General features: G+C 41.0%; 1 protein-coding gene, 2 non-coding genes and 4 pseudogenes across 3 annotated transcripts; all 7 read right to left on the reverse strand.

The window, feature by feature from the left end:
- Positions 1 to 8943: 8943 nt before the first annotated feature.
- On the reverse strand, positions 8944 to 9862 carry LOC119924209 (annotated as a pseudogene).
- A 14935-nt stretch (positions 9863 to 24797) lies between these two features.
- Positions 24798 to 33948, reverse strand: LOC119924187 (annotated as a pseudogene).
- Positions 33949 to 35170: 1222 nt separating this feature from the next.
- On the reverse strand, positions 35171 to 36123 carry LOC119924188 (annotated as a pseudogene).
- Positions 36124 to 41772: 5649 nt separating this feature from the next.
- On the reverse strand, positions 41773 to 42735 carry LOC119924205 (annotated as a pseudogene).
- Positions 42736 to 48115: 5380 nt separating this feature from the next.
- Positions 48116 to 48724, reverse strand: LOC119924174 (olfactory receptor 13C9-like). The gene has a single exon (XM_038743174.1). It carries the CDS (start codon positions 48722 to 48724, stop codon positions 48116 to 48118), a length of 609 nt encoding a protein of 202 aa, XP_038599102.1.
- Positions 48725 to 55667: 6943 nt separating this feature from the next.
- Positions 55668 to 55741, reverse strand: TRNAI-AAU. Its single transcript has one exon. It is a non-coding gene; the product is annotated as a tRNA-Ile (tRNA).
- A 6213-nt stretch (positions 55742 to 61954) lies between these two features.
- Positions 61955 to 62092, reverse strand: LOC119924211. Its single transcript, XR_005449071.1, has one exon. It is a non-coding gene; the product is annotated as a small nucleolar RNA SNORA7 (small nucleolar RNA).
- Positions 62093 to 72089: the final 9997 nt, after the last annotated feature.

The following is a 72089-nucleotide window of genomic DNA, read 5'->3' on the forward strand; positions in this document are numbered from 1 at the left end:
ATCCTGGCTCCTCCACTTGTCTTACTGTGTGACCTTGGGCAAGTCATTTAACTTGTCTGTGCCTCGGTTACCTCATCTATAAAATGGGGATTAAGACTGCAACCTGATTACTTTGTATCCACCCCAGCATTTAGAACAGTGCTTGGCACAAAGCAAGTGCTTAACAAATACCACTGAGCAGCAGCATGGCGTAGTGGCAAGAGCACAGCCTTTGGAGTCAGAGGCCATGGGTTCTAATCCTGGCTCCATCACCTGTCTGCTATGTGACCTTGGGCAAGCCACTTAACCTCTCTGTGCCTCAGTTGCTTCATCTGTAAAGTGGGAATAAAGACTGTAAGCCCCACATGGGACAACTCAATTACCTTGTATCTTCCCCAACGCTTAGAACAGTGCATGGCACATAGTAAGTGCTTAACAAATACCATAATAACAATAATAATAATAATAATTATTATTATTATTATTAATATAATATAACGGTATAATTATTATTATTATTATGTGAAATACCAGAAACCTGCAAACACACTCTTTCCAGGGCTTTCTCTCAAATTCGAAGGGATGGCAAAAAGTTACTTGGATTTTCCCTCAGCCTTATTTCCCAATAATGACATTGAATACAATTGTCTAGTCAGTCATCACTTGATCATATTTACTGAGCACGTATTCTGTGAAGAACACTGGAATAAGCACTTGGGAGAATACAACAGAGACACAATCCCTGACCTGAAGAACTTTACAATCTCCTTAAACAGCTTTGCACAAACTATTCTTTCTTTCAGCATTCTACCTTGTCTCAATTCCTTCATTAGATTTTCTTTTAAAGTCTTTTAGAGATCTTTCATGATCCTTTCCTTCAATCCAGCGACTGTTAATTGCCTGAACCAGATCTGGCTGTGGCTGGGGATGGTGGAAAGATCCCCCTCTAGACTATAAGCTCCTTGTGGGCAGGGAAGGTATCTGTTACATTGTTGGGTTGCACTCTCCCAAATGCTTAGTACAGTGTCCTGCACATAGTAAGCGCTCAATAAATACAATTGATTGATGGATGGATTGAAAGATTCCTCAATAATCTTGGACCAAGAAGTTGGACCTTGGTCGATTGAATGACTGGAGTTGGAAGAGGGAGTAAAGGAAAAAAGAGCATTATAATCTGTTTGTAGGAGGCAGGGTTCAGAGCACCTCTTAAACTCTAAGCTCCTTGAAGGCAGGGATCATGTCTACCAACTGTACAGCTCTTTCCCAAGAGCTTAGTATGATTGTCTTTGTCCAGAAATGCTCTGGGCATGCTATTCCCCTCCTCAAAAATCTCCAGGGGCTACCAATCAATCTGTGCATCAGGCAGAAACTCCTCACCCTCGACTTCAAGGCTCTCCATCACCTCGTCCCCTCCTACCTCACCTCCCTTCTCTCCTTCTACAGCCCAGCCCGCACCCTCTGCCCCTCTGTTGCTAATCTCCTCACCGTGCCTCGTTCTCGCCTGTCCCGCCGTCGACCCCCGGCCCACGTCATCCCCCTTACCTGGAATGCCCTCCCTCCCAACATCCGCCAAGCTAGCTCTCTTCCTCCCTTCAAGGCCCTACTGAGAGCTCACCTCCTCCAGGAGGCCTTCCCAGATTGAGCCCCCTCCTTCCTCTCCCCCTCATCCCCCTCTCCATCCCCCGTCTTACCTCCTTCCCTTCCCACAGCACCTGTATATATGTATATATGTTTGTACGTATTTATTATTCTATTTATTTATTTATTTATTTTACTTGTACATATCTATTCTATTTATTTTATTTTGTTAATATGTTTGGTTTTGTTCTCTGTCTCCCCCTTCTAGACTGTGAGCCCACTGTTGGGTAGGGACTGTCTCTATATGTTGTCAACTTGTACTTCCCAAGCGCTTAGTACAGTGCTCTGCACACAGTAAATACTCGATAAATATGATTGAATGATTGATTGATTACACAAAATTGGCAATAAATATCACTGATCAATTGATTCATTGATTAAAGTAGAGAAGCAGCGTGGCATAGTGGAAAGAGCGCGGGCTTAGGAGTCATAGGACTTGGGTTCTAATCCCAGGTCTACTACTTGTCTGCTGGGTGTCTTGGGCAAGCCACTTAACTTCTCTGCATCTCAGTTACCTCATTTGTAAATGGGGATTTAGACTGTGAGCCTCACGTGGGACAACCTAATTATCTTGTATCTACCCCAGCTCTTCGAACAGTCCTTGGCACATAGTAAGTGCTTAACAAATACCATAATTATTACAGTGAAACTGTGAGCCCTATGTGGGACATGGACTATGGACTATGTGGGCAGTTCTACACAGAAAAAGAGCCCTGAGGCCCACTCACTTCTCTTAGCCTTTCCTAAGATCATTGTGCATCGGAATTCTTCCTTGATCTTGAAGTTATCTAATTTGATCAGTACCCTTTTCAAATTAAATTTCCAAGTTGGGGTAAATGTAGTTACAAAATAAATATGAAGCATGAATGTCATCTTTCATGTTTTTCTGAGGGAATATGAGATTGGTGAGAGAAGAAAGTTTCTAACTTTTGAAAATCAGGGGGTAACAACAATCCAAAGGGATAACTCTTAAAAATGATTGAAACTAAATTTACAAAAATATAAGTGTTATAAATACACACCGAACCCAGCCCTATCCCCCAAATTAATCAATCAATGGTATTTATCAAGTGCGTACTGTGGGCACAGCACTGTAATAAGCACTTGGTAAAGTAGAGTACAATGTAGTTGGCATAATCTTGCCACAAGAAGCTTAAATCTAGAGCTAGTTCCCCACCTCAAAGAGGGGAAACTGCAGAACTAAATCCAAGGAAGCAGGGAATCCCATTCCATAATGGATTATACTAAGGGAGGAAGTGGGCAGGAGAATACAGGGAGGCATTTCTCACCATATGCTGGGTGTTTGTATCAACCAAATGTCCATCTGCACAAGCACTAACCACAACACCGCCCCTGAGCACCCACTATCTCCAAAGTACAGTTCCACCATCTTTTATTCCATACACCTATTTCTCTAGGTGTCCCAGGGAGCTGGGATCAGTTGATCTCAGAAGCCACAAGTTTCTGGGAAATGATTCTCCATTTAAACCAGCTTCACCATTTAGGGAGTAGTTATAGAAGATGACTTTGCTTCCATTAAACCAATGTATTCAATGAAGGGTTTAGCAGCAGGAAAGTACTTATTCGCCCCAAAGAACTAAATGAGGTGATCAAATTTGAGGTTGGAAAAAGGATTTTATGAAGAAAATGAGGCTTCAATTTAGGATCACCCTGAGCTAAGCTGAGGATGAACAGAAACAATGTTCCAGATCTTTCCCATTTGTAAAATAACCTTGGGTGCAAATTCGACCGTGGCTGAAAACTGCATTTATAGTAACTGTGGCATTTGTTTAAGTTCTTATTATTCATTCATTCATTCAATCGTATTTATTGAGAGCTTACTGTGTGCAGAGCACTGTACTAAGTGCTTGGGAAGTACAAGTCGGCAACAAGCCTACTCTCATGTCTATTATGCATCAAGCACTGATCTAAATGCTGGGGTAGACACATGATCATCAGGTCATACATGGGACTCACAGTCTAATCAATCAGTGGTATATATTGTACACAGACTTTGTACAGAACACTGTACTAAGTGTCCAATACTACAGAGTAGGTATATATGGTCCCTATATATGGTATATATAGTGAGATAGCAGGAATTCTAAGTAGGAAGGAGAACAGGTAGTGAATCCATATTTTGCAGATGAGGGAACTGAGGCCCAGAGAAATTATAGTGGCTTGCCCAAGGTCAATGCAGACATGTGGCAGACCCGATATTAGAACCAATTCCCTCTCACTCCCAGACCTGTGTTTTTTCCAGTAGGCCACACTGCAGTTATGCAAAAGGATGGAATGGTCTTCAGAAGTACCAACTTTTAAGTGTGAATGGTGCGAAATTACTAGCACTATAATCATTTCATTTCTAAAGTATGAGGAATGAAGCCCTTTGTCATTCCTAATGGAAGACCCTATCATACTCCCCTTAAAGAACAAAATTAGTACAATGAAGTGTTCATCACTTATCTCAATATTTATGTGATTTCAAGGTCCAATGAGACTCATGTCCACCTTTACATTCATCTCCTATATCTCATTGAACAGCCTTCACCCACAAACTGCCTAATCCTTCACCCCAACTCCCTCCTTGCTTCAAATCTGACAGACCATCACTCTCCCCACCTTCAAAGCCTTATTAAGATCATATCTCCTGCAATAGGCCTCCCTAACTATGGCCTCATTTCCCTTACTCCCTCTCCCTTCTAATCACCCTTGCATTTTGATTTGAGCTCTTAGAGCACTTGATATTCACCCCACCTCCAGCCCCACAACACATATCCATATCCATGATTTATTTTCATGTCTGTCTCCCTTTGTGTACCGTAAGCTCCTTGTGGGCAGAGACTATGACTTACCAACTCTGTGATATTGTTCTCTACCAAGAGCTTAGTACAGTGCTCTGCAAACAGTAAGCACTCAATGAATACCATTGATCATGGCCTAGTGAATAGAGCATGGGCCTGAGAGTTAGAAGGACATGGGTTCTAATACCCACTCTACTATTTGTTTGCTGTGTGACCTTGGACGAGTCATTTAAATTCTCTGTGCCTTGGTCACCTCATCTGAAAAATGGGGATTGAGACTGTGAGCCTCACATGGGACAGCGACTGTGTCCAAACAGGGCCAGGAACATAGTAAGAACTTAAAAAGATACCATTATTATTATTATTGTTATTGTTTATAAAATAGGTTTTTTGCATTGTAGCAGATCAAGTTTAGAAATCATAAAGCTGCAAATACCATACACTGAGCATCAGTGAAACTTGTTGTATCAGGGCTACAGGTGACGCAACTAGAGTAAAAATCTGTATTTTCATCACTCAGCCCTCACAATACAGATATTTGGTTTAATCCTCAAGGGAAGATAAAAGGGGGAAAGTTAAACTAGATCAGTATGCTTACACTGCACGAGATATATAAGATTCACTATTTATGCAGCATATCATTAATGCAAAAAGAAACTCAGCTATCCAGGCAGTGTGTGTACTTACAGGTCAGCACATGAAGTAGATCACCTGGCGAAGATGCCAGAGTATGACCCAGAAGGCAGGAATTGAGAGCAAGAGTTCCCTTTCATAAATTCTATAACTGCCTGACTTGCTGATTGGGTCTCATTCCAAGAGGATTCTGGGAAATGGAGACCTCTGATGTGGAAAATGCAGTTTCCAGGCAGCAGATCTTGCAAAAATGTTACCTACATTCCCTTGCCCTTAGTTCCACCTCCAGTAGGGAGCAGAGCATTTTCAGACCTCTGTAGATCCTCATCGAAATATATCAGAATATCTCAATTTTAAATGGTAATAAATGTAGAAATACTTGCTATTCGGTGAACTAAAATATCTCAACATTTTTTCCCATTTAAGGTAAAGGCTAAAATGAGCACATATTCTGCATAGAGTTGAAAAAGAAATCTCAATCTTAATTTACCTTAAATTAATCTATTCTGCTTTTGAATAGCAGAGCTGCGTTTCTATTTTCTACAGTTTCACTTGGGGACAGTGTCCCAGGAGTGTCTTCAAAACACAATAATTTAAATAAGGAGGATCATTAAATCTCCAAATTCTCTAGGTCTCTTGAGGATAGATTGTTATTAGGTCATGTTAGTTTGGTTCACAAAGGTACACTATAATATTTTCCCAGTATACATTCCTTCTGAAAGTTTTACAGATCTTTCCTCATTCAAATCACCCTACTTTCCTCCTATCTCAATATTTAACTTCTATATTTCTTAACACATAGTCTTTATCTCATATCATAGTTTTTTCACTATTTCATCATGAAGAGGAGTCCCAGTTTCTGGAAAGGTGAACTGTACCCTCCAGACAAGTAGCGGAGACTCTGTCTCGACTCTCTTCCCCATTAAATTTAGGCAGCTTGCAGTCTACCCCTTCTGGGCCTCCCTTTCTCCTAATATTTTTTTCTGATCTTACCCGCAATTTTTATCTAGTTCACTCTCTGCCTTCCTTCCAACCTCAGACTGGCTCCCCTAAAATCTCCCTTCCAATTCAACCCCATTCCCTCATAAAATTATTCTTACATACAATAACCTTTCTAGACTTCTATTCTTTCAAAACCATCATTATTACTATTTTTGTAATTATTATCATTATTGTTTGCTGTCGAATTATTTCCAATTCATAGTGACTCCATGGGTATATTTTCTCCAGAACGTCCTGTCCTCTGCCATAATCTGCATGGTCTCTATCCATCTAGCTGCTGGTCTGCCTCTTCCATGCTTTCCCTGGACTCTTTGTAGCATTAGTGTCTTTTCCAGAGAATTAGTCCTCCTGACTATGTGTCGAAAATATGCTAATCTAAGTCAAGTCATTTGGCCTTCAAAACCTAGATAGGTAAATAATGAGGTTTTTTTTCCTACTTGACATCAGTAAGCACAGGCTAACTTCCTCTCCCTTTCCCTCTTTGGGCTTCTAATACTCCACTGTCACTATATCACTTTCTTACCACCATTACAACCACCACTACCACCAACACGACCCTGGTTCTATGCCATGATACCTGGACCACTGTGGCCCCAGGAACTACTGAAACAGCCATCCTACTTGTCTTACTTCATCCAGCAGTTCTTTCTTTCTACTATGGCACTTTGTATCATCATTTCAAAATGATAATTGGAAAACAATTTCCCTCCTCAAAAATCTCCCACAACCACCTGTTTGTTCTTGCAAAAAACAAAATCTTCTATTCAATGTTTGAAGTCTCTCCCATATCTGATTCCTTCTTAGCTTTCTGCTACTTTCTCTTGATACACTCTAGCTTAGTTGCTTTATACCTACACAGTCCAAGGAACTCTTCTAATTGCATGTCGGCCACTACTTTCCCAGCTCCAACCCATTGCTTGTGCCACTTCCTCCTGTTTGAAACAGTGCTCCTAAAGAACTGCACCGAACCATGGCCTTCCCCTTCACCATCACTTTCCTAAAAATCCAGTCCCTCCAAAAGACATACTTCATGCTTTCTCAGTCATTTCACGTTCTTCCAGTTACCACCCCTCAGTACTTTTTCACTATTTCACAGCAGAACCACCCATAGCATGTCTGTTCCTATTAATTCAGGTAGTCTATTTAACCAAATACTTTTCAAAATATATGTCTTTCCAGTTTCTTCTTCCTCATGTTTTTAAATCTTTTTGTGTCTTTCTACCCTCATTAGAGTACAAGCTGGTAAAATATAGTACCAAGTACAGTGTTCTGCACACAGTAAGCACTCGATAAATATGATTGAATGAATGAGTACAGGGAATGTATGCTTACTTCTGCTGGACTCTAGTAACATGAATTACACACAGTAAGCACTCAAGTAATTCTGTTGGTGGATTGGAGTCATTCCACTGACCACTTCAGCACCTAATATTGTTTATTGATTTGTTCATTTCTAAGTAAGGAAAATGTAAAATAAAAGATGCAATCCCATTCCTTGAGTTGCTTACGAACCTAGAGGGACGGAGTAAACATAAATTGACGACTATACCATAGATGGTAGTTAGATAATAGAAATCAGGAATGATACAAGTGAATTAGTGAAATTTGTTAAGGATGTTTTGGGATAATAGGAGGCAGGTTGTTCTATGAAGATGAATATGACTTCTTTAACCCAAATTTAAAGACTTTGGTGAATAACTTTGGCAATTAACAAGTACAAAGCTACAAGGTACTTAGTGTGGTAATATTTAATAGCATTAGAATCTTTGTGTCCATTTTTTGAGTTTTCTTTCTACTTCTTAATAATGTATTCAATTTATAGTCCCTGCACACATTGATATCTCATAACAAGTGGATGATATGATGATGATGACACAGTAGCTGTGATTCTAATCCTATTAAGACTATTCACCAGCTACTTCAATATTATGCTGTCTTCTAATCTCCTCACATGGGGAAAGCTATTTTTTGAAAAGGCAATTGTTTCTTCCTTAGCTCTCAGTAAATAATCTTGTCATCTAATACATATGTTAATAATACAATGAGATAAAATAAATCTTTAATCCCCCAAATCTTTATTCATTCATTTATTGTCAAGCAATAAAAAATATTTGGAACATTATTATTATTACTACAAATCATATTTATTGAGCACTTACTGTGTGCAAAGCACTGTATAAGCACTTGGGAGAGTACAATATAGCATGAGACACATTCTCTGCCCCCAACGAGCTCACAGTCTAGACTGGATGTGGCTTAGTGGAAAGAGCATGCACTTGGGAGTCAGAGAATGTGTATTCCAATACCAGCTCTGCCACATGTCTGCTGTATGACCTTTGGCAAGTCACTTAACTTTTCTGTGCCTCAGTTACCTCATATGTAAAATGGAGATTAAAAGTGTGAGCCCCACATGGGACAACCTGATAGCACTGTATCAATCCCAGCACTTAGAACAGTGATTGACACATAGTAAGCGCTTAATAAATACAAGAATTATCAAGTATTATTTGTTATTACTATTTTATATAGTGTCCCATGATAAAGGACTCATGTCTTATTTTTATATTAGTCATTAGTCACCAATTAGTCATTGGTGCAGCAATATATTGAATATCTCATAGCTGTAAAATGTATATATATACCAACAGATATATATATATAATATAATATATATATTATATATATATATATAATTATATATATATAATTTTTGCTGCCCATTTTCACCCCATTTAAAAGCTGGGCATGAGCAGTACTACTCACAAACCTAAAAGAATTTCAAAGAAAGCACTTTACCAAGCATTACACCACTGTGCCATGTTTCATTTTTAGTCCTATCATAAGAAGTTATTTTCTCCCTCTTGTCAAAATCACCTACGGAAATATTTTAAGTCATGGCTGTCTTCAAGGCCTCCTTCACATATTTGTTCCTCCGGCTGTATATAAGTGGATTCAATATGGGAATTATCAAGGTGTAAAAGACGGACACTACTTTCTCCTGATCAGGAGAATGCAGAGATGCTGGCTGGATGTAGCTAAAGCTAACTGAGTTATAAAACAAGGTCACGGCTGTCAGATGGGAGGCGCAAGTGGAAAAAACGTTTTGTCTCCCCTCAGTAGAGGGGACCCTCAATATGGTAGCCCTGATGAAGATGTAGGAGATGAAGATGAATGGGAAGGTGATGATAGCTAGAATCCCAGAGAGGGTGAAAAGGACGATCTCCTTAATATGGGTATCAGCACATGGGAGCTTCAGCAGCAGAGGAATATCACAAACGTAATGGTTCACAATATTGGGGCCGCAGAAAGGCAAGCTCAGCTAGCTCCCTGTGTGTAACAGTGAGTTTATAATTCCTCCTAAATAGGACCCAACCACAGGATTGACACAAAGCTTCTTGGTCACAATGATGTTGTAAAGCAGTGGGTTGCAGATTGCCATGTATTGATCAAACACCATGACAGCCAGAAGGATGCCTTCAGAGGATACATACATGATGAAGAGGAAACATTGAGCAAAGCATCCAGTAAAAGTAATGGTTTTAGTCTCTGACAAGTAGTTTGCCAACATTTCTGGAGCAAAGACTGAGGCATAACAAATCTCTAAAGGAAAAGTTACTGTGGGAAAAGTACATAGTGGTTTGAAGTCGGAAATCAACCTGGATTAAAATAATCATTCCAATATTCCCTACCAATGTAACAAAATAGATTACTAGAAAAAGCATAAAAAGAGGGACTTGAAGCTCTGGACGATCTGTCAATCTCACAAGAATGGATTCAGTAACTGTACTGTGATTTCTTACAGCCATTTAATGAATTAGTCAATTAGAAAATCCCTTAAGGAGCCCATACAATAGAGAGATGTATCATTAACATTTATGGACAGTGACAGATAAATTGCTTGTGTAATACATATATATATATATATATATATATATATATATATATATATATATATGCGTATATATATATATGCCTATACACACACACACACACACACACACACAGACACACACACACACACATATATGTTTACCATTGAGGTAGTCTTTTAAAGATATTCACATTAAAAAGTTCTTGGTTTTGTTTTCCTTTCATCCATTTCTTTATCTTTATTCATTCGATCTCACTGTTCTTCTTTCAAGCAGTTAGGCTACATTTAAACTATTCTTATCCAACAATTTGGAGAAGTCTACTACTTCATTCTTCAGGATTGAAGTTCAGATTATCCACCCTTGTCCCTCATATGGCTGTTCTTGAAACTGGAAGCATGACACCAAATTGTTCATCTGTAAGTCTAAATATCAGGTGGGTTAATTTGCCAGGGCCATCTGGGCTAACAGAAACTCCTGAGAGTCCATGATTTCCTTTTAATCCTGAAATAAAAAAGGAGTCTATAAACTGGTCAGAAAGGTAAAGATGAAAGCATTTCATTTTTCAGGGACTAAATGTATTAAAAGAAGTAAGTGTCAAATTAAACTTGACTCCCAAATTTGAAGGAGAGTTAAAGAGCAAATGAATTTCTGTCACAAAGAGTCTAAGTTTTGACAGGTTTGTCTCAGACTACCCCAAGTTTCAAGCTTATACATCTTTCTAACAAAATACCGGGAACTCAACCACTTAAAATAAAAGTTTGTCCAAAAGCTTTGAAGAAGATTTTAAAGTGTTCTAGTAAAGCCAAAAAATCCAGTGGGCAAAATTGGTTCACATTAGTAGAGGATTTAAAAAAACTCAAATGAGTTTTAATACATCAAAAACTGGTAAATGTAAGGTGATAATGATCAGGATTCTTGTGATTTGTCTTGTCCACTGAACCATTGTAATAATTTTATTTCTAAAGCTTATTTAACGCTGCTTATAAGTAACAAAATATGATGGTGTGACACAAAATTGGCAACAAATATTATTCTGAGCAAATTAGAAATCTGTTCTTGAGCAAATTTCCCAGAAATCTTTGCTTAGAAAGAAATCTGAGTCAGTGACCCTTTCCCAACTTCAGATGTCTGAAAAGATGGAAGTTCTACCTCTGTTGTAACCAATCGAGGGCACACATTCAACTTACTAGAAAACAAATATTTCAAAATATTTTTTGAAAGTATTCACCTGACTTTATAGATATAAAATAAATGGTTCTTAGTAAGAACAGATAACTAGAACTAGAATTTACCTTTAAATATCCATGGGTTTCATAATAATAATAAAATCGTTAAGGAACTTGTATGTCACAAGCATTATACTAAGTATTCAAGTTGGTACAGTGTCTATCCCAAGTGGGGCTCACAGTCTAAGGAGAGACATGCACTAAAATTAATTTCAGGTAGGACTGAGTAATAGTAAAAATAAAGGTGGTATTTGTTAAACACTTACTATGTGTCAACCACTGTTCTAATTACCGGGGTAGATACACAAGCTAATCAGGTTGACCCATGTGGGGCTCACAGTCTTAATCCTAATTTTTCAGATGAGGTAACTGAGGCACAGAGAAGTGAAGTGACTTGCCTAAAGGCACACAGTTGGCAAGTGAGGGGGACAGGATTAGAACCCATGACCTATGACTCCCAGGGCCACGTTCTTTCCACTAAGCCACATACACGAAATATGGTACATAAATACTCTGATGAGTCCTTAAGGGCCTGGATGGCAGAAGGACTGACATGACAGGGAAGTATGAAATAGGGTGCTTAGCAATTAGCTGGTGAAGGCCTCCAAAAAGGTGAATGATCCAGATCAGATGATCTTTTCTTTTTCTAAAGATCTCCGGGGATGACAAATACATAATTTTCTGGGTTTGCCTGCTTCGGAGGTGTATCCTGACAATCAAAAAGCCTTAGAGGTTAGGATGCTTTTCTCAACATAGACTCAAGGGTGTCAAGCATTGGGTTATTCCATTTTGGAGCATCATAAACAAATGGCTCTGATAAATTGTGACCTTTACACATTTCTTTCTTGTACCTTTGTTCTAAAATGCTATGCCCTAATGATTCCTTCCTGCTCAAATTCAGATCTCCATCCATAAATTATAAAAGAAATTTTATTTATAAAATTGTTTGTGTTTCTTCCTTCTCCATTTAGAATCAGACATACACCATCTCTCATGCTTCTGATCTGAGCACTATAAAGCTTAAATGAAATACAGTTCTTTTAGCAGTGTCACAGGCAAGTGAAAGAACATTGTGGATATATTGACAGAGGTCTTCAAAGCTTTAGAACTTGGTGGAACTATGGAGGTCTCGAATCAATCAGTCGATGGTATTTATTAAGCATTTACTATGTGCAAAGCACTGTACCAAGCTCTTGGGATAGTACAATACAAGAGTTGGTAGACACAAACTGGCCACAAGAAGCTTACAGTCTAGAGGGAGAGACAGACATTAAAATGTATCATGAATATGAAATCAGTATGAGCATGTGATAAGGCCTGAGGATGAGGTGGATATCAAGTACTTAAAAACTATGACCTGTAGGCCTCTAAGAAAATCTCTATTAAATAAAGAAGATCGTACTTCTAGAAAAGTGAAGGCAATTGCTTTTAAATCAACCTCCAAAATGTTTCTTTCCCCTTTAGCATAAAGCTATTTGGATTGAAGGAAAATTGAAACACCCTAAAATGATGAATGTTGGCATAGCAAATTACAGCGTTCTCATAAATGCCCAAAGTACGTGAAGTTTTAGCACAGAGCTATGGTTTACCAAAACACTGAAATATTTGCATTTTAATAGCCATTAAAATAGTAAAATAATTTTTGAAAAATACCATCTTTTGATGTAACAACTGGCAAGATAAAATCATAAATCTCTCCGTTGGGCTTATCTTTAATTAGTAGTTACTGTCCTGTGGTCAACTACAGAAAAGCATTATTGAAAATTTGAAAAATTGAAAAATGTAAATGGCTCTTTTTTATGCATAGGACTAAATATTTTTCTTTCTCTATGGTTATAATTTTTTCAAAAGAACCTACAAGTATATAAATTCATTAAGCATATAGATGGTTTCTTACAATGTCTCAGACACTTGCTGCTAAAAATTGCTGAATACCAATAATAGCACAAATTTCAGTAACTTGTAGAATAAGAGCAGATGTCTGAATATTTTTAAAAGGTTGCATAAGTGTCTGAATATTAGAATAACTCATACAATAAAATCACTCTCTTATATAGAGTAAATATAGGGCATATCTGTAAGATGGTCCTTGGGTACCCATAACTGTATTAAGTGTTACAGCCAGTGAGCATCACAGCGTCTTTCATTGCACTTTAGTCAGTTACTTAGTCCGGAGCAAAGTTGGAAAATTAAATTCTAAACAGTTCATTTCACATTTAAATAACCCAAATAGGGCAGTAAATATGCAATGTAAGAATAACACCAAAAGTAGACAGTAATTTCCAAAATATATTAGTCCTTATATTCTGAGCCTTGCATGGATAACCCCTTCATGCGGCAGACAGTTCTGCCGTGAGTTGACTCCGTGGGTTCTGTTAGTATTGGATGTAGTGGCATTTGGGGACACAGTCCCTTAAGCCTTTTGGAGCTCTGAATCCTAGCTCAGAATCTGAATCTGGTTCATTAAAATACCCTGTGGGACTTCTGATGGCATGGATCATCTTTGAAGTGTGGAAATGCTCTGTCGGTTTGTTATTTTCCTTTCCTATTTTAGTGATTCGTTTCCTATTCCCAGAAAAAGGTCTTTCATCAGTCCCAGTCTAGCGCACCTTCAAGAAACCTATTTCATCCATGATAAACTCTAACATAAATCTTAACATGGAGAGCAAATTAAAAACGGATTTTATCTCAATTGAAGCTGAAAGCTCAAGTTAATTCTGTTAGCAGCCTTGACTGTACTCTGTCCATCAATCATTGCCATTTTTTATTTATTCCTCGACTCTGCTCTGTCATTCACCCCTCACATCCAAGCCGTCACCAAAACCTGCCGGTCTCAGGTCCACAACATTGCCAAGATCCACCCTTTCCTCTCCATCCATACCACTACCCTGCTCGTTCAAGCTCTCATCCTATACCGTCTGGACTACTGCATCAGCCTTCTCTCTGATCTCCCATCCAAGTGTCTCTCTCCACTTCGATCCTTACTTCATGCTGCTGCCCGGATTATCTTTGTCCAGAAACGCTCTGGGCATGTTACTCCCCTCCTCAAAAACCTCCAATGGCTACCAATCAATCTGCGCATCAGGCAGAAACTCCTCACCCTGGGCTTCAAGGCTCTCCATCACCTCGCCCCCTCCTACCTCACCTCCTTTCTCTCCTTCTACAGCCCAGCCCACAGCATCCACTCCTCTGCCGCTAATCTCCTCACCTTGTTCTCGCCTGTCCCGCCATCGACCCCCGGCCCACGTCATCCCCCGGGCCTGGAATGCCCTCCCTCTGCCCATCCACCAAGCTAGCTCTCTTCCTCCCTTCAAGGCCCTACTGAGAGCTCACCTCCTCCAGGAGGCCTTCCCAGACTGAGTCCCTTCCTTCCTCTCCCCCTTGTCCCCTTCTCCATCTCCCCATCTTACCTCCTTCCCTTCCCCACAGCACCTGTATATATGTATATATATATGTACATATTTATTACTCTATTTATTTATTTATTTATTTATTTTACTTGTACATATCTATTCTATTTATTTTATTTTGTTAGTATCTTTGGTTTTGTTCTCTGTCTCCCCCTTTTAGACTGTGAGCCTACTGTTGGGTAGGGACTGTCTCTATATGTTGCCAACTTGTACTTCCCAAGCGCTTAGTACAGTGCTGTGCACACAGTAAGCTCTCATTAAATACGATTGATTGATTGAATGATTGATTGATTGGGCTCTTAGGAGAGTAGAATATGATACAGTTGGTAGACATGATTCCTACCCTCAAGGACCTTACAATACGGTGGTAGAGGCAGACATTAAAATAAATTATAGAAAGGGGAAGTAGCAAAATATAAGGATATGGACGTGAGTGTTGTGGGGCTGAAGATAGGGTGCATATCAAAATGTTTAAGGTGTACAGACCCAAGTGCATAAACAGAGAAGATGTTTGGGTGACGAGGATGGGGAAATGAGGGGTTAGTCAGGGAAGGCTTCTTGGAGGATATTAGATTATAGGAGGGTTTTGAAGGTGGGAAGAGTTGTGATCTGTCAAATAGCAAGAGGAAGGGAGTTCCAAGACGGTGGAAGGAGAAGGGCAAGGTGTCGTTGGTAAGATGAGATCAGGAACAGCAAGTAGGTTGACATTAGAGTAGTGAAGTGCCCAGATTAGGTTGCAGCAGGAATTGAGTTAGGTTAGATAGGGAGGGGTCGAGCTGACTGAGTGCCCTATGACCCATGATAGGGAGATTCTGTTAAATGAGGAAATGAATGGGCAACTACAGGAACTTTTCAAAGAGTGGCAAGAGCATGATGCTGGGAGCCAGAACACACAGGAATCAGCCCCAGCTTTGCCACTAGCCTGTTGGGTAACCTTGGGGAAGTCACTACCTTTCTAAGCCTCAGTTTCTTCATCTCTAAAATGTTGTTAATAATAATGATAATAGCTTCCTCTGACTACATCAGAGATCTTTCATAGACAAAATGAAATGCTTCTTGTGAAAGCACTTTGGAAAAATGAAAGAACTATGCAAATACAAGATGATATTATTTTAATAATCATTACGATAAAATGTTCAGCTTTTCCTGCCTATTGTGGACAGGGGTTGTCTCTATTGCTGTATTGTACTTTCCAAGTTCTTAGTACAGTGCTCTGCACACAGTAAGCACTCAGTAAATATGATTGAATGAATGAATGAGTGACCCCTGTCTGATCCATCTGGTCCTGTGCTTCAGGAGATCTGGGTGTGGTCCAAACCTGCCTGAACCACCCCAAGTCATCCTTGGAAAGTTTCAGGAGGCTCCCCTGGAAGTTTTCCATGGTAACTTTGTGGGAAGTCACACATGACCTTGTCATCCAATAATAATAATAATAATAATAATAATAATAATAATAATAATAATAATAATGATTGTGGCATTCGTTAAGCGATTACTATGTGCCAGGCACTGTACTAAGTGCTGGGGTGGTATACAAAGCAAATCGGTTTGGACATTGTCACTATCCCATATGGAGTTTATATTCTCAATTCCCATTTTACCGTTGAGGTAACTGAGACCTAGAGAAATGAATTGACTTAACCAAAGACACACAGCAGACAAGTGGCAAAACCAGGATTGGAACCTATGATCTTCTGACTCCCATGCCTGTGCTCTATCCACTATGCCATGCTGCTCCATTGTCCCTGGTTGGGTCAGGAAGTGGGTTTCTAGAACTTTGAGGTTCACCTTGCTCCTTCATCACCTCCCTTCTCTCCTTCTACAGGCCTGCCCACATACTCTGCTCCTATGGTGTGAACCTTCTTACCTCGTTCTTGCCTGTCCTGCTGCTGACCCCTGGCCCACATCCTACCTCTGGCCCGGAATAATCTCCCTTCTCGCATCCGCCAAAGTAGCACACTTCCCCTCTTCAAAACCTTACTGAAAGCTCACCTCTTCCAGGAGGCCTTCACAAACTAAGCCCCTTTTCCTCTGCTCCTCCTCCCTTCCCCATCGTCACTACTCCCTACCTTTGCTCTACCCAACTTCCCTTCCCACAACACTTGTGTATATATGTACGTATTCATTATTCTATTAATTTTATTAATGATGTATATATATGTATATATAATTCTATTTATTTCTATTCATGCTATTGATTCCTGTTTACTTATTTTGATGTCTGTCTCTCCCTTCTAGACTGTGAGCCCATTGTTGGGTAGGGATTGTTTCTATTTGTTGTTGAATTGTACTTTCCAAGAGCTTAGTATAATGCTCTGCACACAATAAGTGCTCAATAAATACGATTAAATGAATGAATGAATTTGGTTGCCTCCCTGCGCCACTCTTACTCCTATTCCTGCTCCCATTCTGACTTCTACTTCCCTCTCCCAGGCGTGGAGACAGTGTGGAAGCAGTGGGTGGGACCAGAAGGAAAAGAAGCCTGCCTATTCCACGCCCAGAACAGGCTCCTTTCTTCCCTTCTTTCCCTGCTCTGACCAAGCCACTTCTTTCTATGAATGTGCTCCCTCATTAGACCCTAAGCATCCTGAGGGTAGGGATCTTGTCTTCAAACTCCTCTGTTCTATTCCACATGTTTAATGTAGCACTCTACACAGAGAAGGATCTCAATAAATACTATTACTTGATTGACTATTGCTGTCCTTACCTCCCTGATTGTGGCCCTTTCTTTCCACCTTCAACCATATCCTTGACAATTTTTTTAAAAATTAGTTTTGGTTCATTTTTGAGGGTGGCAAAAGACGTTCGGACCCTTCCACCTCCAGAATCACCCATATCAGTCTGAATAGAATTCCTTCTCTGAATGTTACTTTCGTTTCACCTATGTGTTTGTGTGCTATACAGACACTAAGTCATCATGGAGTCACACGGAGCCTTGGGACACAGGGGCCTCTGCTAGGATACAGAGTTTAACAAAGAGCTCACCAAGAATTAAGTCTTGGGGTGAATCAGAGTTTAAGTATTATCTCCCAAAAGAGCAAATCTAGCTGCTCGAGGACCCTTAAAATTTACCTATGTGGCCTCTTTCCTGTCAGGCTATGGCATGTTAGCCCAGCCGACTTGGAAGTGTGTAACTACACTCAGAGTTCTGGGGTTTGGGGTTATCTGGATTTCCCCCCCCCCATCATCCCAAACTCATCCTCTCCATCTGACCCCTTACCTGCACCACCACCCTGGACACTTTTATCTAAGAAAAATAATAAAAGTAATAATAATACTAATAAATGGGGTATTTGCTAGGTATTTACTCTATGCAAGCACTGTACTAAGCTCTGGAGTGGATACAATACAATAAGAACTTAATTCCTGTGTCTCCTAGGGATACAGTTTAAGTAGGAGAAAGAATAGATAATTAATCTCCATTTAATAGATGAGGAAACTGAGCTCCAGAGAAGGTAAGTGACTTACCTAACATTTCACAGCAGGTAAGTGAGGAGCCGGGGTTAGAACTCAGGTTCCCTGACTCCCAGGTCTGGGCCCTTCAGCTCCAAAGCTGTTGTGTTCCAATAGGGATCTCCCTACTCCTTGTGTTCCTGCTGTTTCAAAAATGAATTCAAACAGCCTAAACCTACAGTCCATTCTATGTCCTAAAACAGGAGTGCAAATGAAATCTGGCATCAGTCTGAAAAGTATCAAAAGGAATTTATTGAGCATACAACTACACAAAGGAAAAAAACACATTATCTCTGCTCTCTGTCAACTTCCAATCTAAGGAAGAAGCTTTCTCATACCTGTATGATTCTGTACCTTGCTTATCACTTTCTGTCATTGCTTCTTGCCTATAATTTCAAGAAACCTGAAGCTTCTCCCAGAGCCGGCTACACCACGTTTCAAGCAGACCTGGTGCAAGAAGGAGGAACAGAGCTGAAGGAATGAATGGGAAGGAAAGAGAAATGGAGAGACAGAGAAGTGAAGGGAAGGGAATGAGGAAAAAAAGGGTGGAAGGACAAAGTAGTGGAGAGGGGATTTATGAGAGTTACACCAAACATTTCATTTGGTGTACAGTTTAAATATGTTCATTGGGTAGTGTGGAGTCACTTCCCAACAGATTCCTCCATCATAAAGCCCTCCAACCCCTGAGCTCCATCAGTGGCTTTGTAAAGTGCAAATTTCCCTGGTCTGCTCTGAGAAGGGCCATCAGACCTGACATAAATTCAGCCTTTAGTGCAGTGAGGTACTTTGGGGAGTTAGGGTTACACCGTGTAGAGGGTGGCCACCAAATCCCTTTTGGGCACAAAGCTGGATAGGTGTTATCAGCACAATTCAAGATACAGTGACAGAAAGAACCATAGCTAACAGGAAATTGAAGAACTTTGGTTCTGGAGCACTAACCCTACTTCTAAAATATGTCTTTTTGTCCCAAGTGCCTGGCTTTGCACACAGTAAGTATTCAATAAATGCAATTGCATGAACTAATAAGGAGTTTACACTTTCTAGTGGAGTAGATTGACATGAGTATTTAGAAATGGCATATCCAAATAAACAATTGAATAAATGCTTGTACAGAAGTACTGAGGATGACATAAGTTGGTACTGAAGTGCTAGAGGTGGCTGGCAGGTTTACATGGCTTGGGATGCTGGGAATTAATTGGGGAAAGTATGGTGGAAGAGATGGACCTTTCAGGAAGATTAGAAATAGGGGAAAATTAGTAGTCTGTCAGATTTGAGGAAATAGGAAATTCTAGGACAGGAAAATGGTGTGAGCATAAGGGGAGAGGTGGGAGAATTGAAACCATTGTACAGTTAGAAGATTAGCAATGGAGGAATGAAGAGAGAGGGTTGGGGAGTAGCAAATGAAGACAGCAAATATATGAGGTGAAGCAATTTGGTTGAGAGCACTGAAGCCAATTATTGGGACCCTCAAGTAAATGCCCATCACAAACACCATAAAATTCATCCTGGGTTTTTTTGTTTGTGTTTTTATGGTATTTGTTTAGTGCTTACTATGTGTCAAGCACTGTTCTAAGTGCTGGGGTAGATTCAATTTTTATCAGGTTGGACCCAATCCCTGTCCCACAGAGAGCCCACAGTTTAAGTAAGAGGGGATAGGATTTAATCCCCATTTTACCATGGAAGAAACTGAGCCACAGAGAAGTTAAGCGACTTGCCCAAGGTCACAGAACAGGCAAATGGAAGAGCTGGAGTTAGCATCCATGTCCTCGGACTACCAGGCCTATGCTCTTTCCACTAGGCCACACTGCTGCTTTTCTGAGTTTCCCTTGACACCCACCACCAGAGTTAGGCTCTGCTACTTAGCAATTTCCCTCCTACTCCTTGGGTAGACCGAGTGAGGAGGGTGGGGAATTAGTGCAGCTGAGGCTCTGTACTGAGGGACAATTTGATTGGAGGGTTTCCCTGGTCTCATTAACACTTCTTTCCTGGGTTTGGAAAACTTGGATAAAACAATTTTAAGAGACAGGATTGAGATGGAGTGGGCAAGCACAAGTTGCTGGGGTGGGGGCGCGGGGGGACTTGGGCAAGTTAAAAGGAAAAAATAATGTCTCCATGACAGTCAGGTCTTATCTACACAGTGGGCTTCAAAAGGACAGTCTTGTTTAGAAGTGGAAGAGAACACTAGTGTTGCTCACTAGGACTTGCCCGCCTGTTTACTACTCAGCTTTGTCAGGCCAAGGCGAAGAAGCAGTGTGGGACTGTTCTTTCAGCTGCCCCATCACTGCAGCAGAGGTCAGTTGGTGGTTGATGGAATCAGGAAAACAATGTACTGGTCTTTGTAAGTGAGATTTATGGGTTATGGCCCCACTTTGTTTCACAATGTACTTCACACTAATAGGTGAGATCACAAAGGAATCACTTGGGAATGTTTAAAGCATTCAAAAGGTTTACTGACATGACAAAATGAGTAAACACTGTCTAAATTAAAACACCAAGTATAGTCCCTGAATCAAATTCCCAGTCTATAGTAGATACCTACATAAATTAAATTGTGACAGGAGGTGATGATTCTGATAATCCAGGAAAAACAAAAATATTCTCTCACAAGAAATTCTGTAACTGAAGAAAATGTATTTTCTTTCTTGAAGTATCTGGATAATTACTTCAGTTACTTTATTTATTACTGTACCTGGCTCAGAATTGTCATTTTTTTGACATCTCATCTAAATGTTAAACAAAATGTAATCAAAAATAATATGAATCCTGCCTATCAAGAGCATATAGTCTAATCACAGAAAACAAAAATAATACAATGTAGATGCTAATCATCAACAACAACAATACCATATTTTTTTAAATAGTAGGTTTTGGGCACATAACCACATATGCAGAGTACAAAGGACAGAAGCAATTTCTTAAGGGGCAGGGTAAGAAATGATATAAGACAGAGCAAAGGTCTAGGAGACAGAAAGACCTGGGTTCTAATCCTGACTCTGCCACGTGTCTGCTGGGTGACCTTGGACAAGTCATTTAACTTCTTTGGGCCTCAGTTACTTCATCTGTAAAATGGGAATTAAGCCCTATGTGTGACAGGGACAGTGACCAACCACATTAGCTTGTATTTAACCCAGAACTTAATAGAGTGTCTGGCACATTATAAGTGCTTAAAAAATACCATTAAAAAACAGCAAGAAAAGATTAGACAAGGTAGAATAGGGACAAGGGATTAGCTAGGGGAAGGGGAGGAATGAAAGAGGAAAAGTAGTGTCTCTGAAAAGCAGGAACTATAGATGAGAAACTGTCTTCATTAATAGTAAGATCCCCAAACCATTGATTTCTGGGCCTTAGTTTGGTCGTGAAATGAATAATAATTGTGTTATTTGTTAAGTGCTTACTGTATTCCGGACACTGGACTAAGCACTGGGGTGGATACAAGCAAATCAGGTTGAACATTGTTTCTGTCCCACATGGGGCTCACAATCTCAATCCCAATTTTATAGATGAGGTCCCTGGGGCACAGAGAAGTAAAGTGACTTGCCCAAGGTCACACAGCAGACACGTGGCAGAGTGAAGGTTAGAACCCACAACCTTGTGACTCCCAGGCCCGTGCTCTATCCACTACGCCATGCTGCTTCTCAAATGAAGCAGCAAAGTGAATGCCTTCTCACTTGGAAGGTGGTCACACTATGGTCACAGCAAATGCACTGGATGAAAGTCTGAGGACCTCATTATGCTGCAGGCATAGGCTTGCAGATGGTTGGGAGCAATCAAACCCCATTCTGGCCAGCAGGACAACTTCTACAGGCACAAAACCGAGCACGAAAATGTTTTTCATTCATTCGTTCATTCATTCATTCAATCGTATTTACTGAGCACTCACTGTGTGCAGAGCTCTGTACTAAGCGCTTGGAAAGTACAATTCAGTAATAAAGAGAGACAATCCCTGCCCACAACTGGCTTCCAGTCTAGAAGGGGGGAGGCAGACATCAAAACGAGTAAACAGGCATCAGTAGCATCAATATAAATAAATAGAATTATAGATATGTAGACTCAAAACAAGTAAACCGGCATTAATTTAAGTGGCTTTGGAATTCTTCAGCATCTCTACAGGGATCAAGGAGGAACATCAAGAAATTGTGCATGACAAAATACCAAGGAAGAAATACATGGAGAAATGAAGTAGAGGAGTAATCCTAAGCAGCACCACCAACCCAAGGTTTCCCACTACGGTGGCAATACAGAACTTGCCCAAGTGATATGTTATGGGCATGTGTCTACCACGTCTGTTGCATTGTACTTTCCCAAGCACTTAATGTCGCACTGTGCCCACATCAAATACTGAATAAATACCATTGATGATTATCCTACTGACTCCTGGCATTGAGTGACTAAATAATAATAATAATAATAAAGATGGTATTGTTAAGAACTTCCTATGTGCCAAGCACTATTCTAAGCACTGGGGTAGACACAAGGTAATCAGTTTGTCCCACATGGGGCCCACAGTCTTAATCCCCATTTTACAGATGAGGCACAGAGAAGTGAAGTGACTTGCCCAAAGTCACACAGCTAAGTTGCAAAGCAGGGATTAGAATCTGCAACCTCTGACTCCCAAGCCCGTGCTCTGTCCACTAAGCCATACTGCTTCTCCACCATTCAGTTGTGTGATCCTTCTCCCAGTTTAGTTCTTAGTTAGTTATTCAATAATTGTCATAACAATAATGTCATTTATTAAGTGATTACTGTATGCCAAAGCACCTCGGCAGACACAAGATAATCAGGAAGAACTGGTTCTGGCTATTCTAGGTTCACAATCTAAATACAGAGGGTAGATATCAATGTACATATGATGAAACTAAATCACAGAGAGGTTTATTGATTGCCAAAGATCTCACATACAGACCAGGTAGGGAAGCAGTATTTCCTAGTGGAAAGAGTACAGGCCTGGGAGTCACTCATTCATTCATTCATTCAATCGTATTTATTGAGCGCTTACTGTGTGCACAGCACTGTAGTAAATGCTTGGAGAGTACAATAGAGCAATAAAGAGAGACAATCCCTGTCCACAATGGGTTTACAGTCTAGAGTCAGAGGATCTGTTTTCTAATCCCAGCTCTGTCAAGTACCTGCTGTATGCTCTTGGGAAATTCACTTCACTTCTCTGTGTCTCAGTTCTCTCATCTGCAAAATGGGAATTCAGTGTCTTTTCTCCCTCCCACTCAAACTTTGAGCCCCATGTGTGAACTGATTATATTGTATCTACCCCAGTGCTTAATACAGTGCTTGGCACAGAGTGTTTAACAAATAATCCAATTATCATTATTATCACTATTATTATTACTGGTTGAATTATTATGACTAGGATTTAGGTCTCTTGACATTTTAACACATACCCTTTCAAATATTTAGTATCGTAATAATAGGTATATTGATTTTATTCATGACATAATGTACAACTAAATGTCTTTCCAGAAAAGAAATTTGCCGTGGATAGTTAAAATTTACCTTGTCTCCTTGCTGCATGCATGTGGTCCTCATGAAATTATTACTGTCTGGAAATAGTCCCATGTTAATGGAGTATAGGTATATGGATTATCTTTATATAACCGTCCAAGCATTTATATGGATGTGGGCTAAAAAGGTGAGTGAAAATATTCTGTTCCAAATAGTGCGGATGTAATGTCCTCTCTGCAGTGTGGTGGCATTTGCCACTTTTAGCACTGTTTCATGGTCCCTCACTTAATGACAGTCCATAGTTCCATGCTATCTCTGTGAAACAGTTCACAATCACCTGCATATCTTCTTCCACACTTTCCTCAAGTTTTAACAGTTCCTGGAGGATCATCTCAAATGATGTTGACCATGTTTAAAGTCTGCTGAATTGGAGGTTTCCCAGTGGATCAGGATACCATCTGAAAAACTTTCAGTTCTCTCATCCTCGAGCCCAGCAGAATGAAACAGATTGCTTTACTCCCTCTGATGATTAGGAAAGGATCATAACGAGTACTTCAAAATCCTGCTCTACTAATAACACTGCTGAGGAGCAGAGCTTGCATCTTGATGACCTTCTGTTGTCCATCCAACTTAATTAGTGCTACAATTGTCAGGACACAAATGTGTTGATGGTATCGACTAGTTTTGTAAAGTTTATGTCTACAACATAGATGGTTTTGTGTTGCTTGTGCGCTCGTATTACCTGTTCAACTGATCTTGCCATCTGCTTTTCTACATTTGATTCAGAAGCTACATGGTTATTTGGGAACTACATGCTTTACTATATTCTTCAATAGTCAGTCTAGGAGGATTCTGGCTGCTTTCTATCCCTCCCTGGTAAACAGTAAGATACCCATTGTGTATTTTTTCATTTGCTTTCTTAATAGTATTTGTTAAGCACTTACTATGTGCCAGGCATTGTATTAACCTCTGGAGTAGGTACAAGCTAATCAGGTTGGACCCAGTCCCTGTCCCACATGGAAATCACAATCTTATTCCCCATTTTACAGATGAGGTAACTGAGGCCCAGAGAAGTTGTGATAATAATAATAATAATAATAATAATAATAATAATAATAATAATTGCAAAGACTGTAGTAATTCACTAATAGCACTCGCCTAAGGCCAGTTCTCATTATTTTCTGGGTTAGAAGTTATCATTTATTTCATAAGGTTGAGGTCAAGCCTATGATTCTAAACTCAGCTCACTATCCTTCCTTACTAAATTACCCAAACCACCTAAATAATCACAGGAATTCTGCTTCTCAAAATCAGTTTCTTTAGAGCTTACTTCACCTCCTTGTTTCTTAAGCTGTAAATCAGGGGGTTGGTTTAACATGGGGATCACCACCATGCAGAAGACTGACACCACGCAATCTTCATTTAGTGAATAGCTGGAACTGGGTTGTAGGTATGGAAAGATTATCATCCCATAGAATATAGTAACAGCCATCAGGTGGGAAGCACAGGTAGAGAAGACTTTGCGTTTGCCCTCAGCAGAATGCATGTGCAAGGTGGATGAGAGAATATATGTATAAGAACTCAGAATGATCAATACCGTGTCTGACATATTTAATCTTGCACAGGTGAAAATAATCTTTTCATTCACGTGGGTGTACAGGAGAGTTTGGGGAGTGTAGGGCTGTCTCAGAAAAAATGTTGGATGATATTCGAGTCACAGAAAGACAGGCTACTTGTGTAACTTGTATGAATCACTGAATTCAAGAAGGCTGCAACACATGCACCAGTGATCATTTTAAGGCAGATTGCCCTGGAAATGATCACAGTATTGGGCAGAGGGTTGCAGATGGCAGTGTAACGGTCATAGGCCATCAACCCAAAAAAGATGCATTCAGCTGTGGCCAAGGCCATGAAACCATACATTTGCAGGAAGCACCCCACAAAACAGATGGCTTTCCTCTGAGATAATAAATCCACCAGCATTTGGGGGTGATTGTGGATGAATAGCAAATATCAGCAAACGACAAGCTGATGAGAAAAAAATGCATGGGGGTATCGAGTGGTGAATCCACTCAGATCAGCACCATCATCTTCAAGTTCCCTAGCATGGTGACTACAGAGCTAAAAACAAGATGAAAAGAATGAGTTGACGCTCCTTGGAGTCCACAATCCCCAGGAAGATGAACCCAGTCACAGTCATGCGATTTTGGTCAGGCATTTATTTATTCCTTACAATGTTCACATCCGGGTACACGTGGGACACTTTTTTTTGTATTCCCCATTAAACATTAAGATGAGAAAAAAGGGTGAGTCATTTGAGGCATATATCCACACACCAGAGAAGCCTAGGAGAAAAACAACTCAGTAAGTAACAGGGTAAAAGCACAAAGAGTTCTAGAGGGAAGATGTTAGGGCAGCTCATTGAGAAATGAGGAAGACAGAATGGTTTCCAATTTCAATTTGATAAAAGTGCAAGATTATTACTCAACTAAGATCAGGTACGTTCAACTCATTTGTCTATTTGGAGTATTCATTTGTGGGTTATCTGTGCAAATCTCTCAGCACTCATCAGTTACAACCTTACCATCTGTCAGAATCTTCTCATAGGAATTTTCTCCAAGGAATACTGTGATACGAGTATGATTCTGGGAGTCATGAGGACCAAAATTCTGGTCTCAACTTGCACTGTTGACCTAAGGCAAGTTCACCACTTCTCAACATCAATTTCCTCTTCCTGGAATGGGGATAGTAATTTCTGCCTCTTCTTACCTTCCGGAGATATTGTGAAAATTGATTAAAATTATTGATGTGCAAATTCATTAATTCATTCAATATCATTTATTGAGCACTTACTGTTTGCAGAGCACTGTACTAACTGCTTGGGAGTGTACAATACAGCAATAAACAATGAAATACAAAAATAAACAATAATGTCTCCCCCTTCTAGACTGTGAGCCCGCTGTTGGGTAGGGACCATCTCTATATGTTGCCAACTTGCACTTCCAAACGCTTAGTACAGTGCTCTACACACAGTAAGGGCTCAATAAATACGAATGAATGAATGAATGAATGAATGAATGAATAAACAGACACATTCCCTGCCCACAACGAGTTGACAGTGTAGAGTATTTTGGGGGGAAAAAACGGTATGGAAATTTACTTTACAGTCAGTTTTTCCACTGCACAAGTGTACACCTTCTGTTTTGAAGAGAACACAATTAATTCTTCTGATGACATGGTTCTGCCTGGAAACTTCCTAAAGAAATGATCGTGTGTAAGTGTGTAACATCAGGCAGTGAGCTCGTCTCTAGACTGTGAGTTCTTTTTGGGCAGGAATGTGTCTGTTGTTGGCTTCACAGACTCCGTCCTCTCTTGGTTATCCTCATATCTCTCCGACCATTCATTCTCAGTCTCCTTTGTGGGCTACTCCTCCCCGTCCCATCCCCTTACTGTAGGGGTTCCTCAAGGGTCAGTTGTTGATCCCCTTCTATTCTCTCTCTACATTCACTCATTTGATGAACTCATTCGCTCCCACGGCTTCAACTATCATCTCTACGCTGCTGGCACACAAATCTACATCTTTGCCCCTGCTCTTTCTCCCTCCCTCCATGCTCGTATTTCCTCCTGCCTTCAGGACATCTCCATCCGGATGTCAGCCCGCTATCTAAAACTCAATATGTCCAACACTGAACTCTTTATCTTCCCTCCCAAACCCTGCCCTCTCCCTGACTTTTCCATCACTGTAGATGGTACTACCATCCTTCCCGTTTCACAAGCCCACAACCTTGGTGTCATCCTCGACCCTGCTCTCTCGTTCACCTCACACATCCAATCCGTCACCAAAACCTGCAGGTCTCACCTCCACAACATTGCCAAATCTGCCCTTTCCCCTCCATCCAAACCACTATCTTGCTGGTTCAATCTCTCATCCTAGCTCTACTGGATTACTGCATCACCCTCTTCTCTGATCTCCCATCCTCCTGTCTCTCTCGACTTCGGTCTATACTTCACTCTGCTGCCCGAATCATCTTTGTGCAGAAATGCTCTGGGCATGTTACACCCCTCCTCAAAAATCTCCGGTGGCTGCCTGTCAACCTACGAATCAAGCAAAAACTCCTCACTCTCAGCTTCAAGGCTCTCCGTCACTTCGCCCCCTCCTACCTCACCTCCCTTCTCTCCTTCTACAGCCCAGCCTGCACCCTCCACCCGCACCCTCCACTCCTCTGTCACTAACCTCCCCAATGTACCTCATTCTCACCTGTCCCGCCGTTGACTCCTGGCCCACGTCCTTCCCCTGGCCTGGAATGCCCTCCCTCTACACATCCGGTAACCTAGCTCTCTTTCTCCCTTGAAAGCCCTACTGAGAGCTCACCTCCTCTGGGAGGTCTTCCCAGACTGAGCCCCTTTTTCTTCTCCTCCTACCCCTCCCCCCTTCTACCTCCTTCCCCTCCCCACACCACTAGTATATATTTGTGCAGATTTATTACCTACTTATTTTACTTGTACATACTTACTATTCTATTTATTTTCTTAATGATGTGCATATAGCTATAATTCTATTTGTTCTGACAATTTTGACACCTGTCTACATGTTTTGTTTTGTTGTCTGTCTCCCGCTTGTAGACTGTGAGCCCATTGTTGGGTAGTGACCGTCTCTATATGTTGTCTACCTGTACTTCCTAAGCATTTAGCACAGTTCTCTGCACACAGTAAGTGCTCAGTAAATGCGATTGAATGAATGAATGAATTACTGTAAGCTCACTTTGGGGAGGGAATATATCTGTTTATTGTTGTATTATACGCTCTCAAGTGCTTAGTACACACAGTAATTGTTCAATAAATACGATTGACTGACTGACTGACTGACTGAATATGGTCTTGAACACTCCTAAGCACTTTGAGGAACTCAACAAATTACAAAATTACCTAGTGAAAACCCAGCCTTGTTAAAAAAAAAAAGAAAGCATTTTTGGAGCTCCAGTAGGAGCATGTGAGTAAATGATAAGATGATCATTTTCTAAATGAGTCTGCAGTCAATCAGTTGCCTAACTCACTGTTTCTACTTCATGGATCATGCACATCCAAGCCGTCACCAAAACCTGCCGGTCTCAGCTCTGCAACATTGCCAAGATCCGCCCTTTCCTCTCCATCCATACCACTACCCTGCTCATTCAAGCTCTCATCCTATCCCGTCTGGACTACTGCGTCAGCCTTCTCTCTGATCTCCCTTCCTCGTGTCTCTCCCCACTTCAATCCATACTTCATGCTGCTGCCCGGATTATCTTTGTGCAGAAACGCTCTGGGCATATTACTCCCCTCCTCAAAAATCTCCGGTGGCTACCAATCAATCTGTGCATCAGGCAGAAACTCCTCACCCTGGGCTTCAAGGCTCTCCATCACCTCGCCCCCTCCTACCTCACCTCCCTTCTCTCCTTCTACAGCCCACCCCGCACCCTCCACTCCTCTGCCACTAATCTCCTCACTGTACCTCATTCTCGCCTGTCCCGCCATCGACCCCCGGCCCATGTCATCCCCCGGGCCTGGAATGCCCTCCCTCTGCCCATCCGCCAAGCTAGCTCTCTTCCTCCCTTCAAGGCCCTACTGAGAGCTCACATCCTCCAGGAGGCCTTCCCAGTCTGAGCCCCTTCCTTCCTCTCCCCCTCGTCCCCCTCTCCATCCCCCCATCTTACCTCCTTCCCCTCCCCACAGCACCTGTATATATGTATATATGTGTGTACATATTCATTACTCTATTTATTTATTTATTTATTTTACTTGTACATATCTATTCTATTTATTTTATTTTGTTAGTATATTTGGTTTTGAGGATTAAAATCTGTAAAATGAGGATTAAATGCACTTTGGTTTTGGTACTGTTGGGTAGGGACTGTCTCTATATGTTGCCAACTTGTAATTCCCAAGCGCTTAGTACAGTGCTCTGCACACAGTAAGCGCTCAATAAATACGATTGATGATGATGATGACGTAGGACACCCACTATCTGGTTCCACGTTTTCTAGATTTACTGGAAGTCTAGGTTCTGACCCACAGCAACTAAGTGTGCAGGGGATGGGGGGATTTTTAAAGTCTGAAGTAGGAGTTAAGGAGGTCAGCGTAAGAATCCGGGGCTTCTGGAGAAAGAGAGTTTAATGAAGGAGGCAGCAGGGAGCCATGAAATTCCAAGTGGGGAGAGATGAGAAGGATAAGAGTGCAACTGCCTAGGCTGGTTCCTCCAGCAGGCCAGATAAAGAAGGATGGGGAAGTGGAATGTTTTGAAGAATCTCATTAGCCTGGTGATAGTATGTTAGCCATGCCCCAAGTTGCTAATTTTTCTTCAGATGCTCAAACCAAAATGTAAGAATTTCCAGTCGCCATTTCGCCTCTGCCTTCAAAATGCCCATCAAAGGGGAAGTTGGAGGGATTGTGAGTATGGGAATGCTGTGTGGGGGGTTGCAGGGGTGGGGGGAGCCGGGCATGGGAATATGAGGAGCAAATGTTGCTGTCTACTGAATGTCTGAGGGCTTGTCAGGGCTAACAAGAAAAATGGAGGGAGCGGTGTAAAATGGAAGAAAGATGTGGAAGAAGATGGAGGATGATGAAAAAAATAGGACAGGAAAGTAATCAAGATATGAGAGTTAAAGAGGGAGAACCAAATGAGAGATCGAAGAAATACCATACAATTATGGGCTAAAGAAAAAGGACAATCAGAAGAAGTGATATTCCCTTTTGTACTGAGCTCGGGTCTGGGAATCAGAAGAAACTGTGGTCTAATCCTGGCTCAACCACTTATATGACCTTGGGCAGGTCATTTAACTTCTCTGTGCCTCAGGTACCTCATTTGTAAAATGGGGAGTTAGACCTTGAGCCCCATGTGAGCCAGAGACTGTATCCAAACTGATTATCTTGTCTCTACTCCAGTGCTTAGTACAGTGCCTGGCGCATAGTAAGTGCTGAACAAATATCATTAAAAAATCAGAGAGACAGAAGAAGACAAGGAATGGGAAACACTCAAGAATCCTTTGAATTTTTCAGAGGATGCAACTAGGCTGTCAATATAGCTAAGATTTCCTTCTTATAACTATATATCATATCTATCCTTGACCATTGTCAACAAATGTCATAAGAAATGTCTTCACTAATATTTAAAGATAATTTGATATGAAATCATCATGTGCTTTTGCAGAATTCATGTACACTTGTCTCTAAACTAAACACTTAGCCTAGTAGGTAGGGTGCATCCTTTATGAATTGAAAAGTTAATAGGAGAATTTAGGTGTGATTCTGGAATTGCTAATATTCTAAATCTTGATTCACATTCCAGGCTGATAAATGACTGACAAAAATGAAAATAAATTAACTACAGCCAAGCAATTTTTTTTAAATGCAGATTCCAATTATATAAAAGGATTGCCACATTTTAGACCTTTACCAACCACCCTCTCTTCAAACTCCGTGTACTCAAATGCTATATAAATTTCTAAATTAGGTAATCTGGAAATGAAGGATTTACTGCCAACCCCTCAGAATTTCATAACATTCTTGTAAAAGAAGGCATTGTTGCAATGGCTTCCCAGTTAGAACAATGCAGAAGCATTTATATCTGTTTCTGAGCTGATCCCTGGAGTTCGCCCTTAACGAAGAAAGAGCAGAAATTAACAATGCTGATTATGAAAAGTCCCTAGCGTGAAATCTGAATAGGCAAAATTATGACTCACGAGTGAAACGAGGTGCTAACTGCTATTTCATTCAATTGTATTTATTGAGCACCTACTGTGTGCAGAGCACTGTACTAAGCAGTTGGGAAGTACAATTTGGCAGTAGTACAATTTCCATCCCAAAAAAGAAGTGAAAGCCTAGTGTCCACTTTGATACTTTTAAATGATATTTGTTATAAACTTACTATGTGCCAAGCACTGTACTAAGCGCTGTGGTATGAACAAGTTGATCAGGTTGGTCACAGTCCATGTCCCATATGGGGCTCAGTCTTAATTCCCATTTTACAGTTAAAGGTAGGAAAAGATTAGTGAAGTGACTTGTCCAACGTCACACAGCAGAGTAGTGGCTGAACCAGAATTAAAACCCAGGTCCTCTGATTCCCAGGCCTGTGCTCTATTCACTAGGCCATGCTACCTCTCCAATGATATCAGAAATAACAAGCAGCAAATAAGAGGGGGAAATTGATCAATCACATTTATTGAGGATTTATTGTGTGTAGAGCACTGTACTAAGCACGTGGGAGAGTACAATTTAACAACATAACAGACACATTCCCTGCCCACAACGAGCTTACAGTTTAGAGGGGAAGATAGACATAAATGAATAAATTAGGGACACATCCATAAGTGCTGAGGACGGGGATAAATAAAGGGAACCAAAAGGGCCTGAGGAGACTGAAATTGTATTAGGATCTCTGGGAAGGGGGATGGTCTGAAGGGGGAGAATCCAGAATGAACCAGATTCCCAGCCCATGGAATTGAAAGCCAGGCCCTCATATGGAGACGGGTTCACAGGAACAAGGATGTTCCCGAAATTCCGAGGAATCAGCAGTAAGTCCTTCATTTTCATTTTAGGAATTTAGTAGCATTTGAGTGCACAGAGTTTGAAAAGAGGGTGGGTGGTATAGGTTTAAAATGTGGCAGTGCTTTTATATAATTGAAGCCCGGTGACTGAATATTAGGGGAAGGTACCCTTTACCCTGCTCATTCTCTTTGCAGTGAACCTTGAAAAGACAATGTAGAATTACAGCAGCACATTTTGAAATGTGTAATTATCCTTGTAAGCATTTAATAAGTAATGTTGAAGGATTGATTGATTTATGTCCTTGTAGGCTCGAGGTGAAAGGAAACAATTAATTTGTTTGGATTTTTACTTTTTGAAATATGTCCCTCATCTTTTTTGACTATTTTTCAATTACTGCGAGATCCAGAGGTCCTTCACTAGAAAGAAAAGAGTGATATCCGTTTCTTATAACACTCTGGATATTTGAATTAGACAAGACATTTTTTTCTTTCATAGATGAAGGAATCTTGTAGATTAAGAGCTGTGGTCTCAGAACAAGGCAGATCTTGTAGTCTTTCCTCCAGATAGAAAAAGTCCTTGAGCTTGTATGGAATGCTGGATCAACCACCCTAGTTATTTATTAATCCCACTAGACTCTAAGCCTCGTGTGTGATAAGGACAGTGCCTGACCTGATTATTTTGTATCTACCCCGGTGCTTGGCCCATTATTATTATTGTTAATATTATTATTATTACAATGCACCAAGCACTGTGCTAGGCACTGGGTAAAGTAGGATGAAGATTGTATTTATTGAGCACTTATGTGAGCAGAATACTCTATTAAAGGCCTGGGAAAGTACAATACAATAAAACTGGTTAAACGCAATCTCTGGTCACAAGGGGCTTAGTGTCTACAGGGTGAGACAGATAATAAACTAAATCAACAGATGTAGTTCCAACTCTAATCAACTCAGTGTTTAAGTAGGGGGAGGGGAAGCAGTCACAATAGTCATAGAAAAGGCTACCTCTCAAATACTACTGAAGTCTTTGATTGCATTTAGTTTTTTCATGGTATTTGGGAGTGCTCACTACGTGCCAGACACTGTATTAAGCAGTGGGGTAAATACAAGTTAATCAGGTTGCACACAGTCTATGTCCCACATGGAGCTCACAATCTCAATTCACATATTTTAGATGATGGAACTGAGGCACAGAGAAGTTATGTGATTTGCCCAAGGTCACATAGTAGACAAATGGTGGAGCCAGGACTAGAACCCAGGTCCTTCTGCTTCCCAAGTGCATGCTATATCCACAAGATTATTCTGTTTATCAGTTTGCTCCCTTTATTCACTTATCCCTCAGCCCCACAGTACTTATGTACATAGGCATAATGTAGCTATTTGTATTAATGTTTGCTTCCCCCTCTAGAATGTAAGCTAAGTGGGGGCAGGGAACTTGCCAACAAGCTCTGTTACACTGTACTCTCCCAAGTGCTCAGGACTTTGCACCCACTAAGAGTTCAATTAATATAATTGGTTGATTGATTGAAGACTACAATAACCCAAGAACTGTTCAAACAGTTAATCACCTTTCCAAGACCAACTGCCTTATCAGGCTGTCAGCTGTTTCCCTGAAAAACGTCGTTGGAATTGCAAAAGACACAAAGGAAATTAAAATGAAATTCAGCATGCTTGTTTGCTTAAATTAATTTGACACTTTTACACTTTGACCTGCATGCCCATTTTAGAGTGTCAGTGTCACCACTAGCAGTTTTTAAGTGGTTGCTTCTTTAACTGTCTCAAACCATTTATTTAACGAAGACTCACCTAAAGGCAAGGGAATGAAAAAACGAAGGGTGTTTTCTCCAGTGCAGAGGGTCCAAGAGTCTTTGATTTGAAGCCTTCTCTGTGAAGACCAGATCTTTGGTCGGCTGGATGTTACCCCGAGAGTAACCCACTGCGGGAGCTGGATAGTTCATGGTACCTTTTTTTTTAATCATATAGTTTATGATAGCATCAACAAAATAATTTCAGGGCCAAGGTCTCTGAGGAATATTTTGAAATTGTTGAAAGAAGCAACTTGGTCAGGTTATCGTCATATTTATTGAACACTTATTGTGCTCTAGGGAGACTATAATACAACAATAAACAGATACATTCTGTTCCCACAATGAGCTTACATTCTAGATGCATATTTATTGAACACTTATTGAACACTTATTGTGCTCTTGGGAGACTACAATACAACAATAAACAGATACATTCCATGCCCACAATGAGCTTACATTCTAGATGGATATATCCAGGTTTTTCCACAAAGAAGGGGGAGGTTAAAAGATCTAAGAAATGGATTTGAGAAATTTAAAACCAATATAAAACAGAGCAAAGAAGGAAAGTAAAGGAATCAGAGAGATGAAATAAATGTCTGGGTTTGACTGTGAAGGACTGCAGGGTGATGAGCAGAGGAAGACCTGTGTTATTTCAAGACCTGTGTTACTTCAAGACCTGTGTTGATTTAACTGCACCAGGGAACACATCTTTACTTGAGCATGCCCAGGTGAACCGTGGCATCCAACTCTGCTTTGGGGAGAATGTATTGGTAATGAAAACCGATATATGCACCGAGAAGGATGGCAGGGAGGGCACCTGTGGAGCAAGAGAGTGAGTACACACCAAGTCAGGATGGGGGGTATCGGTAGACTGGCTGGCTGTATTATGGGTTCAGAAGGGCATGGGTTCAGAAGAGCCCAAAGGGGCTAAAGATTCCAAGAGATGCCCAGGTCCAGTGCCTCAAGTGGCTCCTGAGTACTATTAAATCTTCTAGAGGTACTGAGGGAAGTCGTACAGCACAGGATTGGGAATCAGGAGACTTGAGTTCTAATTTCAGCTGCCATGTGTCTGCAGTTTGACCTTGGGTAAGTCACTTAGCTTCTCTGTGCCTCAGCTTTCTTATCTGTAAAATGAGGATTAAATGCACTTTTTTCTCTCTTTCTACAACTGTGAGCCCCAAGTGGCAGGGGGACCAAGTCTGATCTAATTGAACTGTATCTACCATAGTTCTTGGCACATAGTGAATGCTTAACAAATACCAAAAAAATCATCATCACCGATTTGGAATACTAAAAAATGTTATTAATGTGAAACAGAATTCAACTCAAATGCCTCTGCCAGAAAGCAGATTCGAGAAAGTGTTGACCAGACTTATTTGGTCAACAACTGAAATTTGAGAACACTGTTTATAGCGTCCTTCGCAACATTATTCCTCCTGATGTATAAGAAAGGGTTCAACATTGGGCACACAAAGGTATAGAAGAGAGCAATGATTTTCCCGTTCAACCGACTGTTCATTGGGAGGTGTTAGATGCATGCAGAGAAGAGTCCCATAAAATATGGTGACAGCAGTCAGGTGGGAACCACAGGTGGAGAAGGCTTTGAGTGTCCCCTCAGCAGAACAGATCCTCAGGATGGCAGCAAAGATGAAACCATAGGAGATGAGAATGATGAAGAGAGAGCAGATGAGGTTGAGAGCAGATGAGGTTGAAACCAGTAACCACAAACATGGCAGTTTCTTTGACGAAGGTGTCAGAGCAAGACAGCAGTAGGAGAGGAAGATCGGTACAGTAGAAGTGATTGACTTCATTAGAACCGCAAAATGACAAACGGAGCATCAGCACCGTCTGGATCAAGCCATTAAGGAAACCATAAACATAGGGAGCTATCATCAGAGCGATGCAGACTCCCCTACACATTTTGCTGCCGTAAAGCAACGGGCTGCAAATTGCCACGTAGCAGTCGTAAGCCATGATTGTTAGCAGATAGTTTTCGGTGATGGCCAGTGAGACAAAAATAGTAAATTGAATGAAACAACCAACAGAGGATATAGTCTTTTTCTCTGATAAGAAATGCACCAGCATCTGAGGGGAGATATTGGTGGCATAGCATAGATCCACAAAGAAGAGGTGGCTGAGGAAAAAGTACAGGGGATTGTGCAGTCTGAGACTGATTCGAATGAGAACAATCATGCTGACATTCCCCACCACGGTGAAGAGGTAGATGATGAGAAACATTACAAAGAGGATAGGACGCAGCTCTGCTTGAACCTTCAGCCCCAAGAGAATAAATTCAGTCACTTCTGTATGATTCCTGTTAGACATTTTGCTCATTTTAATTTAATCAACTAAAATACAAAACAAAGGGCCATTAATATACGTGAATGGGACTCTTTCTTTCCTTCGCCTGTCTCTCAATTCTTGGAGTTCTTTCAATCAATCAATAATATTTAATGTGCAGTTACTGTGTGCCAGTCACTTTACTAAATGCTTGGGAGAGTACAGTACAAAATACACAGTACAAACCTGCCCACAAAGAGCTTACCGAAGAGAAGGGGAAATAGACATTAAAAAATATTACAGATGGGGATGTACCTAACTAGTGTGGGGATGGGAGAGAGGTGAATATCAAAGTGTTCAGTGGGAATAGACGCAAGTGATATAGAAAGGAAGGCTTAGATGGGGAAATTATGGGGAAAAATTTCCAGTGGCTACCAATCAACCTACACATCAGGCAAAAACTCTTCACCCTCGGCTTCAAGGCTCTGCATCACCTCGCCCCCTCCTACCTAACCTCCCTTCTCTCCTTCTACAGCCCAGTCCACACTCTTTGCTCCTCTGTCACTAATCTCCTTACTGTGCCTCGTTCTTGTCTGTCCCACTGTCGACCCCTGGCCTGGAATGCCCTCCCTCTGCACATCCGCCAAGCTAGCTCTCTTCCTCCCTTCAAAGCCCTACTGAGAGCTCACCTCCTCCAGGAAACCTTCCCAGACTGAGCCCCCTCCTTCCTCTCCCCCTCCCCCCTCCCAGTCCCTCCTGCCTTACCAACTTCCCCTCCCCACAGCATCTGTATATAAGTATATATGTTTGTACGTATTTATTACTCCATTTATTTATGTATTTTACTTGTACATATTTATTAATTTCATTTTATTTTGTTAATATATTTTGTTTTGTTGTCTGTCTCCCCCTTATAGACTGTGAGCCCTCTGTTGGGTAGGGACTGTCTCTACACGTTGCCAACTTGTACTTCCCAAGCGCTTAGTACAGTGCTCTGCACACAGTAAGCGCTCAATAAATGCGATTGAATGAATGAATGAAGCATATTCATGTTATGGAAATTATTGACCATTTAGTGACAAACAGAGCTACAGGATTATACAGAAATATTTATTGATTAATAAATCAAATCAAATTAATTAAATCAAATATTTAATTAATTTTTCCCCACCTGAAAGCATTTCATTTACCAGAATTTCTTTGGGATTGCTATGAGTAGAAGATTCCCTAAATGTAATTCATGTTTCTTTGTAGAGAGCTTAACAAATAGCTAAAACAAATAGATTTGCTTTAAATTAACTTCAGTCACCTCCTTGGGAAGCTGATTAAGTAGATGAAAGCATGTTTCCATCCACACCCAATTCACAGGTTTATCAGGTCACCAATTGTACCATTTATGCCTTATTCCAAATCAGCACCAAAAAAGAAAATAGAAAAATGTATCTAGATGTCCATGTGTTTAGGATTGCTAGACCTACCTGTGAAAGAAGAAAAGTGTCTCAGAGCTGCCTTAAGGACAAGGTTTGGTAGAGACAGTGTATAGTTGCTTCTGTGCTTTAGGGACTCAAATCCTTAGGGCCTTTTTCGACTAGGCTCAGGGGAAGCAATTAAGGTGATACTGTTTGATTCAGCTCTGGAGATGCAATTTTAATGATGTGATTCATAGTTTATTTTTCCAATAAAGGTGTTCACATAAGCTCCATGCTTTCTCTTCATTTCCCAGTTTCCCATGATAAATTAAGTCTCTTCTGGTTGATTTAAAAAGGTAAGCTGCTGCAACTAATTGCAGAATTTCATTATGTCTGATTCATGTCAAGCCTTGTTGCTGCTTGAATGGAGGAGTAAACACTTGTTAAAACTTGCAGCATATGTTAATGTGAGTCTCTGTGTGTGTATGAATGAGAAAGAGACACAGAGAGAAAGTGACATAATAATGTTTTTTTGAGCACTTAGTATGTGTCAAAGCAGCACGTTTAGTGTCGAGGTAGGTAGAAGATCACCAGAATGAACATAGTCCCTTTCCTATGGATGGCTCAAAGTCTAAAAGGTTGGGAAACCAAGCATCTTATCCCCATTTTACAGATGTTGAAACTTAGATCCGGAGTGGTTGTGACTAGCTCAAGATCTCAGAGATGTCCAAGGCCCCTACTCTTTTATTGAGCCCATGATGGTGTCCATGCTGAGAGATTCAAGATGATCAATCAGTTAATCATATTTGAGACACAGAAAGTCACAGAAAACTGCAAAAATGTTTCCTTTAATCATACTCTTTAACTCCAATTCTATATATTTGTCCTTTGTATTTGAAGAAGATCAATAAATTGTATTTGAAGACACTATGGATGGTGTTCAACAATCCGTGCATATCAGGTTGAAAAAGCCAAAGTGGGATTCACAATCCCAGCCATATCAGACTCAAAAAGATTGATCAGCTCTAACAGAGATTCAGAAAAGGACCCCAGGGAACTTGTTAACCCAGGGTCAAATGGAAGCCACAGGTAGGGAAGGCTTCTTGTTGCCCCTTAGCAGAACATATACTAAGGATGGCAGAAAAAATGAGCATGTAGTAGATGGGAATGATAGTGAAGCTCAGTGCATTACCAACAGAAGGTCTAAGAAGTACAATTTGCTTATTGAAGACTCTGACATAAATCAATAAAAACTAATCAGTTCAAAAGAAATAATCTATGGCAATTTTCCCATAGAATAACTACCCATCTATTATTGTGGTCTGTATCATTCTTGTAAGGAAATATGTCTAGCCAGATGAAGAAGCCTTGGATATTTGATTGTTGTAAAGCAGCGGCTTTGGCTGTGGTGGCCAGTGCAGGCAGATGATGGTCCACAGCAGAGGGCAGTAATGGTAGTTAAGCAGCAGAGTCTGCCCCACCCTCTTTTCTTTCCTCTTTCCTTTACCCTTCCACCTGGACCTCTCCCCTTTTTTCCTCTCTCCATTTCCCAACTCCCTCTGTAAGCTCCCTTCTACACTCTAAGCTCACTGTGGGCAGGGAATGTGTCTCATATTGTTTTATTGTACTCTCCCAAGTGCTTAATACAGTGCTCTGCATACAGTAAATGCTCAACAAATACAATTGACTGACTGATTGACTCTCATTCTATCTCCACTTCCTGGAAGCCAACCTTATGCAGCCATGCAATCTTGGCCCTCTACCAATCCAGTCACCTGTCTCAAGCAACCAATATAGTTTCTTGGTTCCTGGGGGTGCTCCAGAAGTATCTAGCCACTAATATTTCCTAGTAGCCTACTGGAGAGAGAATGGACCTGGGGAGTCAGATGAGCTACATTGTACTCCCGGCTCTTTCCATTTGCCTGCCGTGTGAACCTGGGCAAGTTACTTAAGTTCTCTGAGCCTGAGTTTCATTATCTGCAAAATGGGGATAAAATAGCTGTTCTCCCTCCTACTTAGACTGTGATCCCCATGCGGGACAGGCACTGTGCCTGATCTGATTGTGTTATATCTACCTCCGTGCTTAATGCTTGGCACATAGTAAGCACGTAATACCTCAATTAGTACTATTCCATAGCATTATTATTCTAGAGAGGTCTTCCTCTTAAATGGCCAGGCTGTCTAGGTCTGAAAATTGCTTCTGTCAGTGAGTGGATTCTGCAAACCAGGGTTTCTGCTATGCCACACCAAAAGAGCCCTCACAGGCCTAGTTCAATGGTAGCACCATAAAATCAGCCAATATTTTTGTTAGGTTGTCAGTGGTCAACTTGGTACCCAGGATTACATTAGAGGGTTCATGTGTTGAGGCTGCCAAGGTAATGATCATCATAATTTAGTTAAACACAAGGTATTTTGATATACATCATACAATCAACAGGAAATCACAGACTCAGCTATAAAGCAACAAACTGTCCCCGCCCAAACCAGGGAAAGAGTTTTCCTACCGCGAGATGATCAGTCTCGTTGGGTGCTCCAGCCCATAACGAGACAGACTTGCATGGGCTCTCCAGCTTAAGAAGTCCCATGAGCTTGGGCTGTTCCTGTCTCCCCTTCAGATGACAGCGAGCAGTGACATGGGTCTCGTTTTCCCTTCCTCTTATACTATTCTTGTTGCTGTGACAACGAGCTTCTTCCGGGTATGCCCGACTCTATTACTAACCAAATAGTTTGCTCCATTTTGGAATTTGGGATGACAGTGAATTTTCCTTTCTTCTCCGGTTTTCCTTTCTTCTCTAATTGCTAAGCAGGAGATTGTCCACCTTGGCAGGATGCAATAAGCAGAAGGCTGGGGATCGTGTTTGTAAAGAGAGTTAGTTTAGGAAGTAGACTAGGAGTCGAGTTAATGTTAAAATGAATTTGTCTCATGATGTGGGTCGAGGGGGTCGTGCTATGTTACCAAGAGTTAGTCTAAAGAAGTGGGTCAGGGGTCATGCTCATTCATTCAATCGTATTTATTGAGCACTTACTGTGTGCAGAGCACTGTACTAAGTGCTTGGGAAGTACAAGTCGGCAACGTCTAGAGACGGTCCCTACCCAACAATGGGCTCACAGTCTAGAAGGGGGAGACAGACAACAAAGCATGTGGACAGGTTTCAAGTCTCTTACTAAATACTACTCCTCTCTGGGACTCAGACCTAGCCTCCCTGGCTGGCCTCTCTTTTCACCTACCTGGCTAGAAGGACCTCCAGGTCATCCTGTCCATCCTCCTGTCTCAGAACCATACACAAACACCCCTCAACACATCCTTAGCAATGCTAACGTCTCTCACACGGCGCCCCACCTTCTCCAATGGTTAGTCCATCCCTTCCAGGTAAGGAGTAGTAATAATAACAGTGCCATTTGTTAAGCGCTTACTATGTGCCAAGCACTGTTTTAAGCACTGGGGGAGGGGGGGATATAAGATGATCAGGTTGTCCCACGTGGAGCTCACAGTCTTAATCCCCACTTTACAGATGAGGTAACAGAGGCCCAGAGAAGTTAAGTGACTTGACGAAAGTCACACAGCTGACAGGTGGCAGAGCCAGAATTAGAATCCATGACCTCTGGATCCCAAGCCCGTGCTGTTTCCACTGAACCACGCTGCTTCTCTTATGTGATGCTCACTATGTTCAGAGCACTGGATTAAGTGCTGGACACGAATGCACAGGTGGAAAGTAGATGGGGTAAGGAGGCTCTCACCTCTGCCATGCACCCTGTTCTCAGGGTCACTCGGGAAGCCAAGCCCCGTCCTGCCCACCCCTGTCCCCCAGATCTCCTACGATCCTCGGCACCAGGCAGATGCCGGGGATCTCTTGCTTGGCCCATTTTCGTTCAACAACTATATAAAGTGCATCTGAAAGGCAGGAGGTAATGTCACTGGCCCCTTTGAAAAGAAGTTTGTTAAAGTTAGGGCTTGCCTGGGAAACTTATTTGACTGTTAGAGAACTTTTGCTGGCCTGGAACAATAAAAATACACCTAGCTCAATCACATAATTTATATGAATTAGAATGACATTTGAAACTGGTTGAAAGAATTTGATATGGTCTATGGGTAAGATTATTTATGATCTATGGATAACACCATTTCCTTTCCCCTATCCCCAGGAACACAGCATTCAGAAGACTGACATTGAAATGCCAAAAAAGGACCATTCCCTGTTATTTATAAGAGAAAATTAGATAAGAGAAAGGTCAGGCTGGAAAGGGAAAACAAGTTTTATTTAATTTCTCTTGCATTCCTGGATTATTAGAAAATAGCATACATGGAGCCTGTCATCTGATTAAGCAGTTTTCTCCTGATTACTTTATTTAGGGCATCAATCACATCCTTGTTCCTCAGACTGTAGATCAAGGGGTTCAACATGGGACTCACAAAGGAATAAAAGACAGCAGTGATTTTTGACTCCTCTGGAGACTGCTTCGAAGGCCGCCTAGATACATGCAGAAAAGGGTCCCCTAAAATACAATGTCAGCTGTCACGTGGGAACCACAGTTGGAGAAGGCTCGGCACTTTCCTTTGGCAGAGCAGATCCGGAAGCTGGCAGCAAGAATAAAAATGTACGATATGAGAATTATTAGGAGGGAGCTAGATAGAGAGAAGCCAGCAACTATAAGCATGGCCATTTCTTTGATATAGGTATCGGAGCAGGACAGCATAATGAGGGGTGGATCAGCACAGTAGAAATGATTGATTGTCTTGGAGCTACAGAAAGATAAGTGGAACGTCAGTACTGTCTGGGAAAGGTCATTCAGGAGGCCAAAGGTGTAGGGAACAGCGACCAGGCAAAGGCAGGCATTCTTGGACATCTTGCTGCCATATTGTAGAGGGTAAGAAATAGCCACAAAACAATCAATAACCATTGCAGCAAAGATATAAAGCTCGGTAATCACAAGGCCAAGGAAAAAAGGCACTGCATAAAGCATCCAGCAGAAGAAATTGTCTTCTTCTCTAATAAGAAATGCACCAGCATCTGAGGGGAGAGATTGGAAGAAAGCACAGATCCACGAAGGAGAGGTGGCTGAGGAAAAAGTACATGGGAGTGTATACTAGGGAGTCAGTCTTGATTAGAAGGATCAGCCCCAGGTTCCCCACCAGAGTGATGAGGTAGATCACTAGGAAGACCTTGAAGAGGATGACCTGCAGCTCTGGCTGTGATGTCAGTCCCAAGAGAACAAATTCCAAACCAGTAGTGTCATTTTTAGGAAGCATTTCCTCATCATCTGCATTGCTAACTGAGATAGAAAGAGATTACAACAGAAGATGAGATGGATCTTGCTCAGGTTTAAATTGCTTTCTTCCACTTCATTGCTAATATGCACATGTAGTATGTTCTGTACATGCAGGCATGAATATTCACATCGTCATACTATTTTTCATACTTTCACTTGTACAGTGATTCAATTAGAAAATTCTACTTCCTCATTTCATTCTGAAGCCATGACTTAAAGCCCATTCTCAAAACTTGATAGAATTCAAGATAAAATTTGACAACTGGCTCAGATCCTTATTTAATAAATGACATTTAAACGCAGCTTGGAAGGTAAATGAGCATCACAGGGATTTCATTTGATGTCCATAAGATCACAAGGGTCAAATGTCATCTTATAAAACCAAAGTTTAGAGATAATTTGAACCCAATCCATTTAAATATGCAGACTTTGCGCCTTACATTCTAATAAATGGGTTTGATTGTTAAATAATGCTTTTCTCTCTGTTAAGATTATAAGAATGGAGACATGGTCTCAAATTATTAAGAAAAAGCTGACTAGAGTGTTCTACCTATTTATTCAAGGTACACCTGGAGCTGATTATTTTGCATATCCTTCTAAAACCAATGAACATTGCTGTTTTAATTAATTTTCAGAATAAAAATATATTGAAATACCTTGTATCATGCCATCGAGTCGTTTCTGAACCATAGCGACACCAAGGACACATCTCGCCCAGAACACCCTGCTCTCCATCTTCAATCGTTCTGGTAGTGTATCCATAGAGTTTTCTTGGTAAAACTATAGAATTGGTTTACCATTGCCACCTTCTGTGCAGTAAACTCAAGTGTCCTCCTTTGACTCTCTCCCATGCCGCTGCTGCCCAGCACGGATGAGTTTTTATTGTAGCAGATTGCCTTCCAATCGCTAGTCACTGCCCAAGGTAGGAATCAAATTGTTGGCCACTACTTGACACTCCCTCTCGTAGCCAAGACTGGTAGAGTACTGGAAACCCTCCAGGTGGAACCCTGAGAAGGGTTGAAATATCTTAGGTGTATTTATTTTCCAACCAAAATGGCCATCCAAGGTCCTATAAATCACAGTATGGACTGTGACTTGAAGAAGTCCTTTAAACACGTTGAGCTGTTTCCAGATGGGCCAGTTGCTAAACCTTCCTTAACAAATAGATAGTCTTAAATCCTCCCAGATAATTCATAAAGTCCTCCATAGGACTGTTTCAGGGCCTCTACAAATGGAGGCAGTGAGATTAAAAACTGAATTTCTCTTCTGGCATCATGTTTCCAGTTGCTTAATGATTCATCAACCTAAATTTAATAGCAACATCTCTTGTATATTTGTATATCTGTTTGACTGAAATAGCAGAATTGTCCTAGGGCGGCTTGGGTTTACCTCATTGCAGAAACCTGTATTCCAGCTTCTCTCTTCCTGGCATTAAAAGGCCCAATGACCAAAGGATAACGATAACAAAGAAAACCTCACAACCAAGAAAGAATGGATTTACTAGGAAAACGAGATTTAAGCAGCAAATATAGTGAATTACCTACCTCTGACAGTAGAGCGGTGTTATTAATAACACCACAGTGTCAGAAAGGCAGGTGATTTATATCTATTTTTTCCTCAAGAATGTTTTCCCTACAGTATTTCTCAGACACACCCAGAAGAAGCAATTAAAATGCTACTCTTCTGGGAGCATCTTTGAGATGTAATGTCCCTGGGAAAAAATAATTAAGCCAGATTCCTGCCCCATACTCCCTTACTTGCAGTAAGCTATCACCAGAGGGATGTTATTACCCTTTCAAGGTCACAGACAGTTTTTCTTTCTTGTCAATGACGTTGATTAGACTTCTAATCCCACTTCTCACCAGATTACAATTATTCTGAGGGCCCCATTTGTCCATGAGCATGGAATATGAAGCAGGACTCTTGGGAACTATAAGTCAAATATTTTTCTAAACTGTAAGCTCTTATGGTCAGGGAACATGCCGGCTAATTCTGTTGTACAGTCTGCTGTGTGACCTTGGGCAAGTCACTTCACTTCTCAGTGCCTCAGTTACCTCATCTGTAAAACGGGGATTGAGACTTGAGCCCCATGTGGGACAGAGACTGGGTCCAACCATATTAGAGGTAGAAGCACCTAAGTGCTCAATACAGTGCTCTACATATAATAAGCACTCAATAAATACCATTGATTGGTTGATTGATTGATTTTCTCTACGGAATGCATTTACTACTCCAAACATTCATGATAATAATAAGAAGAATAATTATAACTGTGGTATTTGTTAAGTATTTACCATGTGCCAAACGACATTCTAAGTGCTGGAGTAGATACTAGGTAACAAGATAAGACAAGTTCCTATCCCTCATGGGGATCACAGTCTTAATCCCATTTTCCATCTGAGGCACAGAGAAGTGAAGTGACTTGCCCAAGGACACACAGAAGACATGTGGTGGAGCTGGGATTAGAACCCATGACCCCTGACTTCCAGGCTCATGTCCTTTCCACTAGGCCACGCCACATCTACCACAAATTGGGTTGGACACAGTCTCTGTCTCATATGGGGCTCACAGCCTCAATCCCCATTTTATAAATGATGTAACTGAGGCACAGAGAAGTGAAGTGACTTGCCCAAGGTCACACAGAAGACGAGTGGCAGCATGGGGATTATAACCCATAACCTTCTGATAGACCACAGCCCTTGGTCTATCGCTACACCATGCTACTTCTCAACAGGACTAACTACTCATGGACGTAGTTTCCCTAGGTGGGAAGAATGAAGGTGATTATGCAAATCTGGATGGAATTTAAGCCAATGAAATTGTGTATTTATACATTTGGAAGCTGCTACAAGCGAGCCTTGGCTTTTCGACCTCTAGAACGAAGGGAAGACATGGTAACGCTTGAATTTTGTCTGAGATTTAATAAAGTAGAGAGTGGGCCCACAGTATTCACAGTTCTAGATAACCAGTATTCCTGAATCCCAGAGCCACCCGTTGTCCTCAAGGCTCTGTAACAGCCCTAGTCCATCAGGAACCAATAGAGGTCAAATCCAGGATCCAGATTGGGTTTCTCCATAGTGCTAATGAAGATGGTATTTATTAAGCACTTACTATGTGCAAAGCACTGTTCTAAGCACTGGGGAGGTTACAAGGTGATAAGTTTGTCCCATGGGGGGCTCACAATCTTAATCCCCATTTTACAGATGAGGTAACTGAGGCACAGAGAAGTGAAGTGAATTGCCCAAAGTCACACAGCTGACGATTGCTGGAGCTGAGGTTTGAGCCCATGACCTCTGACTCCAAAGCCCATGCTCTTTCCACTGAGCCACGCTACTTCTCTCTGCTAGTCACAGAGAGGGGCAGTCTGGGAGCTAGGTTAGATAAGCAAACCTGCTATCTATCCCAATTATTTCACTTATTTGCTGTAGAGCTGGGGAGGCTGGGGGCCATCTCAGGGGCCTTAGTTCCAAGGGAGGCTCCCTGTAGATGGGATAGTCTCAGAGCAAGTGCACAATGGTGCTTCGATGTCAAGGCAACGTTTTGGACAGTGGCCCTCCCATTCAACAAATTCCTCAAAAATTGACCACATTTAAGTCAGCCTATCTAGCTGATTACGCACTTTCCCAGATATGATTAAATTCAACTTCAGCACAGCTAGGAAAGAAGGGGAAGTAATTGTACTTTTCAACCGCTTAGTACTGTACTCTGCACATAGCAAGCGCTCAATAAATACGATTGAATCAATAAATGAGGGAATCGGGTACGATGGGACCTTCCTCTCACCTCCACCCATCTCTCACCACAGCTGCAGCTAGTCATCCCACCCAATACTGGTCAGAGAAACCAAACAAAAATGGTTACCTGAAGCCTAGTAGTTTGTGCGCAGCTCATACCTCAGCAAATCACTGACATATTGTGTACCCCTTAAAAGCGCCCAGATGTTCACAGTGTCTCTAGTGAGTTGCCCAATAAAGTGTCCCTGTGTGGGCGGGTTGGCATTGCCCCACTACCTTTATTTTACCAAATATCAGGTTCTAATAACTACTTAGTATTGATTGGGCCTGTGTCCTAAATCAATTATTCTTGATATTGCTTATAACCAGAGCAAAGGGTATGAAGATGCTTAATAAATTTAATTCCTAAGATTTGATGGCAGTGTCATATCGTCTTAAAAGTAAAAGACTAATAAAAATCTAAAATAGGAAATTATTAAAGATCAGGTTTTAATTTACCTTTATATCACTTTAAACTGCAAAATGTGAATTTCTCAGTAAATCCTTTTTTGGTTGCTGTCTTTATTTATTCCTAGAAATGTATTCCTAAACCAGAAAAGACTCTCTCGCTAACAATCAGTCACCAAGCCTCATCATCAGTGGTATTTAATGAGCACTTATTAAGTGCAGACAACTTTGCTAAGTGCTTGGGAAAGTACAACAAAATTGGCAGACATGTTCCCTGCCCACAGTAAGCTTATAGTCTAGAGGGGGAGGCGTCCATTAATATAAATATATAGTTTTCGCTGGTATTTATTGAGTGCTAACTGTGTGCAGAGCACTGTACTAAGAGCTTGGGAGCATACAATACACCAGAGTTGGTGCACATTTCCCTGCATAGTTACTCTGACTGAGTGTCAGGAAATTATTTCCCCTTTAGACAGGTGGCCATTTTGAAGAAATGGATTAGAGTTCCAAAACCAGTCCTTTCCCCTCACTGTTGCCTACAATCTTCCTGATGTTTTGAAATGGCCCAGGCAGACCTCAAGTGAGGGAGTGGTGGCCACTGCCAAGATTCTCACTGCAGGACTTTCTAGAAACAACTAGCATCCTTGGGATGAGTTCCTTTGGAATACTTAAATGGAAATCGAGGAAGATGAAGGGATTTGCCATGGGTTGACCAGAAAGCTTGTGACTGAGCATGGCTAACCATTAACAGCCCTTTCATTATTTCCACTGCAAAGTGAAGAATTGTTTTTGAGTGGGCATGTCATGGTCTTGACTGTGCCTGCTGCATTGTCTTTTCAGCCACTCAACTACTCATGGGTGAATTTCACTGTGAGTGGCCTCTCCTTTGAATGAGAAGAGCAGCTATACACTCAATTCACTGAGACTCGTTGTATCACCTCTGCATGCTATGAAAATCAGAACAGAAATAACTTTACCCACAGTAAACACTCACTAAATACCACTCGTTGACTGATGATCCTAACGTTCTGGTGTCTTCTGACTGTCGACGACTTTCCTCAGAGCTCTTTTCACTTCCTGGTTTCTCAGGCTGTAGATCAGGAGGTTGAGCATGGGTGTGATTACTATGTAGGCGAATGCAATGACCTTTCCACCAATCTGAGAGGCACCAGACTGAGGCTACATGTACACAAAAATGGCCATCACATAGAAGAGAGCCACCATGGTCAGGTGAGAAACACATGGCAAAAAGGCCCCGCGCCTCACCACTGTGGAATGTCTCCCAAGGATGAACATGAGGATGCAGTCATAGGACACCACGATGATGAGAAAAGGAATGAAGACTATGATGATGCTGAAGACAAACACCACTATCTCCGAGAGGGAAATGTCTGTACATGCCAGCCTCAAGACCGTCAGCACTTCACAGAAGAAATGGTTTAGTACATTGGGCCCGCAGTAGGGCAGGCTCGAAGTGAAGGCATTGATCACCAGGGAGCTCAGAAAGCTGCTGATCCACGAGGTCATTCCCAGCTGGACCCATATCGCTCTTTTCATGATAACAGTGTAATGCAATGGGCGACATTTGGCCACATATCGATAATAAGCCATGACCCCAAGAAGAACACAGTCGATCATCCCAAAGGAGAGGGAGAAATACATTTGGGTGGGACATTCAATGAATGAGATGGTCTTTCTCTCTCCGACCAGTCTGGAAAGCATTTGAGGGACATTGGTGGAAGTGTAACAGATGTCCAGTAAGGAGAAATTGGCAAGGAAGAAGTACATTGGGGTTTGAAGTCAGGGTTCCAGGCAGATCACAGTAATTATGACAACATTTCCAGCCAATGTTAGTAGGTAGAAGAAAAAGAAAATAATGAAAAGCATAAGCTGGACCCTTGGCTGGACAGAGAGTCCCAGAAAAATAAATTCAGTAATGCATGTTAAGTTTTCCTTCACCATTTTGCCATCTAATTTCCTTGAGGGAAAAATATTGAATTTCAATTAACCGTAGTGGAAATGCAAGAACTAACACATTAGTGTGTAGCAAACAAAGAGGATCAGAAAGGTTATGGTCTAACTCCCAAATAACAAAAATAGTTGTTTTGTAAAAAAAAGGGGGGGCTATTTTTGGTTTCTCCATTTGAGGGACATGCTTTCTTGTCAGGAACAGAACATCAAACAAGATTGAATACATAGAACATGTAGCATCAAGCATATTACAAGGAAGAATACTAAAAACAGCAGATACATCTGTGCAAATACATGGGTTCCTATTAGAAGAGTTGGTTCTCCTCTTCCCAAACTCATGTATGAAGAGAAAAAGAAACAATTAAGGTTAGGGTTCCCTTATTTGTAAATGCCTTTATATCTGTTTCCCCCATTAGAGTATAAAGTCGTTAAGGACAGGGAGCATGCTTAATTCAGTTCATGGCATGCAGTGGAAACTCAACAAATAGCATTATTATAACATTTTTCCTATAACTAGAGAAGTGGCTGTTTCCTGATTCAGAATTCTGTCAGACCAGCTCAAAGCATAGCAGCAGCTACTTTGGATGCATCCTATCCCACAGGAACCAGGTTTGAGAATTGTAGAGAAGAGCTGAAGACAATCATCCTTCTATTACTTAATCACAACTCCCTTTGTGGAAGGAGTTGGACTGTATTTTCTGACTGATTTCTTTATTTTGGATGGAATTAATGGGAGTGAAATCCACTGAGGATTCTTGACAGCTCTAAATACTTGTCTGTCCAGGATCCTCAACAGATTCACACAAGTGGTCCAGAAGCATCAATCCAACAATTTCATGATTATTACGTCTATCCTGACACCATTATCATCAACTGCATGTATTCAACACGTTTCTGTGTGCAGAGCCCTATAATAACATTTTGGGAATATGTCATAGAGGCAAGAGTCCTAGTCAAAAAACTTGAAATGTAATGAGGAAAATAAGGGGACATAAATTACCGAATATACAACAGATGAAATAGTATAAGGAGAAACATAATAAAAAATGAAGCAATTAAAATGCATTACTGAATGTTGGATCAACAGATTAATATCCACATGAGAGTTTAAATGGGTGACAGAATGGCATGAAAGGATAAAAAAATATCCCTCTGGTTCTCTGTAACTTTTAACTTTTGAATCCCCATGGCAGAGAGAAATTTCAACCATGCCCACATAACCCATGAAGATATGGATTATGTGTCTCTGGAAGGCACACCACTCCCACTGTGAATATAACAGCATCTGAAAATTGAAGCAGTGAGTGAATAAATTATACAGTGAATTTAGTTAAGTAATCCGACACAGAAAAGGCATTTCATTCTGAAATAAGTAAATAAGCATCTCACTTCCCAGCTCATTTTGCATGAGGAGCTATAACCTGCAAACTAGTTTGAGAAGGCTCTTTCACAGGTTGTCAAGATCAATCAATGACATTTATTGGGTGCTTACTGTGTGCACAGCACTATACTAAACACTTGGTAGAGTAAAATACTGCAGGATTGGTAGACATGCTTCTTTCCCAAAAGGGGTTTAAAGTCTTGCCTGGGAGAAAGTCATTAAAATAATTTATAGATATGTCTGTAAGTGCCGTGGGGCTGAAATTAGAGTGAGTATCAAGTCCTTAAAGGATACGATTCAAGTACGTGAGTGACACAGAAAGGAGAGGAAGTAGGGAAATGGACGGCTTAGGAAAACCTCTGGAGAAGATATGATTTGAATAAGGATTTGAAGGTGGAGAAAGTGGTGGTCAGTCAGATAGGAAGGGGAGGGATTTCCAGACCAGAGGGAGGTTATGGGAAAGTGGTCAGCAGCAAGATAGAGTTCGAGGTACAGTGAATGGGTTGGTATTGGAGGAGTTGGGCGGTAGTAGAAAATCAGTAAGGTAATGGGCCTATGCACTTCTATCTGTACCTTTTAACTCCTTGACGTTCATCCCACCCTCATCCCCAAGCACTTCTATACATATTCGTAACATCTATATTAATGTCCATCTCTCCCTCTAGACATTAGCTCTTTGTGGGCAGGAAACATGTCTGCTAACTCCGTCATAGTGTACTCTCCCAGGCTCTTAGTACAGTGTTTTGCCTACGGTAAGAGCTCAGTAAATATCACTGATTTGATTGAGGTAAGATAGGAGGGGGCAAGCTGAGCGAGTGCTTTAAAATCAAGGATTGTTGTAGAGATGGATTGGAGGTTTTTGGGCAGTGGGAAGTCGTTAAATTACTTTTAGAAAAATGATCTAAGCAGCATAGTGAAGTAAGGACTGAAGTAGAAAGAGTATTGCAATAGTCAAGGTGGGATAGAATAAGTGCTTGGATCAACATAGTAGCAGTTTGGATGGAGAGGGAAGCGTGGATTTTTAATAGTGTTGTGAAGGTTGAATAGACAGGATTTGGTAATGGATAAAATATGTAGGCAGATGAATTGAGGACAATATCTGAGGTTATGGCCCTATGAGACAGAAAGGAGAGTGGTACTGTCTACAGTGAGAGGAAATTGAGGGTAAGACAGGGGTTAGGTGGGAAGAAGAGTTCAGTTTTGGACAAGCTAAATTTGGGGTGTTGGCAGTACTTACAAGTTAAGGTGCCCTGAAACCAAGAGGAAATGAGAGACTGCAGAGAAGAGGAGAGGTCAGGTCTGGAGAGATAGAGTTGGAAATCATCCAGGAAGAGGTGATAATTGTATTCACGGGAGTGGATGAGTTCTCCAAGGGAGTGAGTGTAGATGGAAAATAGAAACGGACCCAGAACTGAGCCATGAGGAATTCCCACACTTAGAAAGAAACAGAGAAAAAAAACCTTGAATAATGCGTGAAACAACCTTAATGCTTGAAACACTTTAAATCTAAATTTCCAAAATATGTGACACTATCATAATCTTGCTCAATTTCTAAAATAAGCTATTTTATACAAACTACAGAACGTAATTACATCTGCCACACTAAGATCTCAAGAAGGCATGGCAAATTTCCCACTGGTTCTCAAGAGAAGTCCTGATGGGATTGAGTTCCTGTTTCCTGATAGGATTGCGTTCGTGTTTTATATATTTCAGAGGCTGATGACCCATTTCTCCTTTTACAAATGCTGTTCCTATATAACAAGGAAATGATGTCTAGAGTCCACATTCATTGGGAGAAAGTACAAATCAAAATGACATGTCCAAACATGAGTGATCTCTATAACCTTTTTGAATCTCTTACAAAAGGAGTCTCTGAACATCCTTTTGATAGTATTTTAGCCTGTTTTATTTAGACTGTAGAATTTGACCGATATGCCATTAGAACTTAAAAATTGCATACGTTAAAGGAGATCATTAAATGAATATTTAAGAAGTTTGACTAAAGAGTGAATTCTAATAATGATATACATGACAGAAAAAGGAAGAAAATGTCATTCCCTTTCAACTTCAACATTCCACATTAAGGGGATGGAGTTTGGTACCTAAAATTGCCCTAAATAATTCACAAGTTGTTTATAGCATCTCCAGAAGAGTCAGGACTATGGGTCCTTTTAGTAATAGAGAAGGCAACTCTCTCAGTTATGCCAATAATTCTATTTTCCCTGGTTTTCTTGTTAATTATCAGGTACTCTAATTTGGCATTTCTGGACATCTTCTTCCTTAAACTCCTGGAAAAAAGAGAAAGACTGTGTTGATTATTCATTTTTACCATGTGTTACTAACCTCAGCTGACATCTCCATTTCTATCATGAGGGGTTAATGGAAGTAACCAGTAACTTGAAATAACCCAAAAGACATTTAGGCTAGATCTAGTCCAGTGAGGTGTTCAGTCCATTTCTGATCAATGTAGGATGGCATAGTAATAAGTCAATCAATCAATGATATTTATTGAGTGCTTACTGTGGGCAGATTATTATACTTAGTGCTTTGGAGAATACAATACAGTGGATTTGGTAGAAACAATCACTACCCTCAAGATGCTCCTTATTATTATTATTGTGGCATTTGTTAAGCTCTTACTATGTGCCAGGTACTGTACGAAGCACTGGAGTAGACACAAGCTAATCAGATTAAACACAATCCATGTCACTCACAGGGCTCACATCTTAATCCCCATTTTAAAGATGAGGTAACTGAGGCACAAAGAAGTTAAGTGATTTGCCCAAGGTCACAAAGCAAAAAAGTGGCAGAGTTGGGCTTAGGGTTTAGATCCTTCTGACTCCCAGGCCCATGTTCTATCTACTAGACCACGTGGCTTCAGCAATCCACTTCAATATCCACAAATATTGAAAGGGCTAAACTTCTCCATAGTGAGTTAGATGTGATTTTACCCCTCTGCAGAGGTCTTTCAATTGACAGGACTCTATATGTCTTGGGAGGCCACATCAGCAAATATCTTTCCTACTTGTTCTCAAAGTGAAATTCTGAGAAATTATGAGAAGCAGTGTGGTTTAGTGGAAAGAGCATGGGCCTGGTAATCGAAGGACCTGGGTTCTAATCTCGGCTTCACCACCACCTGTCTGTTGTGTGATCTGGGGCAAGTCACTTCACTTCTATGGGCCTTCAATTACCTCATCTGTAAAATGGGAATTAAGACTGTGAGCCCTATGTGGGACAGGGACTGTGTCCAACCCAATTATTTCGCTTTTACCCAAGTGCTTAGTACCGTGCCAGGCACATAGAACGTGCTTAACAAATACCCCAATTTTTTAACAAAATATTGTGACTACTGTCTTAAACATTATTAAACTATTAAACTTAAACTACTGTCTTAAAATATTGTGACTACTGTCTTAAACATCTTAAACATTTCCACCTTTCAGAAATGATTGTTTCTTAACTTTTTCAGCACGATGATCTAATAGGTTTTACAGAAAAAGTACTTTGGCATTTAATTCTTTTTTAGATTTTTAGATTTTCGTTTAAGATTTTTTTAACTTACCATTGGTAAATCATTCCACCAGTCAATAACTGATTATCTCATTTGCGAAAAATAATCTGGCAACCACCAGTTGATTCATGACTGAGTCCTATTTCATTCCTTTAGCTGTAGACACAATCCTTTGTTTATCAATGACATTTCTTCCCCACCTACAATGTACTCAGCACCAGGAAAGTGCAAGGATATAGATTCTGGCCAGTTCTGGGTGCACAGTGGTAAATAAAGTGAGAAGCTGTTTGGTCTAGTGGATAGAACATGGACTTGGGAGACAGAAAGATCTGTGTTCTAATTCTGGTTCCACCACTTGTCTGCTTTGTGGTCTTGGGCAAATCACTTAACTTCTCTCTGCCTCAGTTACCTCATCTGTAAAATGGGGATTAAAACTGTGAGCTCCATGTGGGATATGGACTGTGCCCTAACCTGACTAGCTTGATACAACCTTACTTTATCTAGCCCAGTGTTTAGTTCAGTGTCTGGCGCATTGTAAACACTTAGCAAATACCATAAAAATTATAAAAATAAGTTATTATAGCACTCCATCTTGTACTTGCAGGAGTTCATAATATTGAGCCATGTAAATGAATGTATTTATTTTGGAGATATTAGAAATTGAGAAGACAATCAGAATCTTGGGATTAGGATCCAGAACACATATTCAGATAACATGAGAGACAGAGATGTCACTGAGAGGCTGAGAATCGAGAAAATCTTGGGTGGAGAAGCAGTATGGCCCATTGGATAGAGCATGGGCCTGGGTGTCAGAAGGACCTTTGTTCCAATCCCAGCTCTATCACTTGTCTGCTGTGTGACCTTGGGCAAGTCACTTAACTTCTCTGTGCCTCAGTTCACTCATCTGTAAAATGGGAATTAAGAATGTGAGCCCTCTGTACAGGGACTGTGTCCAACCCGATTGTCTTGTATCTGCTTCAGCACATAAGAAGGTGCCTGGTACAAAATAAGTGTTTAATAAATCCCACAATTATTATTATTATTATTAATATTATTATTATTATTATTATTATTTTATGGTGAGTTGAGGTAAACCTAGTTATAGCCTACTAGAATAGCCCTACTGCTATTAGATCTGATCAGGAGCTTGATTATTATAGCATCAAACTTACTAAAGTGTGCAGTTTGCACCTTGTGTAAAGAATTTGTTGAACTTAATGTCCGTCATCATATTGCTTCCTGTGACCACAGGTGAGCCAGAAGCCTAGGCTCCAAGTGAAGACCTAAATGTTGACACCTCTTCAGGGTGTCCCAGTGAGATGTCTTCTAAGAGCAAAAGACATTGGAACTGTAACTAGTAAATTTGGGCTATTATGCGGAAGAAGTTCTGCTGCTTACTGTTACCTGAAAGGATGAACGAGAAAGCCCTGGCTATCCCTTTAAAACAGGGATGCCCACTCTGGTCTCAGTCTGTACTTGGCTGCTCACTCTTATCCGACAGGATGACCCAGACAGCCCGAGCAGAAGGAGACCATTTAAATGGGGACACTCGTGTTGGTTTTAAGCCCATTCTTGGGCTGAATACTGATTTGAGACTTATCATCCATGGTAGGAAATTCTCTACTTCCCTGGTTTGAGGGCTTAATGGTGCCAGAGATCTCATTGTCCTTGGGTTGAGACCTTAATACAAGCAGGATCCATACTATTAATGTTTGCTGTTCAGTAATTCATTAATTCATTTATTCAATCGTATTTATTGAGTGCCTACTGTGTGCAGAGCACTGTACTAAGCGCTTGGGAAGTACAAGTTGGCAACATATAGAGACAGTCCCTACCCAACAGTGGGCTCACAGTCTAGAAGAGATACATGGCTCGTACAGGGATTGAACCCGTGACCTTGGCGTTATTAGCACCACGCTCTAACCAACTGAGGTAACCGGCCGCTATAATAAATAATAAATGCAAACAAATAAGTAAATGTAAATAAATAATAATAAATAATAAATAAATGTAATACATGTTTCCTTACTGGAATACTGAATATCGTGGCTTATCCCATCGGTAAAGCTGAGTCATGAACCCCCTTCTCCCTAATTGACTCTTCTGGGACATAACACTGACCCAAAAGGAAATATAAATCCTGAGGAATGTCTGGGGCTTTGGTGGACCAGGACACTTCAAAGCATGGAAAACACTGGAAATAAACAAGTTAATACCAAAGCAATTCCACCTTAACTAAAATGAGCAACAAAGGCATAGGAACATCCATTTTACTGAGAAGAAGTAGCTGGACAGTTTGGGTCTTAATTTAGATGCATGCAAATAAGCCGATTGTTTACCTGACCTTTTCAGGTCTGCATATAGGATGCAAGCCCTCCAAAGCTGCAAACCAACTAAAATGAAGATCTTCAAATACAATGTACAAAAGGAAAGATACCAAAAAAATATGATCCCAACAATGGAAAAATAGCATGGATATTTCCTCTTCTGCAAGTCGTGTGTCTGCCTTGTATTTTATAGTTACAAAAAGGCTCCAGGCTCCAGTGAATCAGGACTTTGGTGCCTGATAGATGTAAAGCCCACTTTGTGGAAGATTAACAATGGCTAAATATTTTAGGTCCTGAGGGACAGTCCCAGGCCTATAATTCATGATAATTATTTCTTAGCGTGTCCTTTCACATGTTCTCGGGACTTCCTTCAATCAGACACATAAATGATTGGTGTAATTGTGCATCCATTAACTTGTGTGTGCTATGAAATTGTAATCACCTTGCCCATTTGGAAGCTGGGTTTTTCTAGAATATATTATTTGGTGATTGCCTTTTTGCCCATTTCATTTTCTGGTTCCTTAGGAAACCATAAAAGGATGACATTTTAGCCACCTAATACCATAGAAGGATGAAAAATCTGGAATCGACAGTATGGGGTCTTCTTTGTGTAACGCTGAAGAGTAGAAAAATTGTAACTCTCCAGTTACTTCAAGGGTGACTGCCTCTCCCTCAATGTACTCAATTGTAAAATTTTGTTCATGATGGGAACTTAATTCATTTCTTTGCATTCTTTCAACATCGGAATGAATCCGGGAAAAAAATGACCAGATTAAATCACCAACTCATCCTACTCTGTCCAGAATATTTGTATTTGGGAAATTAAACTATTAGAGTTTTGGGAAATTGTCACAGTGACAGTTTAAGGAAGTAACAGACATTTCTGGGTCTCAACATATTCAACTGACATCTAAAAACTGAGATAGAGAAGCACCATGGCATATTAGATAGAGCACAGGCCTCGGAGTGAGAAGGACATGGGTTCTAATCCCAGCTCCACCACTTTTCTGCTGAGTGACCTAGGGCAAGTCACTTCACTTCTCTATGCTTCAATTACCTCATCTGTAAAATGGGGTTTGAGAATTTGAGCCCCATGTGGAAAATGGACCGTGTCCGACCTGATTACCTTGTATCGACTTCAGTGCTTAGAACGGTTCATGGAACATAGTAAGTGCTTAACAAACACCATTTGAATAAAACAAAAACTGGTGTCAGAGTTTTAACCTGATGGAGGGAGTGTGAAATGGGGCCAGATATTTCACTCTGTTGCTATATCAGGCACCCAACAAGATTTCAGGTTCCTATATTGTTATTATCTAGTAAATTTATGTAATTATGTATAATACATCATTTGTCTTTGTAATAATGATGGCATTTATTAACGACTTACTATGTGCAAAGCACTTTATGTACCTATTGCAAAATTCTTCTTTGCCAGACTGGAATATAGTGAGTATACATTTCTTCCCGGTGACCATAGTGGCTATTGTATTTTCACATCCTAATTAGTTTTTTTCCAAGCGATTGTCATGCCTCTGAATTCCAAGACTTCTGTTTTTCTGTGTCATTATCGAAGCTTGGGAGATTGGGTTCATGGGCTACAGGAATATCCTGAAGGAAAGAAAGATCATTAAACATGAACAGATTTGTATGAATGTAACATAAAAGGATCTTTTCCTGAGAAATCAATCATTAAGACTTACTGAGTGACTACTGTAGGCATAGCAATCAGTCCATGGGTATTTATTAAGTGCTTACAGTATGCAGAACATTTTATCATGTTCTTGGGAGAGTACAATACAGTAGAGTTGGTAGACCTGATGCCAGCCCACAAGGAGCTTACAATCTATTGAGGAGACAGACATTAAAATAAATCATAGATAGGGGAAGTAACAGAGTTGTAAGAATTTGTATGTATGTAAGTGTGGTGGGCCTGGGATGAGTAACAAAGTGCTTAAAGGGCACAGACCCAAGAGCGTGGGTGATGGAGAAAGGGAAGGGAAGGAAATTAAAGTTGGAAACTGAGAGTTTAGTCACAGAAGGTTTGTTAGAGAAGATATGATTTTCGTAGGGCTTTGAAGATGGGGAGAATGGTTGTCTCAGATATGAAGAGGGAGGGAGTTTGAGGAAGGAGGGAGAACATAAGCAAAGGGTCGAATGAAAGAGAGACAAATTTGAAGTACAACAATAAATTTGGTGTTAGAGGAGTGAGGTGCAAGGGCTAGGTTTGTAATGCGAGATGACTGAGATCCTTAAAGGTAATGGTGAAGAATCTCTGGTTGATGAGGAGATGGATGTACAAACATTGGAGAGGAGCAGGGAGGAGTGCACATTTTTTTTTAGAAAAATAAGCCAGGTAGCAAAATGAAATTTGGACCCGGAGTTGTTGAGAGAGGCTAGCTGATACAGTAGTCGATGCAGAATCGGACAAGAGGACTGTATTAAGCACTGGAGAAGCACAGTGGAATTTGTAAGCATGCCCCCTATCCTCAGGGATCTTACATCTGGCAGGGGAGACAAATGGTAAAGTAATTTATAGATAGGAAGAAAGAGAGAAGCGAGATTTTTCAGGAGTTACTGCTTATGAAATAAGGAATGTAAAATATATGAAGGGATAGGGAGTTCCAGGCAAATAGGGGAGGGTGTGAGCAACGATAATAATAATAATAATGAAGGTATTTGTTAAGCATTTACTACATGCCAAGCACTGTTCTAAGCGCTGGGGTAGATACAAGGTAACCAGGTTGCCCCAAATGGGGCTCACAGTTTTAAGGTAACCGAGGTAGAGAGAAATTAAGTGACTTGCCCAAAGTCACACAGCAGACAAGTGTCAGAGCCAGGATTAGAACTCATGACCTCTGACTCCCAAGTCCGGGCTCTTTCCACTATGCCACACTACTCTCAAGAGGTCAAGAATGAGGCACAGTGAGTAGATTAGGTTGGGTGGAATGAAGAGTGAGAGGGTGGGTTATAGTAGGAGAAGTGAGTTAATAAATTGGAAGGAGGGAGTTGACTGAATGCATTGAGTCAGATGGATCTGGGGTCTAATTTTGGCTCTGCTACTTGTCTGCTGTATGGGCAAGTCACTTAGCTTCTCTGTGCCTCAGTTACCTCATCTATAAAATGGGGATGAAAACTGTGAGCCTCATATGGGACAGGGATTGTGTCTTACCTGATTGGCTTGTAGCCTTTATCCATCTAGGTGCTTAATTCAGTGTCTGACACATAGTAAATTCTCATCAAATATAGTGAAAAAATGAAGTATTTTATCCCCTTTGTATAGATGAGGAAACTGAGGTGAAGAGAAATTATGTGAACTGATCAAGGTGAAATAGCAGGGTGCGAGTGGGAAAGAGAAGCAGAAGGGAGGGAGGGAAATTGGTGAAGGGCAATTGGAGATGATATCAGGAGATACTGTATTAGAAAAAGACTCCAAACTCGTTATCTAACTTTGATCAGGGACCAATCACTAAATTCCATAAACAAGCCAGTTAGTAATTGATAATGTTATTTGTTAAGCACTTACCATGAGACAGGCACTGTACTAAGTGCTAGGGTGGATATAAGAAAATTGGGTTGGACACAGTCCCTGTCCCATGTAGGGCTCACAGTCTCAAATCACCATTTTACAGATGAGGTAACTGAGGCACAAAAAAAGCAGTGACTTGCCCAAAGTCACATAGAAGACAAATGGCAGAGACAGAATTAGAACCCATGACATTTCAACTCCCAGGCCCATGCTCTATCCACTAGGTTACACTGCTTTTGTTGTGGCAGATTCATCTGTCAAACCCAAATACAAATTAAATTGAATCCAACCTCTCATTCTCAGAAGCAATATGCAGTTCACCTTGATTGAGACCCTGACATCCACCATGGAAAATCAATAGGGCATCTGCAGTTCTCATTTCAGTAACAAAAAAGCCATTTTAAAAAATTTGGAAACGCATTTTCAATAACCCCATGCAAAGGAAATTGTAGATGGGTGTCACTTTGCTTAAGGGAGCATCTGGTCGTGATCCCTGTGACCACCTGTTCAGTTACTCCTTTCACTGGTTACTAGTGTCACCCACCCACCCTCCAAAGAAAAAAACCCCAGAAAACACCAAACACACACACACACACACACACACACACACACACGCAAGCCATGTCAATCAGAAACTGGGTGGCCATCTCACTTGAGGAAAAAAATACCTCCCTGAAAGACAGTTTTAGTAGTTATAAATTTCAGTTAACTGCAAACATTGGGCAAGTGGCAGCTGGTAGGTTCCCAGTGAGGGAAGATCTTTTAGATTTTTCCAGGCACACTGTCAACAGTACTGCCCTCTTTTTCTGAGCACTGTGACAGCTGTTACATCATGGGTTGCAAGGACAAATAATGGGAGAATTTCACTAGACTTTATCTGCTTTCCAATCAGTAACATTGTCAGGAAGGATAACACTAAGATTTTAATTAAGATAAATGCCATGGACTCTGGAAACTCCACTGATTTTGTCAGGTGGTGTGGAAGCCTGCCATATACACAGCATTTGTTAAGTCCTGTCTATATGCCAGGCTCTCTACTAAGCACCAGGGTAGATAAAAGATAATCAAGTTGGACAAAGACCTGTCCCACATAGGGCTCAGAATCTTAAACCCCACAGAAGTGTGATCTAGAGGATAGAGCAGAGGCTTGGGAATCAGAAGGACCAGGGTTCTCATCCCAGGTCTGCCACTTGTCTGCTGGTGACCTTGAGCAAGTTACTTCACTTCTCTGTTCCTCAGTTACCTTATCTGTAAACTGGGGATTAAGACTGTGAGTCCCGTGTGGAAAATGGACTGTGTCTAACCTGATCAGCTTGTATCTACCCCAGCACTTGAAACAGTGTCTGGCACATAGTAAGAACTTCACAAATACTTTGAAAAAAAGTTGTAGATGAAGTGACAGAGTTACAGAGAAGTTAAATGACTTGCCCAAGGTCACACATAAAGACAAGTGATTGAGTTTTATCTTTCAGCTTAGTACCTAATTCTCTGCCATGGATGTTCATTCATTCATTCAATCAATCACATGTATTTATTTATTTTATGGCATTTATTAAACGCTTACTATGTGCAAAGCAGTGTTCTAAGCGCTGGGGATGTTACAAGGTGATCAGGTTGTCCCATGGCGCGCTCACAGTCTTCATCCCCATTTTACAGATGAGGTATCTGAGGCACAGAGAAGTTAAGTGACTTGTCCAATGTCACACAGCTGACAATTGGCGGAGCCGGGATTTGAACCCATAACCTTTGACTCCAAAGCCCGTGCTCTTTCCACTGAGCCACGATGCTTCTCTACTGTGTGCAAAGCACTGTACTACGTGCTTGGAATTTACAATTTCCGCACAGATAGAGACAATCCCTACCCAACAACGGGCTCACAGTCAAGAAAGGGGAGACAGACAACAAAACAAAGCAAGTAGATAGACATCAGTAACATCAAAATAGATAAATAGAATAATAGATTATATACATTGTTCTTCCTCTGTTCTAGGGTTTCATTTCCCTTCTTATGCCTTTCCAAGTCTCTTGCTTAACCATGTAACAATAATAATAATAACAATTCTCAGAAGGTATTATAGTTGTCTTATGCAGTCCAGTTGTGTCTGAACCATGATGACACCATGGACACATCCCTCCCAGAATGCACTACTTCCATCTGCAATCATTCTGGTAGCGTATCCATACAGTTTTCTTGATAAAAATACGGAAGTGGTTTTCCATTGCCTCCTTCCATGCAGTAAACGAGTCTTTGCCCTTGACTCTCTTCCATGCCGCTGATGCCCAGCAGATGTGAGTTTTGACTTGTAGCAGATTGCTTTCCACTCACTAGCCACTGCCCAAGCTAGAAATGGAATGGTTATGCCTCTGCCTGACTCTCCCTTCCGTAGTCAATACTAGTAGAGTACTGGAAACTCTCCAGGTGTGACCCTCAGAGGGTAACTGTGGTATTGGTTGAGCACATACTATATGCCAAGCACCATTCTAAGCAATCATTATAATCAGTTTGAATACCGTCCCTGTCCCACATTGGACTTACAGTCTTAAATGGAAGAACAGGTATTTAAGCCCCATTTAACAGATGTCTCCCATGTAGAGACTGTGAACCCAGGGTGGGATAAAGACTGTATCCAACATGATTATCTCATATCTACCCCAGTGCTTAGTACAGTACCTGGAACATAGTAAGCACTTAAGAGATATCGTAATTATCATGAGAAAACTGAAACCCAGGGAAATTAAATTACTTTCACAAGGTTACTGTGCAGGTGACTTCCAAACCCACATTCTTCCCATTGAGTAATGCTGCCTCTTTTTCAGCACAGTTCAGACACCAGGAATATCAACTTGGGGTGGAAGGGAGGTAGCACTAGGCCTAGGGACAGTGATCCAAGAGGAAGCAGAGCATTTTGGGTGATGGTGGAAGACCAAGACTAAGGAATGGTGATCCAAGATGAGGCATCATCCAGAAATAGCAATGGCTTTCTTCATTTGCTTCACCCTAAATTACACCCAGAAACTCCTCCCAAGTTCACCAACTATTTGCACCTCCCTCTTAACTCTTTTACCTCCAGCTCTCTCGCCTCTTTCAACTCCAACACCTTGTTCATCACCGGTCCCCTTGCTTGGAACATCGTACCATTTCAAATTTACCAGGTCACACCTCTTGCCATCTTCAAAGATACTCCTTTTCCAGTAACCTTTCCTCCGTTTATTCCCAAAACGCAGTAATAATTAATAATAATTATAATTATTATCGTTATTATTATACCTGATAGTTAATCATTATTATAATCATTATGGTACTTGTTAAGTGCTTACTATGTGCCCAGCACTGTTTTAAGAAATTGTGGATTGAGCAGAGGCCTGGGATTCAGAAGGATCTGGATTCTCATCCCAGCTTTGTCACTTGTCAGCTGGTGACCTTGAGCAAGTCACTTCACTTCTCTGTTCCTCAGTTACCTCATCTGTAAACTGGGTATTAAGACTGTGAGCCCCATGTAGGACATGGACTGTGCCTAACCTGATCACCTTGTACCTACCCCAGCACTTAATACAATATCTGGCATATAGTAAGAACTTCACACTTAAAAATAAGTTGTAGATGCGGTGACAGAGTCACAGAGAAGTTAAGCAGGTTGGACACAGTCCCTCTTCCAAATGGGACTCAGAGTCTTAATCCCCATTTTACAGATGAGGTAATTGAGGCCTAGAGAAGTTAAGTGACATAACGAAGGTCACAAAGCAGGCATGTGCAGAGCTAAGATTAAAACCCAGGTTAACCCAGTCCAACAACCACCAATATCACTTTTGCTCATCCTCAGCATGTATATCCAAATATCTGTAGATTCAATTGCATATTCAATTTCTTCAGCTACTTTATCTTGACATTATTTCGACTACTACCAACAGTAATAACTGTGGTGTTCATTAAACACGTACTAAATGCCAAGCACTGTTCTAAGAGCTAGGGTAAATGCGAGATCATCAGGTGAGACACAGTCCCTGCCCCACAGTGTGTTCACAGGCTACGTAGGAGGGAGAACAGGAATTGAATCCCCATTTTACAGATGAATAAATTGAGGCACAACATAGTCAAGTGACTTGCCCAGGGTCACAGAGCAGACAAATGGAAAATCCAGGATTAGAACCTAGATCCTCTGACTTTCGGGCCTGTACTCTTTCCTCTAGGTCACACTGCCTCTCTAATTTTATATCCATATTCTTCCTCCTACTCTTATCATTTGCACATAGTTGAAGTATACTTTTCTCCCACAATAGATTGCAGACTTTTTGAAGGCAAAGAATGTCACAGAAGCAGTGTTGCCTAGAGGATAGAGCATGGGCCTGGGAGTCAGAAAGAACTGAGTTCTAATCTCAGCCACCTGGGTTCTAATCCTGACTCCGCCACCTGTCTGCTGTGTGACCTTGGACAAGTTATGTAACTTCCTTGTGCCTTAGTTACTTCATATGTAAAATGGAGATAAAGTCTGTGACCTCATGTGGGATATGGACTGTCTCCAACCTAATTACTTTGTATCAGCTCCAGAGCTTAGTACACTGCCTGACACATAGTAAGCACTTAACAAAACCCATAAAAATTAAAAATGCATGTGTTGAACTCTCCCACCTCCTCAGTAGAGTCCTCTGCACTCAGCAGGTGCTCAGTAACTACCATCATTTGATTGATAATGACTACTCCGAATGATCATACCAGTTCTAGTCCATTTCACCACTTCCTGGGGAAGCCCTTAGTTTTCCCTAGCTTCCATTTTCCCAAAGAAAGGTTGCAAATAATAAAGCCTCTACATGAGTCTTCTCCCAGGGGCATTCTGAGGATGAATGAGATCAGTGGAGGAAATGGGCTCCCAAATTTTTATAACAAATTAACTTTTCCCAAGGTGTTTACCATCACTTCAAGTAATGACTCTTATCAAGTCTCCTGGAAAACATTTAATTCATTCATTCATTCAATTTTTGAGCGCTTACTGTGTGCAGAGCACTGTACTAAGCGCTTGGAAAGTAAAGGTAAGCAAGATATAGAGGTGGTCCCTACCTAACAACGGTCTGGTATTCTAGAAGGGGGAGAAAGACAACAAAACAACACATGCAGACAGGTGTCAAAACCGTCAGAATATATAGAATTATAGCTATATGCACATCATTAATAAAATAAATAGAGTAATAGGCCCATGCTCTGTCTAATGTGAAGTGGTAGAAACTCCCACCTGAGCCAGGAAAATCAGGCTCCAGTCTGGACTCAGGCACTGACTTACAACAGAAGAGAAAGACACAATCCCTTTATCTTGCATAGCTTGTAATCTAATTGGGGAGAGAGGAGACTATAAATTGCCAAACATACAGTAAGCAATTAATTGGATAATATCCAGTCACCGATGTAGCCTGGGCCCTAGTTTCCTCATTTGTATAATGGGTATAATTTTCCTTGCTCTAACCCACTTGACTGGAAGGCAAAGAGAACAAATGAGAATAGAGCTTGGTGACAGACAGGTACTTCTGGAAACTCGGATAATTTTTCCTTTATCAATCTCATTTTATAGGTGAAAAAACTGAGGTAAAGAAGAGTTTAGTGGTTCAATATCACAGAGCAAGCTAGTGGCACAAGAAATAGAACTCCTCCTTTCAGTATGTTTTTGGGTACAAGAAAAGAATGTCCTGATCCTAAGGGAGTCTATACCTGTCTATATAGCAGCGTGGCTCAGTGGAAAGAGCCCGGGCTTGGAAGTCAGAGGTCATGGGTTCAAACCCAGGCTCCTCCGATTGTCAACTGTGTGACTTTTGGCAAGTCACTTAACTTCTCTGTGCCTCAGTTACCTCATCTGTCAAATGGGGATTAAGACTGTGGGCCCCCCCACCTGGGACAACCTGATAACTTTGTATCCTCCCCAGCACTTAGAACAGTGCTTTGCACATAGTAAGTGCTTAACAAATGCCATCATCATTATTAGCACTTAGAACAGTGCTTTGCTTAATAGATGTCATTATTATTATTATTATTATTATTATTATTATTATTATTATTATTATTATTGCTGTTGGCATACAAATAAGAAAGGAATATCCATAGGTACTAGTCTCCAAGGCTACTACACCTTACTGAGACCTCTGTTGAATTTGGAGTCTGAGCAATTAAGATGTTAAACTGACAGACTTTGGTAGTATTAACAAGAGAAAGTCCTTGACTTAACCTCTTTTTCCCAGTGCTAAGAACAGGCCCTAAATCCCAGTGGTTGTTATCGATCTCCACTCTAACAAGATGCATCAGGCTTTATTAACATTGATCGGGTGCTGAGAGATGGGCAATTATACAACTTGAAAGCACTTTTTCTTCTACCTCATAAATGAGTTGCAAAGAACCTAATTAGACCCAGCAGAGTGTAAATAAGCACACATTTGGGGCAATAATTAATTGCCTTCCAACCTATCTTTGTAGTCACAGTTCAGGTCTGTTTGCAATAACCATCGAGCTCTTACCCTTAGGAAGGTACTATTTGTTAAGTAGAAAGCTTTTTCTAGGATGGGATGCTGAGGTCTCCTTCAGCAGGAGTAAAGCAGTGACTTGCCGAATGTCTATGAGTTTTTCCCATTCATTGTAAAGGAAATCATTCCTCTCTGGAATCGGCATATTAGATAAATCAGACAAGGGCTAGGAGACGATAAAGTATCAATCAATCGCTTAATCAATCGCATTTATTAAGTGCTTACTTTATGTACAATACTGTACTAAGTGCTTGGGAGAATACAATACAACAGAGTTGGTAGACATCTTCCCTGACGAAGAGAAGCTTACAGTCTAGAGGGGGAGAAATAACTAGGAGTTTGGAAAGGGAACTGTCAAGTGAATGGAATGCAATGGCTTAATGGTGGTATTATCAATCCATGGACAGTGACATTATAGTGAATGCCAATGTCTGGGTGCTTTGTATTCTTGCTCTGCTTAGCATCAGAGCAGTATAATCATGACTGTATCATCATGACTGTTCCTGTCTGTTTATTGACAGAATGTGTCTGTTTATTGTTATATTGTACTCTCCCAAGATTTTAGTACAGTACTCTGCACACAGTAAGCACTCAATAAATATTACTGACTGACAGATTTATTGTCCAGGTCCTTTTACCACTAGAGCTGCCATACTGTCCCACCAGCCAACTTTCTGGAAACTAAGACTCCAGACTCTTACACAAATGCCATTTGTAATCATAAACCAGTCAGTCAGGCAATCATATTTATTGTGTGCTTAGTGTGCAGAGCACTGTATTAAGCACTTGGAAGAGTAAACATAACGGAGCTTGTAGAGACTTTTCCTGCCTACAAGGAGCTTGCAGTCTAGAGGGGGAGATAGATATTAAAAGAAATTGTGGATATGTACATAAGTGCAGTGGGGCTGAGGGTGAGGTAAAAAAGATTACAGAAGGGAGAGGGAGTAGAGGTTAAGAAGGCTTGTTTTGCTCACACCGTGGCCAATTTTTATCCTGTGTTCCCGCATTGGGCAGGTTCTGGATTCCCTCACTAATATACAACATAGATAAATGTATCTGTAACAGTCAATCAGTCAGTCAATCGTATTTATTGAGCACTTTCTGAGCACTTTCTTAACTCAGAGCACTGTGTTAAGCGCTTAGCTGAGTACAATATAACAATAAATGGACACATTTCCTACCCACAATAAGCCTAGATTCCAGAGGGGACTAGAATGTAGAAGTAACTAAATGCAATGTACTCACTGTACTAAGTGGTTTGGAAGAACAGAGAAGAAAAGGAGGAAAAAGAGAGGGAGAAGCAGAGAGAGAGAGGAAAACAAAGAAATAAAAACATAATCCAAGGGATTCACAGAAAGAGTCCTAGCACAGTTGTTCACAATTGTTTATTGGTAATTACCTAGCAATTAGAATTTGAACTAGATTCAACTTCATGCCCCCTTGTTCTCTTCTTTCTTGTGATTTTCCATCAGAAATGCTTGAAAAAAGTAGCTACACCTTTCCTTGGATTCAAGGCGCCTTCACGAGGCCACCATGGATTATGTTCTATTTGCTCCCTGTATTTCATATTGGACAATACTTTCATCCCCAGATGGATAGAATGTTCAGCACCGTTCCTCATCGACCTTCCTATCGCCCTGGATTTCACAAATGCCATTAAACATTACAGGGCTTCTGAATTACAAAATTCTCAGAAAAATTCAGTTGTAAAGCCAAAATTGTCTTGTACTATAATTTCTCCCTTAAGTGCTATGGGTGACTGTCTCAATCAGATATAACTCCTAGTAAATAACAAATCCATTTGAACCATTACGTGCAGCAAAGCCTTACCATCCACATCGAGACTATCATATTTCCTCATTTGTTTCCTGCCTATTGACTCTGATTTCTGTTTCTGCTGGTCCAACTCACTGGGTATTTATAAGAATATCCACGCTGGAAAATGACACGGTTTCTAAGTGTGCTTTTCTGTCCTAAGTGCCTCTGCGGCCATGGGTCTTATTAATACAAGCCTGATAATCTCAAGTTGTGGTCTCAGCAGATAAAGCAATCTACTCACCCAACTCCAAGCCTACCCTTGAAATCAGTCGATGGATGTGTGGTATTTTTGGAGCACTTACTATGTGCAGAACACTGTACTAAGCACTCGTTGCTCCCCGGGGTTTCGGGGGCAACTCTCGGGTTCTTACCCTTTCCGGGTCTTCGGACGTCTCCGGACGCAGGCCGCGCGTTCACACCAGGAAGAGTCAGCCAGAGGTCCAAAGCTTGGTTGCCGTTTATTTGCTATCAGCGATTACATGGTTAATGAAGAGAGAGGGAAAGAGAGAGAGAGAGAAAGGGAGGAAGAGAGGGCACCTGTGTGTGCGTGTGAGCTGCGTGCGTGCTTGCACCCCCCTTGTCTTGTTCGTCTCTTATACCCCCCGTTGCCCGGGGGCAGGATTTTCTCAGGCCATGTAGCACACTCACTCGCCACCCTCCAGCCACTAGCCTAGCAACAGCTCTGTCCATCACGAAGCGTTTGCTCTGGCTGGCCCCCAGCCACCCGTTGCCAACCATTGCTGGCTGTGGATATGGCCTTGAGGTTGCCTCCGAGCTTTGCAGGTGCAAGGTTGTTTTTCTTGCCCTGGTCCCTTTATCTCCTGTTGTTGAGTCTGTTTGGCTTTGAGCTGTTGGGTACAGTTTGTGTGCACATACTCCCTATCTTTCCCACGCTCCCCACGGCACTTAACAGAATACAGTTCAACAGAATTGATAGACACGTTCCTTGCCCACAATGTAAACTTCGTAATTTATGTCATCCTGAAAGAGAACAATCCAGCCTCCCATCCCAGGCTTTCAGGAAATATGTTCTACTCTACCCTAATCCTCCTCGACCGCTTAATCAATGAATCCATCAATGCTATTTATTGAGTGTTTGCTGTGTGCAGAGCACTGCCCTACATTCTTTGGAGAGGACAATATAATAGAATGGGTAGATACATTCCCTGCTCTCATGGAGTTTACAGTTTAGTGGAAACATGGTCTAACCTTGATTTTACTGATGCAGTTCTCCCATGGTTCTCTTCTTCTCTCCATGGCTAGTCTTTCTCAGTGTTCTTCTTCTGCCTCTCAAGAGTTTAGTACTATGCTCTACATACAGTACGCACTCAGTAAATACTCTTGATTTATTGGCACACAAATAATTGCACTGTGGCCCCTGTCTCCTCTCCACAAGTCCAGTAGATGGCCTCCAAGTAATCTAAAGCATCTGGATTGGGTGCAGAAACTGAGAATGAGAAACTAATGAAACTGAGAATGCTTTTTGTTTGTTTTTTTACAGTATCTGTTAAGCCCTTATTATGTGCCAGGCATTACACTACGCTTTGAGGTAGATACAAGAAAATCAGGTGGGACACAGTCCATGTCCCATATGGGGGTCATAGAATTAATCCCCATTTTACAGATGAGGTTACTGAGGCACAGAGAAGTTGAGGCACTTGTTCACGGTCACACAACAGATGGCCATGGCAGAGAACAGGAAGCATTCAGCAACCACAGAGAGGCCAAAGAACCACATCCGGGCTGCACATCCCAGGAAGGAGATGGCTTTTTTCTCCTTGAAGATTGAATTAAATTTCTTTCCTTTTCCTTTTTAAAAATCACTTGGACCCTTCTCAGGAAATGAAAATACTGATTGCTAGAGACCTCAAAGGATCTCAAATCACACTAAAATTTGGGTACACAATATTTTACTCAATTCTTTGGGTGGGAAAGTGGGTATTAGCCTACTTTTTCTTGTGGGTTTTCATTTCTTTTGTATTGGCCACCCCTGGATCATCGTAGTTATTGCTTGTTTCTGCAAGGATTGTCATGGGGCAGGTGGTGGGCTGAACAAAAGCCAATTCCCCCAATCAATTCTAATGTGGTGTCATTCTCCCAGGCCCTGAGAGGAACTGGGTTAAAGCTGGTTGCGTGGTCAGTGGTTAATAAAAAACTACTCTTGAAAATTTACATTTTCTAACTACACAATTTCTTGTGGGAGCCAATTTCCATGTTACTGATTTATTGATTGGTATATATTGATTGATATTCTTTGATTTATTGAAGATGTATGGCCTGGTGTCATCAGAGGACCTAGTTTCTAATCCCAGCACTGCCACGTGCCTGCTGTATGACATTGAGCAAGTCACTTGGCTTCTCTTTGCTTCAGTTTTCTCAACTGTAAAATGAGGATTCAATATCTGTGACCTGGATACTACTATAGTTTTTCTCTGGGGATGAAATAATCATTTGGTATGATTTCTGTTCACTTATTTAAAGAAAGAACTTCTGGTTCTTCTTAATTACCACTTTAGATATTAGGAAGAATTTTCAAAAGCAGCAGTAGACTTCCAACCTTATCTCTTTTCTTAAGTGTGTAATAGAGATAATAACACCTTGAGTATATCATTTGCAACCAAAATCCTCTGACAAGTATTACTTAAATTGTTTTCTTCACCTTGATTTTCCATTTGTCTTTAAACAATTATTTTCCTGTTCTTCGGCTAGAGAGTAAGAAAGGAAGTTCCTCTAGCTGCAGTGGGAAACACACTGAATCACATTTAGGTGAATGCTGCTTGAATTTTAAGAAGTAGCTAAAGTTTTACAGTTACATCTTATCTAGCCAGACATGAGTCTAAAAAAGATATGAAAATATAAGAAATGCTAGTATTAACTTTGTCTAGAGACATTCGTGTTCCTTAATTTCTATTAATTTCCCCCAAAACAATGAAAACACAACAAGGAGGAAATTCTTGTACCTTCTATATGCAAGCAAAACACACATGCAATTGCCAGTCATAACAGCTGTGATAGCTTGATGCCATTCCCTTGACAGGTTCAGAAAGGAAGGGAAAGAGGGACAACAGAAGAGAAGGGTAGATAAGGATTTTACAAAATTGCCAAACCCCAAGGGGAAAGGGAAGAGGTAGGGAGGGAGGCATGGAAGAGAGAATCAGGCCCTTAGCTTTTTCAATTTCAATTCTTTTGATGTTCCCTCCATGAATTTGTCCGTCTCAGCCCACTCTGTGTCTCTAATTTCTCACTCTCTTCTGTGATTCTGGAAAGTCCTTGTGGGCAGAAGTGATTAGGACTTTTCAATCTGGAAATAGGAAGGGTGACAGAGGCCCTGACAGAAATGGATAAAATCATGAAAGGGGTGGGGAAAGGGAAGCACGGAATTGTTGTTCACCACTTAACTGTTGTGTGACCTTGGGCATCTCTCAATTTCTCTATGCCTCGGTTATCTTATCTATAAAATGGGAATTAAGACTTTGAGCCCCATGTGGCACTTAGAATGTGTCCAACAGGATTAGATTGTATATACTCCAATGTTTAGTACAGTTCCTAGCATATGGTGAGTGCTTAACAAATGCCACGAAAAAAAACAAAACAAACAAAAACAAATCCCACAGCACCAGCACTAAGGTGTCTACTCATCGAGTTTTATGCCAGGCAATCTGTTTTTAAATCTGGTCTGTTTCTGTCTATTCTCTGGTGTGCATGTGACATCAATCAACCAATTGGAGGTATTTATTGAATGCTTACTTTGTGCAGAGCACTGTACTAAGTGCTTGGGAGAGTACAGTGCAAACAAGGTTGGCAAACATGCCCCCTGCCCTCAAGGAGCATGCCTTTATGTCCAGAGGATTTTATTAATAATAATAATGATATTGGTATTTGTTAATATTTGTCTGAACACGCCAGACACTATACTAGGGGCTGGGGTGAATACAAGAAAATAGGTTTGGATGCAGTCCCCGTCCCACGTGGGGCTCACAGTCCCCATTTGACAGATGAGATAACTGAGGCACAGAGAAGTGAAGTGATTTTTCTAAGATCACACAGAAGACAAGTGGTGGATCCAGGATTAGAATTCATGACCTTCTTACTCCAAGGTCTGTGCTCTACCCACTGCT

This window comes from Tachyglossus aculeatus, unplaced genomic scaffold, assembly GCF_015852505.1.
Source record: "Tachyglossus aculeatus isolate mTacAcu1 unplaced genomic scaffold, mTacAcu1.pri scaffold_87_arrow_ctg1, whole genome shotgun sequence".
Lineage (NCBI taxonomy): Eukaryota > Metazoa > Chordata > Mammalia > Monotremata > Tachyglossidae > Tachyglossus > Tachyglossus aculeatus.

Bases quoted from the DNA above. Each gene is read 5' to 3' on its own strand.
- LOC119924174 (XM_038743174.1), bottom strand. From the start codon at position 48,724: ATGTACTTCTTCCTTGCCAATTTCTCCTTACTGGACATCTGTTACACT.